The sequence below is a fragment of the Pseudopodoces humilis genome, chromosome 3 (assembly GCF_049639895.1).
Source record: "Pseudopodoces humilis isolate 2021_Gansu_Grassland_sample_001 chromosome 3, ASM4963989v1, whole genome shotgun sequence".
Taxonomy (NCBI): Eukaryota; Metazoa; Chordata; class Aves; order Passeriformes; family Paridae; genus Pseudopodoces; species Pseudopodoces humilis.
In genome coordinates this window covers 5,458,341-5,530,429 of record NC_142202.1, presented here as the reverse complement: position 1 = coordinate 5,530,429, position 72,089 = coordinate 5,458,341, and positions in this window count along the sequence as shown.

Sequence of the window (72,089 nt, the reverse complement as noted above, 5' to 3'; positions counted from 1 at the left end):
CAAACAATGGTTTCACTATTCCAGTCCACTTTTTTCTTAACCAGTATGTTTAATGTGGATCTAGGAATTCAGTGCTTCTCTAAAATGGGTCAATTCAGACAGAACACACACACTGAGACATGCCTGTAGTACAAGAAAGATGAGGAAACAGAAGGCAGAGAACCAGAGTTACAGGAAATAAATCTCACAAGTTTGATGCAGACCTGGTTTGCCACCATCAGAGCACAGAACCCAGAAGCCCTGATTCAGGTCATCTTCTCTGCATTACTGCCTTTCACTGAGCAGATCAAACAGCCCTACACTTCCTAGAAAGCTTTCTGAGCAGACCCCTTCGAGGTGAGTGGAGAGACAGCAAGAGAGAAGCAACACGTTCTTATCTCAAGAAGTGGAATGAAACTTTTCTCCAGAGGTGAGTGGATTAAAAATAATATAAACTGTTATGTTTGATGGAGAATAAAACACTGCCTTCACTCCAAGCAATGCAAGCCTTCCCCTGACCTCACCGAGTACACAATTTCTAATAGTCCTTTCCATCCTGTAGTTGAATAGCATTGCAATCTAAGGGTGCAAAATTGGGAGTTCAGATTCTTCTTCAAACCATACTGCAACAAATGGAACTTTAGCACATCTTTCCTGGCCATTATGTATTTTAAAAATTTGGAATCATGTTGGCCAAAGAGAATTACCGTCTGTAACCTCTTCAGTAAGCTCTAGAATAATTCCACAATTTGATTTACAGACTTGCAAAACCCCAGTCAGATCTCATCTCACTGCAACTGGGAGATAGAATAGCTACCCAATATGGATAAAAGTATGGAAATTTGTTCCCAGAGTGTTTTCACATTAGACTTTAATCAGGATGCACACCCTGAGATTTCCTGCTCTGACTAATTCTGTACTGATTCATCTGAGCACATTCAGGCCCAGCTGCCAGCAGGTGTGCTGGAAACTTCGAGGCTGTGGGGAAGTCAGAGGCAGAGGGACAGCTCCTACCCATGACTCTGCATGCTAAATCCTCAAAGATTTGCCTTTCCCTACAGCTATTTTTACTGACTTTTGTTCACCTTCCCATACCATAGGGCTCAAGCCAGGGCACTGCTGGACTGCATCTTTTCTAACCCACCACAGAGGGGATCCTCTGTCCTCAGAGCTTCAGGGGGACGTAGACTAGTTTTTGTGAGAGGCACATAATTATTTCTGAGGATCCCAGTCTTACTGCTAAGAGGTGAGAGAAGGCAAACAGAGGGTACAGGGGCCACAGGCCAGAGCCATGAAAATCTCTGGGCCTGTGAGACCTGGGCTCCCAGTGGGTATGGGCCCACACACTTCCTACAGCTTTGGCTTTCCCAGGAATGCCAATGAGACCCCTGGGCTCAGGTGTGCACACAGTCACTGACAGATATCACCACAGGTTCCTGGCTGCTCACCTTAGGCTGTACTTCCTCTGATGTTGTAATTTTTCTTTTTTGCAGAAATTGTTTTGGTGACTGTAGTTTCAGACTTCCACTCAGACTGGCCTTATTACAGCAGATTATTACCCCCCAATATTTATGATGTTGTTTTGTCTCCCAGGCACACAGAAATTTCTTCCCATACATTTTATTTTGATCTTATCTAAGGCTATAGCCTCCTTACTTTACCAAGGTCTCTTCTTTTTGTTCTTTGGTAAGAATAAGGCCATGCAAAAATATGTGTGAGGAGGCCTTAAAACCCCTGAGACCTATTCAATGTCTAACTTTGCTATGAACTTCAAAGTTCAAAAGAATGTCTCATTAATGGGCATTTATATATCATCTGCATAATGAGTCTTTTTCTATTCCCTCTCCCCTTTTTATGCCTTTTATGGTTTGACATTGACCATACATTGACTGTCAGAGGTTGGTTACAAGAACAAGATTTGGATGAGAACATTGCAGGACACACTATGGAGAAATTAAATATATAGCGGCCACTGACTCTGTCAAAAGCCTTTTTCCATATTTAAGAAAAGAGCTGAAATGAGGATTAGATTTAATGTTGATCAGGGTGAAGGTCAAAACCAGTCACATCTTTTTATATCTATTGAATTAATTATAAACACTATGTGGTTAGGTGGAGTTATTTCAGTGCCAGGGGGTCCTGTGTTTTTCTAAAGCTATTTTCAAAATAACTGGAAATAATTATTTGCATTAATTTTACATGATATTATATGTATCTGTCTGGGGTTTTCCAGGCAAAAATTTAAAGGCCACAAATACTCAGCTGACTTCAAAAAAAACAAAATACATTTTTCTTCCAAATCTCTTCAAACTAACTCTTCAAACCAACAACTAAGCACCCATTTCTTTTACAATATGCCCTATTCTCAAGAAAATGTTTTTTCCAACACTAAGTGTATTTTCCCCCAAAATACAAATATTTAGGTAGGAAAGTAAAAAGAGTAGCACTCAGGGACCAAAGTTTGCATATTTTCATCACAGCCATAGAAATATTTGTGAGGCCAGATATTTGTTTAGGATAAGGGCTTTTCCTGTGAGGCATGAAACTGATTTGCACCTCTGGTCCCAAACATAAAGGCCAAATTGCTAAAATATTCACTTAAACATACAGGACCCAAAAGACCTTCAAGGAGACTTGGAGAGAGGTTCCCACAGCAGAGGAGAGTAATGAGATCTGAAGAACAGCTGGCTAGGAAAATGTCACTACATGTCTCCAACTGTCTCCTCACTGGAGTCCTACAAAAATGTTTTTAGAAAAATGTCTTGAAAAAATCCTATTATGGCTTTGTTTGGAGCAGAAAACTTGATATTTCCTTTTTAAAATTAATTTTCTTTTCAAAATATACTTAAGACTACATCCATAACAAACAGATCAACAGATGGAACCACATCGTGCCTGGGGGCACCCAGAATTGCAGTGCCCACATCACTGGGGTCAAGCTGTGTCCATCACTCCTGGAGTTGTGTGGCTGGAGTCACACATCCCATAAACAACCCTAAATACACCATGCAGTGGGGATCTCCCAGTGCTGTAGCTGCCAGTCTGATAGGGAATAACGATGGAGTAATGGAGTGGTTGGTGGGAACAGCCCTCCTGAGCTCAGTCCCACCACACAATGCTCAAAAAAGGACTTTGTCCATCATCTTCCTCTCCTCCAGGGATGGGAAAGGCAGGATAAAGTCTGAATTTATTCTCCCTGCTCTTATAACTAAATAGATTTGGCTTGCTGCAGTCAGGGTCATTTGAATCAGGCAGAGTTTCCTTGAAGACTGCTTGGACTCCAACATTTTCCCAAAATTCCATATGACATGAGAACTTGTTTCGGTGGCTGACGAAATTGTTTGTTGAGATTGGCAGTGCCTAACTTCTCCACTCCTTCGAGCTTCCCTCCTTCCCTTTTCTTCTCCCTCCTTCCCTTTTCTTCTCCCTCCTCCACCCCCCAACTTTCCCTGCCCTTTTTCAGCATCCCCAGCTCCCAGACTTGGGCTACTGCCCCCATGGCACCCGATGTTTTCCAGCAGGGCTGAGGGGAGGGGGGACACTTCTTGATGCGCTGCAGATGTGGGCTGTTAGTGGTGCTTTCACATGGAACTCAAATTGCTTGAGAAGGTTTAACCCTGTGACTAAATCCTCAAACCTGCACACTGTAAGCAAAGCCCATGCTCCCATCCAGGCTGAAAAGGGCAAGTTAATGAAAGAAACCCCCACCCCAGCAATTCACAGGATGCATGAAAAGAAACCTAAACCCCCCACATTCTCAATGCTAATTAAGCAATAATGATCAAGGCACAGAGTATTTCCTGGGGATTAATAACTAACTGGGAGGAGATGATGACCCCAGACAGTCATTAATCCTCAGGAAATGCCCTGCATCGAAGTTGTTATTGCTAGTTCAGGCTAAATATGTGAGAAAAGAGATTTTTTTTAAAGTCCTTGTTGGAGGTTTTTCCAGTATGTTTTCCCTTTGGTTGGAATTATGAGCCTCCCAGAGTAGGACCTCTCAGACCCATCAGTCAACCAGATAGCAAAAAATATTCTTCCAGACCCCAGCATGATAAGAAATAAAAGTTAAATCATAATTCCTTAAGTAGGCCCTTCTGCAGATGTCTCTCGAGACATTTGAAGCCTGATCCTGCACAGCACAAAGCAGTGTCAGCTCCCTCTGAACTCAGTGAGGAGCTCAGGGACCCCAAATTTCTGTAACCTCTGAGAGTCTCCTTACCCGACAAACACAGAGTCCATGGAGCTTAATGCTCCTGGATACAGGCCCTGATTTTAGCATGTGCTTGTTTCCAAGCTCAAGCTTAACTTCAGGCAAAAGTACACTCAGCTGACTTGAATGATTTAACAGACCACGTGTAGTAACCAGGAACACTTTGCAGAATGTTCCTTGTAAGGGAGACCTCAAAACACACAAACACACACATGAAAACACATGCAAAGGAAAAGGATGACAAAAGCTCCCCCTACCACATCACAAGCCTGTTCCTTCTCCCCGGACATTCTCAGGTCTGTCTCAGAAAGAATTTGGATTCTGCAATCAAAGAAATGAAAGTTAAAGAAAAAGTTCCTCCTTCTCATTGGTAGTCCTTAAATTTTTCTGAAAGCAGAGCTTTTGGTATGCCATTAAATGGTCCTTCAGCTTCAAAAGAGAAATTAAGCAAAGATAAGAAAAAATAAAATGAGTTTCATGTAAATTAATCTTCCCCGCTAAGTTTGAAAAAACATTAACACAATAGTATAAGTAACAATAGATAAACTTTTTTTTTTTCTAAAGTCTTTGCTGTCTAAAAACTATTAAAATTAATAATATTGCAGGGTTAAGGTTAGGGTTAGTATTACCACAAATACATGGTACACATTTACATATGTATACTTCTACATATTAAGAATGGTTTCAGTCCTAAGCATCATTTTCTCGGCTCTTCTGTGTTGCTCCTTGCAAAAAAAAAAAGCCCCTGAAGGATGGAAAATACAGGTCTGACAACAATAAGGCCTGCCTGTGTTCAGCTCCTACATTATTTTGAAACCATTGAAATCATTCAGTACCTAACAGGATTAAACTAAGGAAAAGACTTAAAAGAATATAGTCAAAATGCAGCCTGAACTGCTAGGAAAAAATGAATTATCCTTTTTTTATATAACACCTCCAACCATAAGAAGAAAGAACCAAGAAGTCAGTGCAATACACAAACTACAGAAAGCTCTTAAACTAATGAACAGCCAGATGAATTAGCAAACCCCACTTTCTAAAGATCTCTGCTTTATCCTCCACATAAATCTCTTCATTTTGCAGCAACACCAGCCCCAAGTGTTAATAACACAGTGTCAGCAATTTTGGTAAGATTTATATAGGAAAACTGCACTGAAAATTGCCTGGTCATTATACATTCCTTTGGAATCAATGAAACACTATAAATCTTTAAAAACATTTGTGCTCATGTGATTCAGACATACTCCCCAAGTGTACCCTGACACTCATTAGAGGATACTTAAGCATGGTGTGGCAGAGAAAAAAAAAATATAATAAAGTCTCCATGTTGTTGTTTTGGTTTTTTTTTTAATAGAGTACATAGAGAATGTATTGCAAGAGCAAGGTTGAGAGATCTATTTTTCAGATGGAAATTAATAACAATTCCAAACCAGAACCAAACCTACAGCTCCTCCATACCATGAGAGCAGTCACTTGGTCTAGAGTTTCACATTGGCCTATTTCTTACTAGCTGGGCTAAGCTGGCATCAGGGGGCTATCATCTGTCAAAATATCAGCAGGAGAAACAATTGACAAAGCCACCACTTGAGAATGTTGAGTAAACTGGGTAAAAAGCAGTGAAAGAAGTTAATGTGCAACCTGGCACACAGTACCAGCCCAAGCCGTGAGAACCACTTATGTGATAATTGGTCCCTCACAATATCTTCTGCTCTGTAAAACATTGTCCTGGGCTTGTCTTTCAGCACAGGAACGGATCTCTTTGAGGCACAATGAAACAAACACCCACCTGAAAGCCCCCTCCAGCTGAGAGGGGAGGAATTCAGGTGGGAAAGCTTGTGATTTCTGAACAGCTACAAACAGTTTCAGGTAACTCCAGACTCACCCAGGGTCAGCAGAAAAAAAAGCAAAACCTTTTTTGAAAGAAGAAGAAACACATTTATATGCAGCCATTTATTCAGTTCAGACAGAAATTAGTAACCTCTGGGATTCAAAGTATCTCTCTCTCTCTTGCCATTTTTATCCTCCTTGTTGTCCAGCCTTAAAAAAAAAAAAAAATCCTTATTGTACTGGCAGAGTATTACCAGGGGAAGAAATGTAAAACCAGGAATCAGAAGAGAAACAGGGAAAATTAACAAAGCTGGTCTGTCTACAGAGTAGGAACCCAGGCAGAAGAAATAGAAGAACATTAGAATAGATTATGAAACATCTTTTAACACAGGTGTTTCACAGGGCACCAAAGCTCCTCTCAGCCTTGCTTTTTGTGTATATGTATACATATATAGATAGATACGTGCATCTACCAGCTTTTTAAAGTTGGAGGAGTGGGAACCAGAGCAACTAAAATCAAAGCTAGTGATGCATCACCACGTTAACACTCACACTTGCTCCTCTACAGAGGCATTTTGCAAGAGAGCAGAGGAGAGAGTGCAAGTCACCATCTGAAACCTACCCGGAAAGGAAAGGTGATGAAAAAGCTTTGACAAGAGGGGTAAAATTCACCCTATAAGGAAATAATTTTACTTTCTAAAGTTAGTTCACTTTGAGTTTGCAAAATGACCTAGGAGACTGTTCTATACTGGGATCTTCTTGAGAGAAAGGGGCTGATTTGTAGCTACTGGAAAATATGAAATCCCTGTATGTTTTGGCACATCTTTAGATTCTCAAGAGTCAAGAAATGGGCCTCTGTGTTTTTCAGTGATTCAGAGAGTGACAGTCAGTCCTTACAAAGTGGGAGAACTCAGTGTTTGTAGAGCAAATATAATTTTCTTTATGACAGAAAATTTCCCATAGTGGAATCTGTTCTTTCTTGTGGTGTTTCAAAAAATAGTGATCCACATTCAGGCTTGTTGCTAGAGCAACAAACATGTGGGCAAATGCTGCTCTCTAGAGATATGTTCACTAGCAGGCCAGGTGTTCTTTTGTATGGATCTGGGCTTTGTCATATTAACAACTGTGGATGAATCATGGCAATTTTCCTTCAGATTTCACTAAAGCTTATGACACCCATAGTTTCCTAAGCAGCTTGTGCTAAATCAATTCCTATTCCCTGAAAAACACCATCCTTTTCCTAGCTAGTCATGTAGTGACCACTTTCAGTGTGTCAAAGGAAAAGTTAAAGGACAAAGCCAGTGTTTGGCATCCAAGATTAATAACAGCCAGTACGGATTCTCTTTAATGAGATCACCCAGTGCCTCACAAAAATGGTGGCACCGCAGCCAGAACAACCATGGAGAAATAAGAGAGATAAAAAGACAGCACAGAGATGAGACTGAAACCAGCTCCCTCGTGAATAAGGTTTTATATCCTGTTTCTATGCTTCATAACAAAAAGTGCAAAAACCATGGTAAACACTGTTATACCTGGGCTCCATTCAGACACTGGGAAGGTAGCAAAAGGTCCTCATCTGAAACCATTCCACATCTGAACCATGTCCACATGTGAGGAAAAGGGCTCCCTGGGAAAACCATGCTGCTGTGCTGCACAGATTCCAGGTCAAGGAGGCAGCTCTAGAGCAGCAGCCCCTTTCTGTACCATCTCTAGGTATGTCTTTATTCAGATAAACGAAAGAGATTCTAGAGGTGAGTTCAAACACTGGAACCATGTGCATCCATGACATGTAATTGTCATTTTACTCCCTGATCATATCCAGGCTCCTCCAGGTAGCTCACTCCAGTGCCATGCCCAGGCCCAGGCCAGCAATATCACGCTTTGGGAACTGCTCCAAAGCAGCACATTCATGATGTGGTTTGACCACCTCAGCAGCTCTGCAGTGCCACCCCAGCAGGCTTTACACCCCCAGGCACTGCCACGTGCCACTGTGCCACAGCCCTGTGCATCTATCTCCAGTTTCATGCTGGAGCAGCAACGTATGTGAGAACTGGAATGCAGCACCATTGGGCTTCAGGGGCCTGATACCAGGAAAAAACACTCAAATACTCATTCTGTAGGACCCTCCAGGAACTCACAGGGACCAGATGAATCCCATTCCAAAATGCCATGAAACAGGAGCACAACCCTCCTCTAACAAGAGCTTAGCGTGCACTAGTCTGTGCCAGTTCTGTTTGTGCACAGGGACTGCTCTCTGCATCTCTTGTATTTAGAGACACTGACACAGCAAAGGAGACATGGGCCCTCTGGAGTAAAAAACGGTGATTTTAGTCTCCATAATCTGCCTTTATTTGTCCTCAGTTGCCATGTTGGGTTTTCCCTCATTCTTACTTTTATTTGCCTTCCCTTTAACTGAACTAGGGAAAACTAAAGAAGAAAAACAGGGAAATTTCTGTTTAAAGGACATCAAATCTTTCAAGCAGAACATTGTGACATCAGAATCATGTTGGTCCTCAAAACAAGGCCTGACTAAACTTACCCCACTGCTCCTGGATGTTGCAACCCCGTTGATTTATTCCTGATTTACCGCTGCCTAGAGAAAGCCTGACCCTTCTTTCCTTGTGAGAGGAATTTTGTTAATGAACTGAATCCAGAGGAATTCAGAACTGCTTTAGGTTTTGCCTGTAGGTTTAAAACACTGAGATGTGTAGTTATCAGTAAGAAAACCATAACTTTCTGTAGCCTTTCCTAAACCAGTACCAGCATACAGAGTGCTCAGCAGATGGATGGGCACGGAGTTACACATCTGGAATGCAGGCTCTCCACCAGACACTTGGTGGCATTCCAGCAGCTGGATTTCTCTGTAGGCACCCTCCATTGCTTACTGCCAAGAAAGAGGTTTGTCCTAATTGGCATCAACAATAACAACTGTACCTCCTCCCCCCTAACAGGTTTAGGGCTGAAGGCAGTCATAGATGTCACTCTGCTTGCCTTTAACTCGCTTAGGATTAGACCACCCTCCTCTTCATCTGTGTGGCAGACTGCTACACCAGGCTGGATACCAGGGCCACCACCAGCTGCAAAGCCTTTCTTGTTTGTCAGCCCTTCAGCTGAGTGTATTCTTTATTCCTCAGCAGCTGGAAAAAAAATAACAAAAATCAGAGGTACCGACTGTGACTTCTTGAAACTTGAATTGATTCAGGATTGCTGGTAGGTTTGAAAGTCTGACCATTTGCTGTGCTGATAAAGGGTCACCCTCATCAGCGAGGAGGAGGACAGTTTACTAGAAGCCCTTTAAGACAGGATAGTGCTAAATATAGCCACCCTAAATACATTTTTAGGAGATAATTCTTGTAATCATGCACCCTGTTTGAGCTGTGCTAAGCATTACCAGTGAAGATGAACATGTACCTTCTAACTTTCTACAGACTTGAACTGTAGCCCACTCCAGCCAGTGTTTAAATGCCTGTTACCCTGAAAATATGCCACAGAACTGCAAAGAAAGTACAAGAAAAAATGGAACTGCGTTGTTTAACTGAAACTTCACTTTATAGCTGATTGCTAATCCATATGTCAGAATATCCCTTTTTTCCACCCCAGTTAATTTTGTCTCAAAGGTATTAAGGACCATTGGGATTTAAAACACAGTTTTTTATTTTAAAGCCTTAAACAAGCTACATAAACTCTGCCATGCATATCTGGAATGCTCCATCTGAAGGCCTCTCCCCAAAAAACAGAGACTTGCCTCAAGCAAGGAGTAGGGTATTTGATTTAAAAGGACCTGTGGCATCCTGCTACTGCTTTACTTCTGTAACACCTTTTAGAATCTAGCTGGGTGCAAAGGGCAATCCATTACAAAGGCAGTAAAGTTTTAATATTAGGATTGATTAATCCTTTCAAATTGTTATTAAAAAATATTTACTAAGTAAAGAGGTTTTTGATAAGAAACCTATAGAAAGCAAAATGTTAATGAATCTGTGGTGGCTCAAGAGCAGAGGATCCCTTTGCACTCACTCTCAGCACATGGAAGATTGTAAAGTTCCTCTATCAGGCAACATCTAAAGATTTCTTGTTGGTTCAACATGATAGAGAAGTCTTAGTTCTCCTTTATTAAAAAAAACACGGATAAATTACTCAAAAAGGTTTTATCCATATAAAATTGTGAAAGCTTCAAGTATCAGTGATCCCAAACTGTCCTATTGACCAAATTGATGGAGATCTCAATGCCAAAACTAAATTATATTTAGAACAAATTAAAAGCCACAAGGTGATCTCATTGAAAATTTGTTAAAAACAAAAACAGAGATCAAACTGTTGTTTTTTGCTTGATTGTTTGGTTGGGTTTTTTTAAAGCCACAAAACTAAATTTAAGTTCTCATGGCAATATTTAGTTTCTCAAATGTCCAAATAATCTCAGTTTTTACCACAACTCATACTACAGCTGCCATACTTCAGGCACCCATGAGAAGTCTGCAGTTCCATTTCAGGGGAAGTTGTGTTAATTTTCATCACTTCAGCATGATGCTTTGGGGACATTCAGTCAAGCTGGCATGGCTGGATCATGGCTGATCACTCCTGCCAGAAAGTACACTGGCATGGGACCCAGTGTGGGGGGCATAAAAGGGAGGAGAATCAAGGGATTTTCTCAGGGATCTGAACAAAAGGAGTGTTCATCTCCTGTGACTGACAGCTGAGACACTGGAGGTCGAAAGCAGTTTGTTTCCCCACACAGCTTTAACGAGGGGATGCTTTGACTGTGCTGTCCCTTGACCCTTCTATTAGTGGAAAGCTCCTTAAGACTTTCATATTTTCCAAGGTCTCCCTTTATCTCAACAGGGACTGAAACCACATACCACACCACAAACATGTGCTATTTCAGGCACTGAGATGGCGTTTTACAATTCCAGGCTGTGATCAATTACTGACTATTTGAGATTTATAACAAGTGCTTTTTCCACAGAACGGAAATCTGATGGTGACTTCAACCAGCAAGTCCAGTAAAGCTGAACAACTGCTGTTTGAAGAGGAGGCCCCAAATGGATCCATATTTCAAGATTTAGCAAACTCAGAATTGGCAACCTTCATGTTAGATTTAATCCAACAAACTCTGTTAAAGACTGAATCAATTACAACAGACTCGTGTACAAAAAAAAATTTATGTGAAGGTAGGATGTGAAATTAGTTACTCTGCACATTCTATAGCTGCACATATGTAAACATTTATTCTACCTCTCTTTTTCAGATTATTGTTGTCATTGGGGAAATAATTTAAACTAAGCCAATGATATTCTGGAAGAGTACTCCTGGATCAGTTACTAACTAGTGCCTTTCAATTAGAAAGCTGGTTGTGTCCATGGTGCAGAGAACAAGGGATACTCACAAGTGGTCACTTCACCAGCCTAGCCTTGTAATGAGGTTCCTAAATTTGGCACAACAACATGGTCCCTGAAGGTGGATGGGAAGGACCCAGACCTAGAATACCCAGAAATGGCACTATAATTATGCAGAACCTACAGTCTCTTTACACAACACTCACAGGGATTTAATGCAAAAGTAATGTACTCAGTGTAACTTAATGTAAAGTTAAAATCTAATACTTACTATTCTAGACCAGACTCAGAAGCTGGGATTGCAATCCACCTAGCAAAAGAACTGCAGGAAGAGGGAGGAGGTGTTATTTCTAATTTAGAGCAAGTCCTATGTTACTCCTTCTGTAGGAAAAAGCAAAATGCTCACAGCTTTTCCAGCCAGAAGAGGTAGGTCTGCACTCCAGAGTGGCTCAGCACTATTTTTATTTCAGAACAATGTTTCAGCAACAGTTTGGGTGAAACATTCTGTGTTTCCATCGTGTAGGTGAACATGGGTCCAAATGAGAGGCCCATGATCACATGGGAATTCTGTCCTGAAGTTGGAATTGAAGACAAATCTCTCAGCTTCCTGCCCTGTGTTTTTCCTACCCAGCCTAACTTCTCATCAGCTCTAGGATAGCTTAATGATTAAAGGTACAAACCACTTGCAGGGCCTTGAGGATTGCAGTCACTCTCAGGATTATATATATACATATATAAAATATATTTCCTTCTTGCCCCCTCCCCATCTTTTTAAAGCCTTGCAAAGAATTTTTAAGAGAATGCTCTGTAAAAGTCCAAGTGAATTGCCCTGTTTCTCTAACATACATCTGTAACCCATCTTGCTGATTCTGAACACAAACAATTTTGTGCACAAAGACACTGAAATTTCCTTTTTCCGTGACTGCCCTGGTTTTATGTACCTCCACTGCTCTGTCTCAGTAGTTCTAGGAGCAAACCAGTCACATTGCAAGTAGAGCAATACAGATGCATTGATGAGCCATGCAGATGTATTCCAAGTGTTTGGGATAGGACTCAAAGTCCTGCACAGCTGGTTTTCTTGGCTAACTTTCACCCTTTTGGAGTTTTCTATGCTTGTAATGCTCTTCAGAACATGTAAGTAATGGACCATGTAAATACAAAGCATTTCTGTAAGAATAGATCTAGATGTCCTCAATTACAATGCTTTCATCCATGCATTTCCTTGAAACCAATATATTGTTTTTCACAGGTATTTCCAAATCTGGTCCATAACTGGGAATAAGGAGTAGAGCCAGTAAAATTTTTCAGCTGGACTAAGTTCCCATAAAAAGGCAAGGCTTCCTTGAAAATGAAATTTTTCATAGGACTCTAGAGTTACATTTATCAGAGTAGAAGGCCCAGAATTTTCTATTAACTTCAAAAACACTCACTCCAGTGTGATTCTATCCAGTTTTTTTTTTTAAATATTGCAAATCCAGTGTGGACATTCATAGGAAGAATTAAATGTGTAAGGAAAGACTATAATTTCAATCACATTAAGAATGCAAGAATTGTTTTTATTCCCTACCTTATTACTTTACATTTTTCTTACACAGTATGTTTAACGACAGCATTCAGAATGTTTAAATGAGGTTGATTATTATCAAAGTCTTTTCACTAATGAAGCAAATGAGGGTTCTGAAGAGATCTTTGCATCAGAAGGAGTGATTTCCTGATCCATCTGATCCCACAGCAGATCCCAGTGCTGTGGAAAGGCCTGAACTGCAGTACAGGGTGGGGTGTGAAACATCTGTCTCACCTCTCCAATCTCAGAGGTTCACAAAGTGAGAGCTGGAATATTTGATAGCAGTTGTCTTACTGAGCTTTTCTGTTCAGTGCAGCATGACATTATTCTGTAATTACATGGTCTTTCCTGCCCAGAGAAAGTGCATTTTTTACTTTTTTTCCCTCCCACATCAATCAAAGTCAAAGATGTCCAGGTACTCCAACACTTCTTCAGCTCTTCTTTCCCAGTTTCCTAAGGTTTAGCGGTTGGTTCGCAGGTGGATGGCTTGTCCAGCTTTCATCCTGTACCGTTTGTAACAACTGGAGTCAGGTTTTTCTTGCCTTTTCCCCCCCCTCTTTGAATTTTCATGGGTGGAATTTGCCAAGGTTGATTCATTGAATGAAGTCCTGGTGTGTCCACCCGTCAGCGTCTGTGCCGAAGCAGCCAAGCCTTCCCTGGGTGCATTCCCATCCCTCGTCAGGCTCTACACAAATGTGCACCATTTTACTGCTTGGCTTATTAGTTCTAAAACCTCCAGATTCTTTACCTCATTCTGGCAGTGAAAAGCTGGGAGGAGGGCTTTTAACTGAACATATATTACAGAAACACTACATTTAAGTCTCCTTTATAAAGGAATGGAGAACTGACCCTGAATTTTTCAGAGCTCTAATGAATAAAAGGTTCATTTCATGACTTAATGTACTCTTGCTCTGGGGGGGTGCTTTATCTTTAATTATAAGATTATACATCTTACAAGTCTACACCAGGATCTAATCTGCCTTGCTTTCTTTACTTACCTTTTTTATACTGAGAAAAATAGTATGTGTGCAGAATTATTTTTTAATTAACATTTTCCTTGCTACTAGAACAGCTGGGCAAACTGATCATTCTCATTCTTCTAAAAACTGTTCTTTTAATAATATTTCTGTTTAATAGTATGATCTCAGACTAGAGTTTATTGCTGATTTTTTTTTTCTCTCCTTTACAAGATTTCTTTTAAACCTGCCATTTTAAGTACATGTAAATAGTTGTTCTTCATTTCAAATTGATACTTTTTAATCCTGAACGAGTAAGAACCATGCACTTGATTCAGATTTGTCAGTGCACAGAAGTATTAACAAACACACCTTTTCACATTCACCATCCTATGCTGGTTGCCAGTTTACTCTAAAAGGTTTAACACCAGGTAATAGAAAGCTTCTTAAGGCCAAAAAGGCCAGCCATAATTATTAACAGGTACTCAGGAGACTACTAGGCATTATGAGTTAATGTCTTTCATGTGTCTGGAATTCTGGAGAGGATTCCCTGCATAAAGATGAAGCTGGGCCCTTATTAAAGAAGCCTCACAAATTGATGAGGTGTCTTAGGTTTCACAGTTGCATTCAAACCACGTGCTCCCTAAGCTGCATACTACCGACCTCTTGCCTCTTCCATCCTATCTGCCATCCTTCAATTTGTAGGCAGGTTCCCACACAGAGTGTATATCCAACCTCCTCGCTGTCTGCTAGGCTGGAATCCACACAGGCTCCTGGATTAGGATTCCCTTTCAGATGCAGGATTTTAAGACACAAAATGAACAAGGTGAAGGGCTTGATGCCTGCTCTGGGCTGGCCATGTCATTCCTGTCAGAACCACCACACAGGCTCTGCAGATTTACTTTTGACATCTCTCTGTAGATTTTGATGCAGCCACTGATGGATCACACCTGCTTGTAAGCTGGGCTCACAGGAAGAGCCAACCTAGAAGTGATCAAATGTAAAATAACCAATGGCTGATGCAAGCTTCTTCCCATCTCCACTCACTGTTTCCTTCATAAGACTGGAAACCGGGAAGCAGCTCTTTTGGGTGTATCAGAGGGCCCTCATCAGATTAAAGATTTCATGGTGCAAGGTAACATGCAGAAACATATAAAAATATGGTCCTTATTCAGTCTAAATTGCTTTTGGGGATGAGGACAATTTGAATTTAAGAAATATCAACATTTCACAAGGTGTCTGGAAGCATGGTCATGGATCTGCATTCTTTTTCACGTGATTTTTTGGCAAAACTGAGTTTGGAAGTAGAATTCAGCTGATCAGTCTGTGCTGAGTAAACTGCTACCCTTCCTAGTCAGTAGGAAAAGTTATGCAGCTGTTTCAAGGGCAGCTGCATAAATTCAGCTAAATCATAGAAAAAGCTTTTTATTCATTATAATATGGCCTGGGGCAAAATAAAGCTGAAGTTATTAAACTGTAACTAAAAGCCGGCCACAGTAAAATATATTGAAGTCAAGATTAAAAGCACATACAGAGTGTGAACTCCTAGTGTGGAGGGTGGAGGTTAGGAAAGGAAAAAGCCTAATTCCTTGGTGAAAAACTGAATTTCCTGAAATCTCTTTTCCTGTATCCAAAGTGGATTCTGGGAATTGAAAACTGATATTGAATGTCTGTATCACTCAAAAGAAAAAAGAATCAATCCAGTAATTTTCACTTATAAAAACAATACTAAGACCATGTTCTTTCCACAGTGACCTGGATAACTTTTTTAAGAGTTTCAGACAGCGTCCTATGTCAAACAGTAGTTTTTTTCATGGCAGGGTTGAACTGTTTTGAAAATGCAACAGTTGGCCAGGATAAACCTTTATCTTCATTTACCCATTGTTACTCGTATTTTTGTAGCCTTCTGGTAGCAAGAGGTCACATTTCCATGAAGATAAATTCCTTATTAGACCCAACTGTGGTCTGAGGTCATTGCATATCTGTGCCAGGACAGACTCAGAAGTGATGGTGAATAGGAAGTTTTTGTGTTGTATTGTCCTGGCTTACGGCAGCTGGAGCCAGACAGTGTTAGCACCAATATCAGCATGGGCTAAAGCAGGCATATCTTTCTATTTGCTCATCACACAACAATGAGTAAATAAACACTGTCCTCCATCCAGACTGAGCTGTCAGCCCAATTAGGCAGGAGAATGTCCCAACACCCCATGTTTCCTATACCTTCACCTCCAGTTCGTACCGCTCGCACGCCCGGGGTGACTTCAGAGCGACGTGGCTGTATTTAAACACAGCCTCGCTGCTGGCAGGGGTCAGCTCTGCTGTGTCAACACTAATCCTTCCTGTCTGCTATCAGCTAGTTTGACATTTGATGTGTGTCAAGTTTCTGCGGCCACTGGAAGCCAAATATCACAGCTCTGAGATAACTCTTTGCCCCACTTTCCTCCAATCGCTGAATAACTTCGTCTTTTCTCTCCTCAAACTCTGAGTCAAGGGGGTCACAAGTTACTAAGACAACCTTGCATTTGCCTGAGAAATTACTCTAGAACACCATTTCCTATCATTCAGATGCAGTCACAAAAGAATTAAACAGAATGTTCTTGACTACAAGAATTCCAGTAGGATAAATGGAGCAGGTTAACTTTGCATTGATTTTTACAAACTGCTTAAAACTTGACATGAAAAAGGCCAGCCACCCAAAAGTACAGAATATCTCAATGCTCACGTCAGGCTTGTTCTAAACGAAGCCAAAGGCTTCTCTCACCCCCTCCAACTCCACCAAACAGTTTGTTATGACTCTGTGATAAGGATCAGTATCTACTGAGAGATAAGGCAGGACCACCACCAAACTGGGCCTTCAAAGCATGCTGAACTGCATTACACCACGGTGTCAAAGGATGTGGCTGTCATGAAGGTGCCAGCTCTTGTCAGAAGGCTGTTCCTTCTATTTTTGTACCAGAGGAGCCTTTCCCATGAGCCCCAGTAGCCATGGGCTGTTAGCTGTGGGCTGAACAACACATGGAGCATTACGGACCCCAGCTCTGGCTCGCTTGGTGATCAGCTGTGTCACCTACATGGGCTCAGACATGGACTGACACACCTGCAGGGTCCTGAACTGCAGCATCTCCACATACACAGTGTTCCAAACAAGGCAATTCCTCATGCTTGGGAACATTTTACTCTTCAAAGAGTGAGTCTGTGTCTTAAGGCACAGACAGAAGTAAGTATGGGCAAAACTTGTTTAACAAACAGCACCCAAACACATTTTCTGACTCAGCAGCATGTGCAGATTTGAGTCTGTGTGAGAAGGAGGAGCAACAACACATTTGAAAACTAATTTCTTCACAAAAAAAAAAAGGGAAAGAGGTAGAATAGGTACAAGTCCAGATGCCTATTTATACCAGCCTAACCAGTCTCCTAAACCAGGAGTACTGTGCACAGTACAATACCCCCCTCCAAACTCGGAATTTTCCCCTCAAGGAAATGACTTAACAAAATTCCATATTGGTGTTAAAAAGTAAAAATTCTCTCGTTTTTGTTATCAAAGTCATTGAATTTGAAAGTGTTTTTAGTCTCAGCTCCAGATATGAGTAAAAATAACACAACAAAATATATGTGCACACATACATGATATAGTCATTATGGATGTAATTATATACTATATACGCAATTCAAATTTAAATATATTTCAGCAAGGATTCCAAATTTTCTTTGACAAACAGTACATTAGTGCCAAGAGTAAATATTAAGGATCTTTGTTGAATGGTCTGTCTTTGCAACACACACCAATTACCCTCTGTTCTAAATGTTTTAGCTCTTTCAAATTTAAGTGAAAAATTATGAAATAAGAGTTCCTCCTTTATACCAGAGTTACTAAATCCGTCCAGTCTTTCACACTGACCAAACCACTTAAGTTGTATGTGGCTGAGGCACACTAGGAAAGAAATGTGCCCTCTCCATCTTTAATGACAAAACCTGACCTTGATCTCATTTGAGTCTTGGGGAAGGATTAAGCCTGGGATAGAGAAATCCAAAAGGTAAACATTTCTTTTAAATTCACAATTGGTAGCAAAATATAAACAGGCACTCAGGGAAAAAAAAAAAAAAAAGGCTAGAGTTAATTAAAAAAAAAAAAAAGAAGAAAATGCTGAAGTTTAACATAAACACTGGATAAAAAGTAGATATTTAAACTTACAACAGAAGTTTAAAACCATGTCTCAACAACCCTAATCAATCTTATCAGTGAGAAGTAATTTCACTGCTGTCTCACCAGCAGCAGTAGGTAAGATTATACTAATTCCCTGATACATTTCCACTTACCTAGCTGTGTTCTTGCTCTTACCATGCTCAGCCTTCTAAAGCCACAGGAAGAGTGCTTGGATGAGAGGCTAACTTTACTCATCACATCTTTATCACAGGTGAGACACATAAAAAGAAATATATTGGATTTTAAGCCTGCTAAACCAATAGTTTATGATCTTTTTTAATAAATTTTACTTTACAAGCCAGACAATAAACATATCTCCATCCCTATCTAGGATGCTGCAAAGTTTTATCTGAGGGCAGGAAGAGGCTTGATCTTACAGGAGTGGCTGTAAAGAAAAAGAACCAGAGGGAGCTTCAAGCCTGTCAGATCCTTTATCAGAGGAAATTATCTGTGTTATATAAGGAACAGCAACATGCTCCTCTCACCCTGAGAGCAAGAAAGAAAAGGAGGAGCTTAAGCAGGAGCTCTTCTGTATTATCAGTTATCAATTTTGTATTATCAATTATCAATATGATCTACATGAAGCACAGCAGCTCTTTCCAAAGTACATAGGTGTTGGGATATTTCATACAAATCACTGAATATAGTTTTTTGGCTACACTATGAATCCAACAATTTTAAGGCATAAGCTTACATCAAAGATATTTGGTCCACTTGATCTTTAGCTGATGCCCTTCATTCCAGCTGTGAACACCAAACAGAGAGCACAATATGACCAGAGTGGCCTTGTCCCTAGTGCTGAGTGGTTTACAAACAATTCTCCTGGGCAATTTTATGAGAAATTCAGAATTTCTTGGGGTTTTCCGGCTGCTTTCAGATCCTTGGTTTGATTAAGTCACAACACAGCCTACCCAGCCCCTTTTCCCAGACAGGAACTGGAACACATGGCCTGTGGTTGCGGTAAATTAATAAGGGGGTGAAAGAAAAGAAATAAACAGAAGGGACTTTTCCCATGTGTTTTACAACAGTGCAAATCTGTCCCCCATCCAGTTCATCTGCAGCATACCATTCTCCTGCCAGCCATTCCTGTGCTCACTTGCTATATGATACAACTCCAGTCTCCCCCCACCACAAGTTTTATTTTTAATGGGTTCTCTGAATTTCGAAAGGCCAGATACTGATGATGTAAACTGGTGTCAATCCACTCTGGATTTTGAAACCAGATCCAGATTTGCTTCTAAAATATGTATTTAAATGCATGAGGAATTCCCTGCTTGTAATGTATACAGCCTTAAGCCATAATTATTGTCTCTACTTGCATAAGAACATTTACATAGCTGTGCAGTAAGAACGCTCAGAAAGAAGTATCTTTGCAGACTGAGTTTCACTTTACATAAGTATACTGCAAATCAGGCTCAGAGATAATAGAGCATTATAAATTCTTCAAATGCAGCATTCTTCAAAGGTGAGAGATTCCCACTAAAATGCAGGATTTCCTGAAATGTTTTATAAGAAAAAAAGTCTGTGTTGTATTTTTAAACTACATCCTCCTCACTACCATTTATGTGCCAGTGCAAGAACCATTAGAAGGTTTTTATGTGGTGTGGCTGTGAATTTCCTCATAATTATGAACAGAATATCTCTGGAAACCCCTTTCCCTTCCTTTCCACAGGTCCGAGGAGTATGACAGAACTGACAAATCTCAGAAACATGCTGTGAAGAAGCACAGCCACTCAGCCACTCTTCATTCTTTGGCAAAGCTTGGGATGGCCTGTGGTTTGCACAGTCTGAGAAACCATTTAGGCATCATCCAAAATTACAGTGATCAAGAGCTGCATTTCAGCAGAGGAGACCCAAAATTCTGTATAACTAATTTTCCCACAGTCCACAAAGCCAAAAGTTCAGTCCTAGTGTACTCTCACCCTCTGTTTTTATACAGATGATCAACATTTGTAACCAGCTGATCTGTTGTCTGTCAAAGGATGGGGACTCAACTCTTCCTCAGTGTGATGTTAAGTAGGTGAAACAAACCATGAGCTGCCTAAAACTCCCCAGAACACATTGGGGGAGTCATTTAACTTGTAAATAAAGGGCCTGGCTGTGGCTCTTTACAACCACTCTGGCATTGCTAGTCCCTTGGATGCCCAAGTCTGCATGTTCTCAGAAATCTCCTCTAGGCAAAGTATGAGATCAGGCTCTGGGCCTCAATCCAAAAGTTCACGGAAACCCATGGAAATAATTCCCCTCGTTCACTGCAGTTAACATGGGAAACCAAATTTCTCTGAATGCACCTGAAGTATATCCACAGTCAAGTACTTAATCTCCTCATGCAGAGCTTAAACCCATAGGTGTCTGCTTATTCATATTCTGTGCATTTACCGTAACATCACAAGATCCGCTCCTCATCCAAGACATGACTTAAAGCAGATGATAATCGTTGGAAGTAAAAACAAGTATTATGGTCATGCCCAAAATTCATGTTTGTTATGCCAAGCATTACATATAATTAATTTGTGATGTGTAATTTGTCCCAAAGACTTTATCATGGCTCCTCCTCAGCTGCCCTTCAGTGCTACACCACAGCTGAAAACAAGATTTGTTGACAGGTTTATAATGCACAAAACCTGGCCCAAATCTAGACCAGCCACATACTACAGAGACTGCACTCAGACTTCACCAATTATCAGAAAATGATGCTTAATAGGCTGCAAAATGTAATTTGAGGGGAAAATAATGAAAAAAAACCCTTGGGTTTGATAAGCTGTAACATACGCAATTGTTTTATGACTTCAAACGGGCTGCACCAGTTTCTCACATACCATGCCAATGTACACTTACTACAGCCACCAAGGAAAAAAAAGGTACAAAAATACCTAAAAAACAATGAAAACAATGAAATTCTGATGACATAAATATGGAGGCTTCTAATAATTAGGCCATGGTATTTAATTTATTCCTGGGAGCCAATGGTTGGGCTGTTGTCTATGCCTGTAGGTGTGGCCATCTCAGCAAGGCTCCAAAAGGATTCAAATCTCTCTTGGTTGGAAGTACCTAAGTCTGTCCCAATCCAGAGTGCTAACGTGAGATTTGGAATGTTAACATGAGATTTTGGAATGGCTATTGGACTTCATGTCTTGAAGTTTAAGCCAGACAATAACTGAAACAGAACAAATATGATCGGAGCACATCTGAAGCTTAAATTCCATAAATAGCACAAAAAATGATCAGGCAAATTTGCCCTCCCTACCTGCAAACATTCTGCCTTGCTTTCATGAAATATATGGTTAGCCTACACAACTGTATGTGTCAAAACAGAGTTTTAAAAGTTTAAAAAGACAGGCAAAAAATAGGGAAGTCTCATTTAAGAAAGGATAATTTTTTTTGTCTCTCTCAGCATTAGATTTTATTCTGCAATTGGCAAATGCATTTATAATACTTTTTTCACTTTATTCTTTTCATTGTAGCAGGAAATACAAGCCAGATTAGAAGATAACTATGCAGTGAATTAAAAAGGATCTAAGAAAATGATCCTAAATTTCAAATTGAAATATTTTAAAAACTGTTACTGAAAGGCTGCTCCTGACTTTTTCTTTTGCCCTCACAAATTTCAACTACAGGCTCTAATGTGCTAAGGAATTATGAATCTTCCATACAGGCACAAATTAAGGTACTTACAGGTTTGTGGACACCTTCAGATGCCTCATGAATGAGATGGTTAAATTGCTACTGCCTCCAAATTCAGTGATTTATGGTAATGAGAAGCTATACAATATGCTCTTGAAATGCAGTTTGAAATGATTGATAAAGCTTTAGTCTGACTGAACACATACAGTAGATAGATTAAGTGTCTGGCTTATCTGTCTGGTCCTGGGTGTTCATCAGTCAACCTCACTAACAAGCTAGAAGTCAGGATTGTGGTCAGCAAGTTCATATTCATCTGAAAATACGGGGTCTGCAGTGAGCTCTTTCACACAAAGGCAGCACACTGAACCTGTTTAATGCTTGCTTACCCCTGCTAATGCTCCAGGAAGGGAAAGAACTGCAGACTTGAGAAGCAAGTTCACCCCTTGCATTTACTTTTCCCCCCTCATTACTTTTTAACATCACTTTAAGTAACAACTGATGAAACCCATTAACAAACTCATTTTATGGTGCCAGAAATCTCAATAGCTCATAAAATTGTATTATGAACCACGTTAAATTTTGCTCGAGTCAAGTGTGTTTTAATAGCTTTTAATCCAAACACTGGATTTCTGTGTGAGGAGTTACCTTCTAGCCTGGTGCACAAAACAGCTTCAAAGTAAAGGCCCAGCTCATAAAGGTGAAATGGGGTAAGAAATGCGTGGTGTAGAGGATGTAGGTCCAAATTCCCTGTGATGTAAGTCAGCATAATGCCACAATCCTCATGAAATCCCAGCTGCCAGAGCCAAGATCTTGAGGGGAATATCTCTAGAATCAGTTGCTTCACCAGTAACTCTAATTTCACAGATTTTGTGACTATCAATAGTTTCATGGGTCAAACAAGGTATTTAAGCTGGATTTCAAGCTAAAATATATAGAGTGTCCTATGGAACTGAGGAAAAATTCAGCACAAGATGGGCCTATTCTGAAAGATCAGCTTTCTCCCCTCCCACCATTCACCACTTCAGGGGGAGGATTTAAAAAAAAAAAGGATCAATGAACTCCAAACCCCTTTGCTGTTAATCCGTTCTGAGCTTCAAACAAGCCTGTGGAAGGACAAGACCTGAAAAGGTATTCGCAATAAAAGAGGCAATGGACACAAAAGTATATGCTGCTAATTAAAAATGTAAAATTATATCACAATGACTTTAAATGAGAATGATCTCAGTCTAATCACATAATACTTTCTTTTGTGCTCTAGGTCACGCCGTCACTCAGATGCAGCATTCAGGAAGCACATTTCATTAGACTAAATAAAGCTTCAATCATGTGTAAAATTTCCAACTTGAATAGGCAGCCATCATATCATTCATCAGTCTAGATGTATTTAATGGGTGTAATTTCTTCCTCATATTTCTGTGCTGATTGTTTCATTTCCATTATAGAAAAATCTTTGAAGGTTGCTCTTTTTGCTGTTCTTTGGGTCAGGATAAATAATGCTTTTTGAGTTGCATCCCAAAAATACATCCCTGTTTGTTTGTCAAAAAAATTGGGTGATGGAGATAAATTTAAACCAAGACAGAGAGAAACAACAAACCCAAATCATAACACACACTGTCCCTGCCAGGACTCAGATGGTATTACCAGTACCTCCATATCTTGCAATAAATAATTATGCTTACTCAAAAACAAATTGAGCAGTCTTGTTCAGACACAGCAGCCCCCTGTGGATACTGACACTGTTTCTACAGATGAATGCAAAGGGGTTATGTTTAACACATGACTTAAAAGCAAAACACAAGAGCCCATCTCCATGTCCTGCTTCCTTCTTCCCCCTTTTTCACCCCGACATGTGTGCATAGACAAAATGGTAAAATAAAACCTTTTGCCTTTCAAATTTCAAATGGAAAGGGTGAATTAACAATTCAGGGGAGATTTGCAAACTCATCAGGAAGAAACCATAGCAGAGAAGTGTATCTTTCCAGCACCAAATGTTAGTCTTCTAGCTTAATCTGGAAAAGAAAATATTTTCTCCTTGATGCTTAATTTGGATACACAGCTGTTGCCTATGAGAAGGAAAATTATGACAGTTTTGGGCTCCATATGTAGCCAAGGTTTCTGCACCAATAATATAACTTTATAGTTTTCTATCTGCCCTACTTCCCACCATCACCAGGCTTTAAAGTTTTTTTTTCATTGTTTATTCCTTTCTATGCCTCCACAGAAGACAGAAAAACAAAACATCATATTGGGATTGGGCTAGAGAGAGCCAGCCTAAGCCAACCTTAACCTTTCCCAGTTCTTCTCCTTTGATCTCCCCTCCTCTTTATGTCCGTTTCAACCATCTGCTGTTTCCCCTGTGATGCAGCCCCAAACCTGTAATGGGATCTGTTCTGCTGCATGGGGCTCAGCACAAACAACAATTTCCATCTCAGAACCCCCAGTCCAACTGGCTCCCAAAACCTTACAGGCTCATCCTTATGAGCAGCACAACCAAGCTGCAGGATGAAAACACAAAAAGATTTACATTTACCTTTTCTGATGCGTAAATATATTTCAGAACCCCAGATTAAACAAAGAGGATGGGACAGAAGATTTATCCATCAGCCTATTGCAGCTCCAACCATAGCAGTGTCCCAGGCAGTGATCTGAAGCCTGTGGATTGGCGTTCTGAAAAAAAAACAAGCAGTAAAAATATAGATTTAGTAATATTTCTTTTTGATCACAACTTCCAATGAAGACAAGTTATTTTGGCTGTCATGATTATTTTTGAGGGTCGGAACACTGTGTAAGGAAAGTAGCTGGCAGAGACATAGAGGACAGACTTAAGAGGCCTCAGTTCTCTCCTCATAGTTGAAACAGAAAGCTGACAGGTTTAGTTTTGAAAGAAAAGCCACATTTTGGTTGCAAAATCCAGAAGTTCCACTACAGATGCTCATGACCTGAATGAGAATAAAAAATCCTATGGAAAGCCCTAAGGACCAGCATTCCAGCCAGGGTAGTTGGGTGCAGTTCAGATAATTAGTGATAACACATTTACTCATCATTTTGATACACAACCTAATTTTCATTCAAGCCAGTGGTAATATCCTGCTGGTGGGTGCTGAATTGGAGAACTTTGTCCAACTCCCAGAAGGAAAGAGAAAAGCCAGAATCTTTCTCCAAAGACCATGGGGAGACTGGAACCACTTTTCAGCTCTGCCAGAATTTTCCCACGTGATCTCCTGCCAATTTTTAATTTTGTCTGACGAAGAGGCTGAAACATATTTTTAAAACCTAATGAACTTTATAAGCCAGCTCGTCTGTGGCATAATTCCCATTAAAAAGGAAAATTAAAAAAAAAAAACAAACAAAAAACCAAAAGTGCCTGGGAATGTTTTTAGTGTAAGAATTTTTTTATGGTCTTTTTCCCTCTTTTGTGGCGAAGTGAGAGTAGATATAAAACTTTCTCAACCCATAATATGTGGCATAAGATTGATCTTCAATTAACCCACTTCATACTGTATTTCTCTGATAAGAGTTTTAATGTGAAAAGAAATCTCTGTGTTTCATAGGAGACCTCACAGCACTGTTGTGGATAAAGAAGAAGAGGCGGAAACCTGCCCTGCAAAGGGAAGCCTGAATCTCTTGAATCCATGATAGGGTCACTCTTCAGCTTTGTATGGGTGACTGGAGCATTTAAAACACAGATCAGCTCAGCTCAGCTGCAGCCTGACAGGTACACAGGATTCCATAGCATTGAAGCATCTTTAATCTTGGAATGTTTAGAGTCCAAATCATCACACACTTTGAAGCGTGGACTTTTTCCTTGTATTTCCATCGTCTTTAGTGTCCACAAAGGCATCTGAAAATTCTCAGCCAGATTCCACTCTGTAACTAAGCCATGGTAGAGGATTTAGGAGTCAGGACTGAGACATGATCTGGGCATTATATGGACATTTCAGAAGGCAATGCACAGGACTAGATAATTTGCCTCTCAAGACTTGCTCAAAAGGAGCTGCCTTCCTCCTTAACTCAGCCAGTATTCCTATTTTTATTCCTATCAGCATTTTTTTTTTAGCATTTACGGGATCCACTCCCACTCATATCTGAAGTCCTGCTGCCTTTGGACAACTACAGAGAATTAGGAACTGAATTCAGAGCTACAGCTTTCCAGCTTGGGCCTATCAGAGAGATCCTAAAGTCTTTTCAGGTCAATGTCTGCAGAGCACACAACCATTTCCCAAAGGCCAGCAAGAACGTTGTCATTTGCTTCAGCAGGCACAAGATCAAAATCCAGCCACGACCATGGATGTATTTCCCAAAAATGTTCTACCCGATAAAAATACTTGCACTCTCTAAGGGGAGTCAGGAATGAGAAAGTTACAGAAGAGTTCATAAACACAGTTCCAACAAAAAAGAGCTCTGTCTCAGACCCAGCTTCAAATTCCCAGCTCATCTGTTTCTCTCATTATGCCCAGCAGATACAGAACAGTTTTGCTTGTCAGGAGCTAAAAGGGTTAATCCAAGGCTGGAAGTTATTTACAGTTAATAGCAGTGGAAAAATTGCAGAGCAGCTTGGTCCAGCATCTAATCACAAAAATAGTTTCTTGTAAAGAGACTTGAGGGCAGAGACTCTGCAAGTTCTTCACGTATTTTAAGTTTTTTCTTCATAAAATGACAGTAAACCCAATATTCTGGGATAAAGTTTTCCATAGCTTTCTGGTGACCTTGAAAAAAAGGAAGTCAATAACTGGCGATTATAAGGAGAGAAAAAAAAAGTTGGCCCAACCTGTTCTCATTTCATCAACTGTGGTATTTCCAGTTTTTTGACAAGCATATTTAGTCAGAAATAATTTTGGGTTATTTTAAGCATTCAAAGACACTGAAGAAAGAGTAGTGTACAGCTAGATTAACTGTATTGGTTTGAAATCCTTATGGTCATCTTCAAAACCAAATGTCAAGAAATTACACAGAGCTACCCATAAGCTAAATCTCTTGGCTTTGATATACAAGAAAACCTCTCAAAATTCAAGTCAGCAGTCACAGTAAAAGTTTTGCTGAACCATTGATGCTACCTTTAAGTAGTAGCAACTTTTGAGAAGCACTTGCCTTTGGTTAAAAAAAAAATAAAAAAAAAAATAAAGTAGTTTCACCTTCACTGAAAGACAATCCTAAAAACCAGGTGACCTTAAGAACCCTGGTTTAGAATCACATTTCTGCAGTGCCTAAAGCTTCAGCTGCAGCATTAGTTTAAAAGGATCTGAGTATGCTCAGCAGAAATCGATTCAGGGCATGCTGTTATTTCAGTGCCTTTTAGATCCAGCATTAAATCAAATCTTTAAAGGTACTTATGTATCTATTTCCCATTGAAATCAAGGGTTTAGGTGTTTATCCTTTACAGCAGACCAGAGTAAGACACAAGAGGAAAAGTGTAACTCACAGAAGTTTCCAGAAGTATTGTTATCTAGCAGCCAACAGCACTCTTGGAGATTCCTGATCTTTATTTCTGTCAGATTAAAATACTCAGAGCTTGAACCAGAGGGCAGTAAACTAAGCAGAGGGCCATCATCCCTCACCTGGGATGACTGCTGCTGCAGCATTCCTGGACAGTGAGAGAAACAAAAAACTCTTTGACCTGACAGCAGCAGATACAGCCCTACCAGTGAGAATATCAGATGCAAGTTATAACTCAAAGCATTTCTTCTGTTGAAATCTCTCTCAGTGCACATATGCACTGTGCCTTTGTTTTGTCTGAGACCTTTGGCCGCAATGATCATCATGATGAGGTGGCAGGGCAAGGGGGGGCAGCTTTAAACTGACAGAGGGCAAGGTTAAATTAGGTACCAGGAAGAAATTCTCTACTGTGAGGGTGGTGAGACACTGGAACAGCCCAGAGAAACTGTGGATGGAAGTGGAATGCTGTCCCATCCCTGGACGTGTTCCAGTCCAGACTGGACGAAGCTTTCAGCAACCTGGTCTGGTGGAAGGCGAAGCTGGAACCATGTGGTGTTTAAGGTCCCTTCTGACCCAAACCATTCCATAATAAGCCATTAGCAAAATACAGTTCATGTCCAAAGAGCAGTGCAGTTTCCTGACATGGGGACAAGCACTTATACCCAGTGGTTGAGAGAAGTGCTGTGGAGCTACCACATTTTGACAGTTCCAAAACACCCACGTAATTAACAAACGATGGGGTTTTCTGGCCCCCCTTCTTCTGATTGTTTTCATAGTTTGGAGGAAGTTAATGAAAGAGGACTAGGGTAGGCCCTTCTCTGGAAAATTCCCACTGGTCTGACTTCAAGGCTAATAAAAATGCTTTATTGTTTCTTCTGCTGATCCTCCTAACTGGTCAGCAGCCCCCCAGGGCACAGTTAGTGCAACAAATTCAGCTTGGAGTGCCTGGTGTCTCATGCACAGTTCTAGTTAGGAATGAGCTTCCTGTTACAAAAAATCATCCTGTCAAAGAGTTGTTGCTTTTTTTTTTTTTTAATTTTTAATTTCTCACCTGTTCTTGTCCATGTTTAGAGAGAGCTCATAATGATAATGCTTATTTTTCCACTATACAATTTTTGCCAGGTGTCCCAAATAAAAATTCCATGGTATATAGAAAGAAATAGACAGGTGGGTCCCCACCACCATTTCTTACCTCTGCCTGCACTCAAAGCATCACCTCTTAATTTTTTTGTTGTGTGATTCAGAGGGAGGTGTAAACGTGACTATAATCTGTCTATTCCAGATGGATTTATTACACAAAAAAATGCTTTAAAAAGCAGCAAAAGGAGACTGAAGCCCAAAAGAGTAAAAATAAATATAATTTAATGTATTTGGGCTTTTACTGCCTTTAGCTATTTTACAAGAATCAGAAGAATATGGGTTAAGTATCTGCCATTAGTGCAAAACATAAGATCGAGACAGATTGGGACTGAAGCACGAGCAGAGTCCTCTTACATCCTAAAGCAACATTCCCTCAAATGGGAAAAAGAGCACAGAATAAAGGCAGACTTCTCTCTCTCCTGAAACCATCAGTCTCTCATGCCACAGGCAGCCTTTCTAATTTCCCTCTGACTTCAGGTGGAGCAGGAAAACTCTGAGATGAGTTCACTGAGTTCACTGAGAGTGTTTCCACTAACTACAGAGGGGTTTGGAGCACACTCAGTATAAATAAAGATGGCAGAAAGGCAGAAAAAACAAATGTACTATTTATAGCTAAAGGAAAAAAATCCACTGTGGTTCAATACATCTGAAAAAAATTCAAACCCATGCTCCTGAGACAAGGTGAAAGAAATTTTGCTCTTACCTGTACTCTAATCCTAGAATGTTTTTGCTATTTCTCAAAATTCTATACAGTCTACTAAAGCTCTAGAAATGTGGGAACAAGAGGCAATAACAATCTTTCTTCTTTCAGGATTCTCAACATAATCCTGGTCTGACTGAAGCTTTACATTGATTTCTATGAAACCAGAATTTCTACCCCGGAGAAGAAACTGCAACCCCCACTTACAAGAAAAAATCTGTCAAAAACACTGGCACAAAAACGTAACTAAACAAAGTACACAAGGGATTTCAAATGAGATTAGAAGCATTGTTTTGACCCTGTGGCTTTCAGAGGGGTGTGAGAAAAACACAGTAAAGAGAACAAGAGGCCTTTGCAAACTCGGCAGCCAAGACAGACTGTTTAAAGGAATTGGAAAAGAAAGTCTAAACGGAAATGGAGTGAAAGGAAAATACAATTCCATCTAGGGTGAAAGGAATGAAGACCAAAAATCATTGGGATTCAGTGTTGTTTCTGTGGTAGGTGCTCTAAAATCCATGTTGGAGGAGCAGACAGAAAGGTCACAGAAGTCAGAATTATTATATGAGAAAGGAAGTGAGGAACAATGGGCTCAGAGAAGTCATGACAACCGAAGGATTGGTGGTCTTCACTGGGAAAGAATGGGTGGCCTTTACTGATGGGCTCTTTCTATAGAGATGAATTACTGTGTGCAGTATCTGCACAGACCAGAAGGGCACTGGTGACAGACTTGCTGAGTTATTTGCTATGGATAAACTATCTAAATATTCTTGCCTGATTTTGATTTTGAACGAGCCTAAGTGCTGCTGTAATGTCTCACAAATCCCACACACACGTATGGTTCTTTGCATAAGAAGCGTCCTCAGCCCCAGATGGACTGACTGTACGTGTCCTTCAGCTGAGCAGAAGGTTGTTCTTTGCAAAGAACAAGGTCCACTGTGCTAAACAGGTGAGCAGAGTCACATGAAAGGGACACAGAGCAACAGTTTCACAAACAACACTTGGATGTATTCTGTCATTTTTTCTGCAGCTCTGGCCACTGCTCCTTATTTCCCTTCACACACCAGCCTTTTTCTACTAAAGTTTACAGTTCTTTAGAGCAATGGGCCTGCGTTTCACTAAAAAGGACCTTGGTGAACATTAATTGATGTTCCCAAAATTGTATATTATTAAAGATTTGTGGTTTGTGACTGATCAGTAAATACACACTCTGTTCAGGGATATTAAACCAGCAGAAGTGAGTAAAGAAGAAAGAATAGGTGTGATTTTTTTGCTTTGGTTTTGTTTTGTTTTTCTTGTATTAATTGAGTTATTCCTTTGAAGATATTCCTTCAGGAGCAATAAGCAAAATCTGCGCCTGTTTCCACAAGAACAACTGAGGGAGGCAGGAAAAAAGGCTGAAATATTTTCCAGGTCATTTAGAGGTGCCACTGTCATAAACGTCCCACTGCAAGTGAGAATCAAGGGGGTGGGATCATGTAATACTTGTTTACTGCAAGTTTAGCACATGAGAGACCAGGTCACAGGTGGGAATATTAGCTGTGTTCAATCTTCTGTTCAAAACAAAATGGTTCATTGCAGGGGTGAAAAGAAAAAACAAAAAGCACACAAAGACTGGGAGGTTTCTGTTAGAGGGCACATTTTGCAGCACCAAGCTGTGGGAATCTGTGGGTGTGTAGTATGCTGAGGTTTGAACTTGGGAACTGTGAATGCAATCTTGACATCCAAGAGCAGCAATGTGCAGGAGGAGCCAGTGCCACAGACCACCTCATCTCCGAAAATCCCACAGCAGTCCAGTCCATCTGCACGCCACAAGATCCCAGCCTGGCTTGAGTACAGACATATGAGTATCTGTCCCATTATCCACATGGACCTGTTCAGTGTCTTTCTGTACCTCCTGCAGCTCTGAATACATGATTAGTGATATGACAAGTGCTTTCTTTCCCTCCCAGCACCCCCCTCCTTTTTATTTTTTTTTTTTTTGGGTCAGGAAATGCCAGCCCGTGTGAGTATCTCATAGAAAATGAATGGGAAATTTGCAAATTCCTGTAAACACCCACAAACTTTCTCATGATCTCTTGTCACTCTTCAATGGATGGTCCTTTGCAACTCCAAGAAGCCTGGGCTGCTGAATACAGCAATCATATTGTGCCAGCCTCTGAAACGTGGGGTTGTTTCACAAGGCAAATGCCCACACCACCTGGAGCTGGGCAAGCACACAGTCACTGCAGTCTAACAGAATAATTCTGACATTTTTTTCTATTTTTTCTTTTTTTTTTTTTCCTTTTAAAGCAACCAACACCGCACAAATACATGCCTGTTGAGAATTAGCTTTCTCAGAGCAATTATTGTAAAAGTACAGGCTGATCCAGGCTTACCAGTCCTCCACAGGATCCTGCTGGAGGTTTTCTGGAGTGCTGAGCTTACACTTCTCAGTGTCAAGTCTCCAGCAATTCCTAAAAATACCATCTCATCCTTGGCACCAAAGGAGCCTAAACTGTATCACTGTGGAAGAGCTCTGATATGGTTTCACTGAGTCAAACATCAACCCCACTGCTCCCAGCTCAGCCAAGTGGACATTTGAGAAAGATACCACATCTTGACGGGAATACAGAAGAGCAGATAAAACCACAGTGGGAAAATCTAGCAGGGGATTTTGTTTGCAAGTCCCCAGAAGTGTCTAAGAGTTATTGGAAAATAGCATCTGACAGGTTATCCTGCTTAAGGGAACCAGGTAAAACCCAGTGAAATCAGTCCATTTTGGGGTGTTCAGGCTCCCTCAAACCCTCAGCCAGATGACCCCGAGATGCCCTTACAGATTCAGCAGCAGCCAGAACAAGGAGGAAATCGGGGCCTTATTAGAGACCAGCCAAAGCAAAACAAACCAAAGACCTGGTTGCCACTGCCAAAAATCTACTTTCACAAGTCAGGAATCCTGATCATGCAGCTGCCTCGCTTGCCCCTCATTTGCCCACATCCGCTGAGCTTACAAATGAACCTATTAGAAGGCATGAATTTCTATTTTATTTGCCGGGGGAAAGACGGTAACTAAAGGAGGCTGTGAGTGAGTGAATATGCCAATGCTTCCTTTGGTTTTACTGACATGTCATTATATTGCAAAAATAGAACTTGATTTTTAAAATAAACAGGGCATAATATGGAGGTTTCTGTGTAAACAAACAATCGTACATGTGGTGGTATGGTACAAAATTTCATGATCAAGAAATTTCTCATTCAGCTTGTCCAATCAGCCAGAACAAACTTGCAGTCAGTAGACTTTAATTATAATTGCATCTAATTGATTCTTTTTACTTCCTTTTTTAAATCTGTGGTATTGTGGTGCTGCATCAACAGTAGCTCTTGACAGAAGAATGCACATTATGGACTCCAGAGTAGGAAACTGAAAGAACTGTATGAGTAACCATCTCATACCCACTACAGCGGTTACTTGCTGTTTATTTTCCTTCAGAAATGTTCAGAGAAATCAGCAAACCTAGCTCTGAGTTTGGAGAGCCATCTATCTCCTGCCTTTGAGGGGAGCCCCTGTCCATGCAGGGAACACTCAGGGAAGCCAGGTCCCAGAGCCTACAAGGGCAGCTGAGTCATGAGTTCTTAAATTGCTGCAAGCATTGAGAGTCAAGCAGTGCTGGCCATGGCACTGGATTATCAGATACCCAGATAATTCCCCTGGGAAAATCATCAGCAGAAAGAGAGGTACCTTCAGGCTTGTATGACAGGTAAATGGGGATTTTCAAAAATTTTCTAATACAGAAAATGTGGGCACCAGTCATAAGTTCATATCCTTTTCTCAAGCAATCTCTGCATGACTTATTCATGGCAGTACAACATCCCTGTGACAGTTCAAAATTGCATCCAGATCTCTTGACTCAGCCCTATTCTTCCCTTAGGCACACTGCCTAACATGTCCAGCAATAGATAAACAAATCAGAATCCTAAACCACCTTTTCAAAGGATTTTGGTATAACATCTCATTAAAACAATGGAATATAGATTCTTAATTCACTTAGTCATTTTTGAAAATAAGCAGAGGGTTACCAAGGATCATGCTAAAAATACATTTATGCTTTTTGCAAATATTTAAGGCTTGTTATCTGCATATGCTGTGTCAGTCTCTTGACCTCTGCATGTATGAAGACGACAGTCAGAATTCACACACTCTGCTGGTGTTTCTGTCTGGCCTTGCTAACTGGCCCCTAACCAGTTAATGCTGCCTTTTATGGGGGGAGTTCTCCAAAAGCCCATGAAAAACAATAGACATTGAGAACTGGATTTTGGCTTCATCAAATGGCACAATGTAAAAAAAAAAAAAAGTCTAAACCAAGACTCTCAACAAAGATGTCAGTGACTCAACAGCTCTCAGTAACCACTGCAAAATAAACATTAGGCAGTAATTGCTATGTAGGGGTTGAGCATCTGCTAAGAAGAACCATATTTTCATTGAACTATGATTCTAACAGTAATCTCTCCCCAGCAGGAATATGGCTGAGGGGCAATACTCCAAACGTGGAGTGTGCTGACATACAGCAGTCCCCCCTCGCACACCAAACACACTCTGCTCCTCCAGAGAAATCACAGAAGGTTTTTGTTTTGAAAGAGGATGTTTGACAATAAAAGATAGCATTTAAAGTCACCAGCTCTCTGGTTACTGTATGTATGGCATCATGTCCCTCACAGCAAATGTCTCTGAGGGTACCTTTAAATGTGGGGTTTGACCCACAACAGGGAGAGGCTGCCCAGTGCCAAACCAACACTGAAAGGGCACGTGCCAAAACCCCCTCTCAGCAGGAATCATTAGCCAGGATGAATCCATAAAATACTCAGCCAGCTACTTCCCTGTGCAGGGAGCTGGTGTGGTCTGGTGAGATGTCTCTGCCACATGCTGCACTGGGAGCCTTTGGAATAAACCCAGCTTAAACCATGCTGCACTGATAGTGAGACCCTGCCTGTCAACTTTGAACCAAACATCCCTGGGAAAACACACTCTGTTTGGGAACTCAAACTCCTAAAAGAAAGCTCCTTTTGATGGTAAAGCTATGGTAAACTGGAGGAGTGTTTGCTCTTCTGCCATAATCTTGGATAATAGAGCCAGTTTTCTAGACAGAGCTGAGCTTTGGGAATCGGCTATTCCTGTCAGAGCCGGATTCCTCGCAGCAAGAATGCTTGCAATCCGTGCGACTCTCTGTCCCAGGACAGTATGGCTGTGTAAACAGCAGGCTGCAGTGGGACTATACTGAAATTTCACATCATACTCTCACAGCAGGGCCAGCCTCCAAAGCCCTATTTTTACCTGTTCTGTGTGGGACAGGGCGGTGGTATGTGGGAAATACAGCTGGAACAGAGGGAAGTCATTGTACTTCGCCCTGCATGGCAGGAGGGCGGATGCAAGTCTAAACCAGGTTTATTAAACCGTGCATTTTCTTAAAGTGCTGTGTACAAGAACATGGCACACTGGATATACCCAGGTGCTAAGCCAAGTCTGGAAAGCAACCCAAGTTTTCCATACCTGTTGGAGTACCTACAGTAGTGTGGACTGACTTTCAGAAGTGCTGGGATCTCTCAGATACCACTGGAGCAAAAAGGCAGAGCCAATAATAGCCAGGCTGAACAAACAACTACTGAAACCCTTGTCTCTGCACAATTAGACTCCCAAATGTCTTAGAAAAATCTGCTTCATGCTGCCAAAATTTGAGCACTTGTTTTTGCAAACTTAATGACAGAATTGTAGCATTTACACAATTGTATAAATACCATCAGCACTAAATTTCAGAATCAGTATCTTACAGGCTTCCAGTTTTCCAGTCCTCCCTATACTTTTTTAATACATATGCAATGTAAAATATTAAATTTTTCTTGCTAGCATAAACATCAATATTACATTTGAGCTCTTCTCTACATCCATACCTCTGAGTAAACAATACTTGTATACCTCACTTCCAATTAGGAATACAAATTATTTTCTGTAATTTCCATCTAGAACAAAAACAGTTTTTAACAATAAAGTTGTTTTTTTTTTTTTACCCTGGCTATAAAATATCATTTGCAGGATACTCTAGAAAGTAAAACAGTTGAACTTGACAAGTACCACTGATAGAGAAGATAAGAGTTGATAGATGACAACTGCTGCAGCTTTTAATATCACTTTATCAGCCATGACACAAGCGATTTCTGATCTGGGGTGATCCTTATAATTCCTCTCAGATGCTGATAAATCCAAGTGGCTGGAAAACTACAAGTCCTCATCCAAAGTCCCTTAAAGAAACAGGCTTTAGAGAGTGACTCAATAAAAATTCCCACCCCAAGCTGCCTGTCAGCGGAAGAAACAAAGAAGAGAGACTCTGAAGGGCAGTTAAGCAGCCAATTTCACTGAAATGTCAAGGATTTTTATCCCTGCACCCCCTTTATAACACTGAAAGACTCCTTGTACCTATTAAAATGTCATAAAGGAAAAGAAGGCTTTGGGATGAAATCTGGCTTGCATGGAATAAGGCACCACATAAACACACAGGAAGGAGGCAGTCCCTTAATGCAAAGTTTCCGACAGAACTGGAAACTGTGGGGCTGGATACAGCACAAGGAAACAGTGAGGTGAGATTGGCCATGGCAAAGAGCATCAGCTGCCTCTCCTCTCCTCTGCAGGCACTCCAGCAAATTGCCAGAGCATGAAACCTCCCCATTTCACCTGAGAGGAGCAAACCACAGCTTGCCAAAAACAAACCAGCCTTTAACCTTTCCAGTCTTTTAACCTTTACATAAACTGTGCTTGTTTTCCCGTGCGAACAATGGCCTTATTGTTTGACTTAAAATACAGTACATGACCTGTGATGTTAGGAAATGAATGAATTGTTGTGTTGTCAACAGTTGCTTTTTTTCCACGCCTCCCTATATCTAGGAATTTCTTTCCATGCACTTAAGTTTTAAGGAAAACACAACACTTGTGAGAAGGCCGCTGATACCTCAAGTTGACAAGTTATACTAGGGAAATTATATGACGTAGATTTCGAGTAATTCAGGAACTCCTAATCTCAGCCTGCTTTTCAAAAAAATTCTCTTCAATTTAGGCATGTAACATTAATTTTCAAGAGTTTACATTGCCCAGAAACTCTGATTTCAGACACACAGCAGGGACTTTACAAAATCTGGCTACTTATTAAAATGCCAGAATAGAAGCAGAGCTCTTCTGAACATCTGGCCAGACTGTGGGTATGTGACTCAAGATGACTGCATGAGAAAATACAGGGTAGGTAAGAGAGCAACAAAAGATTAGGAGAAAAAATTCAGACACTCATTCAATATTAGACATGAAGTCCTTCTTCAAACACTCATTGCTTACTACAAGTTCATTTAAAATTGGAAAATGTCCAAAACTGTTATGGCAAAGAGAAAGATAAAGCAGAATTTTTACATAGAACAGAGCAAGTATCCAAAACATCCATCTTCTCAAGGATAAGAGACAACAGCTTAACAATTAAGGAAGAAACACTTATGAAAAGGCATCCTTAGAGTTCAAAAAGCTTTTAAAAAGAAATTCAAAACCAGTATGAAACATCCTTTAAGCAATTGCACACCAGTTACTAGATTAAAACACTTCAGTCAGTTCAGGAAAGGAAAGATTCTCACTTTTGTGAGACCTGCTGGACATTAAATGGACATGTGAACACATGTTTATGTAGAGGAAATATTTACACAGGTCAGACTTACTCTTACATGAAAGGACATGAGTGGAAGCTACATATATAAATGTACATTTCCTGGGCCAAAGCACTGTGTGACAAAGCTGATTACAGACTTCTTTACCCATTTCAGCCAACAGCATCATAGCTTGAGCCAGCTTTCATTTTATTATATATTGCCTTGAAAGAGTTTAAATTTAGGAGAAGGATCTTTTTTGGCTGCTTTTGGTCAGCAGCCTCCCTTCAGCCACTGCTTCCACGAGCTCCTGGGAAATGACCAAAATATTCATCTGATTGCTCTTTTGTGGGATATGCTTAAGTATCACAGCAATGTGAAAAGGATACCACTTCAATGATATAATGCATATTTTAATCACAGGGTAAGGAATTATTAGCCTACAGCTCTGAGATTTCAACTTAAAAATATTCTATGTGAGTCCCTCAGGAGTAGTTCAAGAAGCATAAGGCCCCCCAACATACTACCTTCAGAAAACAAGTCTGAATGTATCTTAAATTTGGTAGGAATAGAAATAATCAAAGGAGAAAAGAAAGAATATCAAAGGAGAAGAGGAAGGTCTCCCAAATAAGGGGTTCTGTGAGCTAACAAGAATGACATATCCATGTTTTTCATTACAAAAAAAAAAAATTGTTCCACATAATGCAACAGCTCCTCAGTTAATGTAAACTGGCGCCAGTTCATTGAAGTCAATGGAGCTACAGTGATACGTACCAGCTGAGGATGGGGTTCTGAATTTGTAGGCATTTGGCATAATGCCAGCCTCTGTCTGCATACAGACTAGTATTGTGTATGTAAACATTGTCTGACTCTCTAAAAATCATAATTTTTTAAAAACGCTTTCTAGCGCCAGTGGATTTGTCATGTAAAACAAATCGCGGGCTCCCTGTTCTCGGTGCCTCCATCTGAGCAACAGGTCCTGGCAGCCCTGCGTGGGCTCTGGTCTTGCTCACCAAATTCCACCAAGCTAAGGGATGGCTCACTCAAAACACAGATCAGAACAGAGCCCAAAGAAACAGCTGCTTCCTCTGTCCCGAGTAATAAAATGTTAACATTTCATGCTAAGGCTGTTGTGTGAGGGTTAAATGGTGTGTTAGGAGGTAAAGGGAGGGGGTTAAGTTGCACCCCACTAAGAACCAGGAATTCCAGATTCCCCTCTCCACAATCTTTATTATATCCTCACACCACAGACTAATACTTTATTGTATTATATTGTATTACATTATATTGTATTGTATTGTTTTATATAGGCCAAAGTCCCTCCTTCCCCACAGTGAATAAGAAAAAAACTTTGGCCATATCTTGCCAGCTTCTTTCACCTGTTTTGAGAAGAGACGGTGTCCAAATCTATTTAATCCCTTCAACAGATTGATGCTCTGGGTTTCCACACGTTTTCCTCTGGTGTGTTACATTAGGTATCTTAACTACCTATATCTGCACTTCAGGATAGATTTTTGCTCCTCACCAATGTACTACTAATTCTTAAACAAATGTGTTCAAATAGAACACCTTCTGGGCACTCCAGAGATGCCTAAGGAGCTGACTACCTCTAGAGCATCCATTTTACTGTTTCCAAAGGGAACACCACAATAAAAGAAAGAAATTTTTAGTTGCCAATTATTCTATTTATTTGCATGACCACATAAAACAAAGGAAGAAAAAGCACACTTTTTTTTTTTTTTTTAAAAAAGAAGACCATGATGGGTGCTCATTTGAGACAAATAGAAATATCTGAAAACAAAGGTGCTTGGCAGCAATAAGATCAGAGACAGAATACCAATTGGACTTGGCTTTCAATTCCTTTTATCAATATACCATAAAAGCATCTGTGATTTCCATGAGGGTATACAAACCTGAACAAGATCAATAAATCTATTGCTATATTGACTGTCCTATTCTCCTACTCATTTTAGTGAAGTCATTAGGATTTATACTCAAAACTGAGCCTTAAGTCAGATGTGTGTTAGTTGTCCCAAGATTTGCTTTTTTAAGGCATAGTACTTGGAGAGAAGAACAAGTTTTTAATCCTTATCTGTATGCCAGAATTAATAAACACATCTGTGACAGACTGCTAACACAACCACTTAAAATATTTGGGTAGAATCTATGCCCACTTAAATATATCTGTCATTTATCCAATAAAGTGTAAGTATAAAAAAACCAAATTCACCTGATTTATGAAATATTTACATCTCATTTTAGGACCAAAACCAAATATAATTAATATTGTTAATAATACAGGCTAGGAAACCACCACTGTTTTGTCATACTTTCATTTGCTGACAGTGGTTTTGGTTAATTGAAACACGAGGCCTGTGAAAAGGAGAGGGGATTGTTTTCTGGTCTGATATTTTCATTTGTTTGTTTGTTTGGGGTTTTTTTAAGATCGCAGACAGTGATGGGAGAAAAAAGTCAACAATAACCAACAAGAGATTTCACCAAAGAATCCAAACCAACCAAAACTGAAACCTGTTTTGATTGGAAATGAAGGGAAGGAAGTGGGTGCTCAGATACAGATCTAAACTAGGCTTAGCCCGTGGTTTGGGGTTTGGTTTCATGACCAAATCAGGGCTGGGGTTCTCGTATAGACCTGATGTTGATGAAACCTTCTAAACTTGAATCACGTAGCATGAAATATCATAATCTGCTGTCTTGAGATTTTGCTCCCCAAGACTGGAAATCTTTTTATAGTTAGGGCTGGTTGACTGACACCATCATTTTCTATGTGTCTTTTGGAACTGATTCTTCACATTTCTCTTCCTCATTCACTGTTTTCCATGAATCATTGAGGTTGGAAGAGACCTTTACGATCAAGTTCTACCATTAACCCAGCACTACCAGTGTAATGTGATGTATAGGAAGAACTTCATACAAAAATCTGACATTTGCAACCAATATTCAAAACATTTTAATTGAACTTTAACCATTTTGGCCCACATGTAAAAGAATTACCTTTGGCTTTCATTAATATCCAGCAGAATTCAAGGTCCTGAGGAGCATGAGGAGGGCAAGTAGCAGAGCACAGATCCCGAACTTCAGGAAAGCAGATGATTTCTGTTGTAGGGAACTAGTGGGTGGCATCCTGTGGGCTCTGAAAGACTGAGGTTGTCTCCGAAGTCACATTCTTCTCAGCACAAGAAAGTTCCAGCCCTGTGCTCTGCATATCAGCAGAGCATCTTGGCTAAACTGAGAAATCCTGACAGAGTTCCAGTGCAAAAAGCCATATGCAGATGACAGAGGCAAGGACAGGCCACAAAGGACAAACACAGAAACATTACTCAGGCACAAAAGGATGCTTTTAGCAAAGTCAAAGAGCCCAAACCAGCATATTGAAAACAGCAAGAGCTTCTAGAATCACTTCAGTAGCGGAAGGAAGAAAAGGAAGTGGTTCCGCTGTCAAAAGGGGTGGGTGAATTTTACAAGAGCACACCCAGGCAAGGCTGAGGTGCCCAATGTTTCCTATGCCTCAGGTTTCACCAGCAAGGCCTATCCAACCTTTTCACTTGCAAATAGGGCTCAAGAGCAGAAGAAGTTCTAAGCAGTCAAAGCAAAGTCAGGGATCTCTTAAGAAATGATGACCCGATTCTACCAGAAGGGATGGAGGCAAGAGAGCAGTGACCACTGGCAGGGACACTCTCCTATCATTGATGGAATGTTATGGAGACAGAGGGAGGTCCCCAATGACTGAAGAAAGTTGGCCTGTTTTCAGAAAGAGAAACTAATGGAGATGACCTCAAATCTTTGATGCAGTAGGGCCTTTACTGGAACACTTCAGAGGACTCCCCAGGGCAACTCTGCTTCCTGGTTCCTTATTATCCATGCTACAGAAGTCTCTTGACTGCACTGATCCATAACAGTGGCAACATCAATTTAAAAAGGGGACAAAATGTGCCACCCCGACCAGGAGTGTGAGTGAACCCAATCTGTTCCCAGATCAGATGATCCAAGTCTGTCCTACTTCCACTGGCTGTTAATTCAGTGTTTAGAGGCCACAGCATCCATGCAGTCCCACAACTACAGTATGGAATCATTTCTATAAATGGAAGAAGTTATGCTGGCCATTGTTGTCTTTGGGTCAAACTAAGATGTGAAAAGATGTGCTTATAGCAAAATTCACCCCTTTACTAAAAAATAAACATTGCCTTTGCAATAGATTCAGCTCTTTTTTCTGCCCTATGTACATACATAAAAACATTTATGTATGCATGTATTTCTTATATATATATATATATATGTATATATATATATATACATACACACATATATCTATATACATATGTGTGTGTATATATGTATACTCCCCTCTCCATATAAGGTCTTGGTAAATACTAACTGGATTTGACTCGGAAGGGAAAGAGACAGTTTAATTTTAATAGGCCAAGCACACATATCAGACAAAATGAAAGACAAAAAAATCCCAAACTAAGACCATGTAAGGTATGTATCAACTAGTTCTGAAAAAGGTTCCCACTGGAATTATTCCAGACTAAAACAATGAGTCATCCCCTAAGGAATCCTGTCCTCACATGAAATATATAAATCATTGTCCATTTTGGAAGGATTACGCCAATAGCACATATCATTAAAATGTTATTTCTTTTAATAGTGCTAAGACAAAATCCAGCATTTTGTTCCTTAGATCCTGATTTGCAGTGTTACCAGGAATCTCACCACGGTCCCCCAGGGACAGAGGCACAAGGACATTTAGTTCTTGCACAGTCAATGTATGTTCCCATATGCCTCAGTGAATCTGGGCAAATGCAAACAGGATCCCAGATTTCAGAGGTCCCCTTCCTTTTTTCCTTTCTTTTTTTTTTCTTTTATTTATTTTTTTTTTTTAATTCCATTAGACAGAACAGCTCTGTGAGGTGGTTGGGGTAGAACAGAGAAGAACAGAGCATCCTAATGCCATGTCCAAAAATGTCAGTGCTTGACTTACAACATGAGCAGCTTCATGACTTCTCAAATTAAGATACTGGGTCTGTTTTATAGTCCTGGTATATAAATTACCAAACTTCTGCTATTTTCTGGGGACAACAAAAAGGAGATGTGCTAGCTAAGGGAAAAATAAGGCTGAAAATATTGATGGAAAGCAAAAGATTAATGGCATAAAAGTTGGGGTAGATAGAACAAGTTCATTATATGACATTGCAAAAGAACAAGGTTTACTTTCTATCGAGTGTTTCCTACTAGAAATGAAGAACAAACACAATTTTCAGTGCATGATTTTGAAGAAAGGCCTATCATGTGACACTGAAATGTCACACAGACAAATCAATTGCTACTGCTACACATAATTTTTTCTCCATACCCTCAAATGCTTTACTCCAAGTGTCACTGAACTACATATTGTATAAATATATGCCCTCACTAAAACTTCCTCGTAACTCCAGCTGGAACAACTGGTCCCTAACCTTCACAGCAAGAGCATAAAGCAGGGAATTCTCCATTTTCAAACAGAAACTGACTCGTCTGCATAGTTAATGAAGACATCTTTAGCATTTCTTTTCTCTGGGGTTTTTTCCTCTGGAAGCATTTCCGTCACAGTCTCAGCCAAGAGCTCACAATGCAGCTTCACAAAGCAGCACCATTTTATTTTGCACCCTGTAGAGACAGTAACCATTTGTCACAGTCAGAGCCGTGGTTATACCACTCCTCAGGCATCTGGGGCATGAAAGAAGGAACCTGGTGAACACCAAAAACACTGCTTAGTCACTGCTGCCTCATTCTGTCCCACTCCAGACCAGTTACCTCACTGGGAATGTATGGTTTAGGTGCTGAGATCAGCATCTGAAAGGGGTTCTACCACAGATCCTATGAAGCTGAAGAAACACAATCTTTCTCTTTGGTCAGGTCTGTAACATTAAGCACACGTGGTACAAAGTCTCAGTGTCACAGAGGAGTTTGTTCTTTTTTATGAATTAATACCCATGAGCAATTGAAATAATCATGAAAAAGTTTATATGGGATTTATTTTTTTTTTAAGTTACCTAAACAAACATTATAAACATGGAATAATGGAACAGATACATAATATTTTTTTTCCAGGCCTATCAATTTTGGTTTATTGTCCCAAACCAAGCTATAATTCTATGGTACACTCAGAATATAAAATGAATCGTGGGACTGAGGAGGAAAAAGCTTAGTAATGAGCTTTGCAGTCAAATCAACCAGTCCTCATCAGCCCAAAAATAGTTCCATCTTTACAAACTATTTTTTTGTGATTTAAATTGCTACTACTGCTTCCCATGGGAGAATATACCATGACAGCTTTTACCACCAGAAACGTTTTCCTGACATCCAGCCTAAGTATGCCTTTTTCTCAGTTTTATCCCATTAATTATAATTAAAACTCCTGTGTATCAGGTGAAATCCATTCAGTCTGGAGGCTTTGCATTCAGTTATTACTTGTGGGCAGCTGGCTGCGCATCACTTCACACCCGCTAAGAGCTGACAACCATCTAAACACAGCAAAGCTGAAAGACCAGGAAAAGATGAGGATTGCTCCAGCTTTCATCAAGGAACCACATTTTAGACTTCTGTTAAAGACTTGAATACAAGCTGCACTGGTAGCACAGTGTTTTGTAAAGCAAGTAATTTGAATTTCCAGTGCTGGGACACAGGATATTTGTCACCTGCATAATTTTAATATAAATTCTTCGATCAAGTATTTTTAGTAAACCTAATAATGGTTTTGAAAAAGTATGTAGACTCATGATATGCAGAAAAAGAGAAAGACAGACCACTCTGATTTTTATCTTTACAATGAGCTATCCTCACACATCCTCAGCTTTGAGGCCAACCAGAACTAGTAATTTTTGAAATATTTCAGTATTTTTAGGCACTATATTATAACTGACAAAGTTTGAAAGATAATGACCTTATCAATTGTTCTGCTGTCTTCCTATTGAGAGGAAAGGCACTAAGAACAAAGTTATGAGTTTAAAACATAGTTTTAGATATACTGTAGAAAATAAATACTCAGATTTTGTTGCTGGACAGAAAAAAAACTTTTTAAAGATATGAAATGCTCAATGAGCAGCTTGACTGAGTCATCACAGCAGTTCCTTCAGGCAAGTTACTAGGGACATGATCCACAGCCATCGAAATCAAGGAAAAAATTCCCACTAATTCCTACAGGCTTTGGATGAGGCCTTTAAAAATCTCAGCGTCTCTGGGTCTGCATCAATAAAGTGGAGGTAACATTTTACCACCCAAGTGTTGCAAGGACAGCTCTGCTAATCTGTGCTTAGTTAATGAAGTGATGGGAACCACATAGGTATCTACACACAGGAATTCCTCAAAACATGAAATGGAAAGATCCATAGCAAAAAGCTAGAAGGAATTCATCATTAAACACTTCCGTTGATATGCAAAGCTGGGCATAGTTTGTCATAAGGTTGGAAATACTCATGTGGCTCATGTTGCTACCTAGGGTTGCTATTTATGCTCCACTTTGCATCAGCTCATAGTTTGTTCAAACAATATGTAATTTTCCTTCTCTTCTTTTTAAAATTATTTTATTTTTGAGCCCTGCCTTCCTCCTCCCATTCCCCCAGCAAGAAGCTGGCAAGGGATGTGGAGCATCTGGGTTCAAAATGACAGCTGGTGGGTGAGACAGCATCAAGCTCTTTGCTGGCTTTAACTTTGGTCTTCTGGGAATTAACCAAAATGAGATTTCTTCACAATAATCACCCCATCTTTTGCCCTTGAATAAACTTCAGAAGGGGTCATGAGCCAAGTGTTCTTTGGGCAAATCAGAAAGAGTTCTCCTAGCCTAGAGTTGTTTGGAAAACAGGATCTCTGCCCCATGGGATATTCCAGTGTTCCTAAATATGTTTTGTGCTCTGACTTGGAACAAATAAAACTTTTTTCCAGTGTGAAGGTTTCCTCAAAAGACTTGTCTTTAAAACATTAAAATCTAAATATAATTTTACTCACAGCATGATATAGACATAGAATACTAAATGCAGTATGAGTATTAAATTTTATCAATAGCATTTAATATTAAATATTACAACAAAAAAGTAAAAAAAAAAAGAAAAAAAAGAAAAAAGAAGAATAAGCAAAATTCCATGTCAAAATAAATAAAAATATACCTCTTAAACAAGCCCAGGCAGTGGACTGTGTGAATTCAAGTGCTGTTTGCAATAATGAGGACACCTTGGACCTCTCTGTGGCACTTTTGTGAGTACATAAAACACCATCAGTGTCATAAGACCATTTTTGGTTCATTTTTTTATTTTTTATTCTTACATGCCATTTAATGAATAATTGGGATTCATTAAATTCATAGGATTCTTTTCAGGAAACCCCTATGGCTGTAATGATAGCAGTGTCCTTCCAGCTCTAAATTGCTTCACCTGTAGCCCCAAACACTGGACAGAGCAATTTTTTTTTTTTTTCCTTTCAGTAAAAGCTATCTTATCAGGTTATTGATACTGCAGCTAAAAGGCAGCAAATATATTTTGATTTTTTATTGGAATGGGAAGCATGTCCCACACCTGTGCTTAAGCCCCACACCTTAGAGCTTTGCTGGGAGAAGGACACAGACAATGAGCTCTCTGTGAGCGAGGCCTGCGTAATGCTAGCATGGTCAAACTCCTTGTGCAAGCACAGGAATATCAAAGGCAGGCAAGGAGCAACTGGAACCTTGGAGACAGACTCCTTTCCACAGACATTTGACTAATCTGATGATGTATCTGCAGCACTATGTGCACTGGGGCAAGGAACTTGCCTCTACAAGCAGTAACCTTTTGCCTGTCAACAGGGTTTACCAGAAGAGAAGCAGCCCCATGGGTTTGTACAGCAGGGCTCCCACCAGCCTCAATTACGTTATGAATACCTTGGGTATGAGGCTATAATGCAAGAGAATAACGCTGGTGCGGGTGCATGAGACCGATTTCATCTGCACATACGCCCTGATTGCCTCAAATGGGGTTGCTGGGGGAAAAGAAAGGAGAAAACCAGACCAAGGTGTCCTCAATACGTGACAGCAGCACTACCAGTGTGTTCATGATATCCAGTGGAAAAGACAGCCACAGAGAATTAGATGAAAGCTGCAGCAGGCAGATAATTGGGGAGTTCATCAAAAGGAATCTGTGTCTGAGAATGGCTGGGAATAAACACCAAAGTGTGAAGTGCTGCTTTGGGCATGTGAACTCATGTTTGCAGGTTGGGATGTAAACAGGCAACTCTGCAGGTCAGATCCCAGTCTCTTAGCACTTCCTTGGGGATTTATACTGAACTCAATCAAATCTGCTTCAAATCCTCAGTGAACACAAACATTTCTCTTCTTGGCTGCACAGGTCCCCTCTGCTGGTTTTGCTGTTGGTCCCTGTGAGGAACAAAGGGCTGCATTTGTAGCTGCTCCAGAGGGATGAGGTGCCACTTGGTGGTTCTTCTCCCTCCCTCCATGGCTGACTCCTATCACTGAATGCTGCAACCTGATTCCTTTTTCCCCCTTTTCCTATGACCCTGTTCACTAATACCAACACACAAGCGGTCCTGATTTATCAGGATATTGTCCATCATTCCACCACACAATTACTTTTTAGATTCTCCATATCTCCAACTGCTTCTCCAAAGGAATTGCTTCAGAGCCAGGGATTATTTACTGGCAACCATGAGTATGTCAAACCCTCCAGATGTTTATTATTACTACTACTTTCCAGGGGTGTCAGCCAATAGCTCTGTTTGTGGCTCGCCCTTCACCAGGACATCAGATAACTGCAGCTCATAGTCCTGGATTTAGCATTGGCCACCCTTTGATGCAGAATTCACTCTGCTTTCTGCTGGGCTGTCAAATGGTTCAGCACCAGTCTGTGAAACTGGTCTCACCACTTTGTTGGTATTGAAATACTTTATTTATCAGCCAAAGGGATATTAGAGAGTGCTAAATTGATTGATTCTGAATTTGGCCTTGTAAATGGCTGACAAATTTGTGGCAGGGTGTATTATTGGCAGACAATACAAGGAGTATTTTAAATGGCACAAGCTTTATCTGTCATTCAGTGCTCAAGATAACCTCTGTGTTGGGAAAGGTGAACTTTCCAACAGGACAGAGGTAGACAGGGTTCTTTGGAAATTTCATTCTGCTTCTCCCAGCACATTTTCTCTCCCTCCTCAGTGAATACTTTTGTGCTCTTCTTGGACCTCAACTTTTTAACTGGAATTAGTTCCAGAAACATACCCTTCAAATAACTAGAATAAATCAGCTGGGGCCCCCTGGGCTTCCAGATAAAACTTCATGCACACAAGTCCTATTAAAATCAAACTTGTCCCGAAATCCAAAGAACAGAACTGAGTCTGTTCTTCTTCCAAGCAACATCCCAAAGAGAGAAAGAACTGAAGGAGGGAGGATGGAACTGGGAAAAGCAATTCCTTCAGCAGCAGCAGCAGCAGCAGCAACAGCAGCCGCCTGCTGCAGAGGATGCATGCCAGGTACTGGGTGGAGATAAAGCAGGGGATGAATGGAGAGTCTCCTGGGGATTTCTACCAGCTGCCTGAGACTCAGAACTGAGCTAACCTGCGCCATGGGTGGGGCAGGGCACCAGGAAACCATAATCACCTCCCAGCTGTTCCTTCCTTCCTCCACCCATGCTCATTGCTGCGGAAGCCAAGCACGGAGGAGGGTTTTGGCAGGACAGCAGCAATGTGCCAATGGCAGAACGTGTGTTTAGCTCATAGAATTCTTCTGTGGATGCAAGGATCAACATGCCTGTGCCTAAGTCCTCATAAAGGAGTACGCCGGCTTATATAAAACAGGCTAGCAGAGGTAAGAGGCAAACAAGTGGTTCACTTGCAATATTTTTATGGATGAAAGTTCTGTTTTGTTTTTGCTGTGGGAAAATTCCTACTGCAATAATAACTTTGATTTTTATGGATCCCTCATGCTTAACAAATTGACAGACTATTTATCTAAGCATCCCTTCTCCCACCACAGAAATGGAGCAGTCTCCTGGCTAAAACACGGTGTCCATTCTGGGGCAGTGCTCCAAAACTTCTGGTCAGTTTGTAACAGTTTGTAATGGATGGATTTCCAAAGGTGTCTGAAGCACACCAAAGTACCAGCTCAGGCTCTTACAGGCATCCAAAGTCAGGCAGAGTTCCTACTGAGTTCCAGTAGAGTTCAGAGAGAATTAAAATTCCTGCTGAAGTCCAAGTAGCTAACTGCCTTGGAAGTTTAGCCTGAGAAAAAATTCCCTTGAGACAGGCAGTGATCATCACTATGCTAGAACCTGACTTGGCACACCACTATCAACAATCACCATCTTGAAAACTGTGCCAGAAAATCTATTTCCCTCCCTCTCAAGAGAATAAATTCTTTCAACTCACCAAATGGATACAATTTATTCTACCCAAGTAGTCCCAAAGTTATACTGAATCATGGAAAAGGATTAAAAGGGCACAGAATTACTTTATTAGTATTCTTGCATAAGGTTCCTGTTCTCTGAAACCTCCACAACAACATTCTTTGATGCATCACTTTTAAGCTTTTAGACTTTTTAAATACTACCCAAAATGCTATGGCTCTAAAATTAACAGTTGCAACCCTCAATTTGCAAAACATGTTCATCTTTGCAATGTTCTGACAAAGTTTGCACTCAAGTTTAAATACCAGCAGTTGATTCTGAGCTGAAAACTGTCCATGTTAGAGACCATGACTCATGTGGGACTGAAGTTCAGATCTGTATTCAAAGCAATAAACGGTGATTATTGGCAAAATGCTTTATCTATAGACCACCAGCCACTAAAATTTCTCCTTTCTCTTGCCCAAAACAGCCAAAGTCTGTAACTTTCTGGCTTGATTTCAAAACTATTTTACCTATAATCCTCTCTAAATCATTTCTGACTGGGGATATAAAGTTAAAAAACTGTCAGAGATGCAAGGAGTATTAAATCTATGCTTCATGGACCTCACTGAAATGAGTTCTTCTGAGCTGTGCTTGTGCTCCTGACCTTGAAAGCCCCAAAAACTCAAGCCTCAAAAATCTCTCAGTGAATACATTCTCAATACTTTCTTATTCCCCTTCTGTATTTTATCTCTTTAGATATAAAGCTTTTCCCTAAAACTGAGATTCTTCGGTTAAAATAGCACTTGATAGGTTAAAGAAATTGAGGTATAAGAGCTACAATATTCTCAATAAAAGTAGAGAAGTTTTTTTTTCCACTTTTCCTTTTCCTTTTTCTTTTTTTTTTTTTTTTTTTTTACTAGACATAATAAAACTGCTAGTTACAAAGAAACTGGAATACATTTTTCCTAATGCACATCTTGCCGGGAAGAATCACTAAGTAGAGAGCAGAGCAGCACAGCATTCCAGCAGGAATTCTCTACAGACTCTCTCACAGGCTGGCCCAAGGAATTCTCATTGCCAAAGTGATGTCAAGCATGGGTAAGAAGCCCAAAAAGCTCTAATCCATCCAAGTTTGAACATGAAATACTGAAACAGCTCTAAAATATTCACCATAAGACACTTTCCCCAATGAAAAGCAGAGATGAACACTTCAGTTTCCAAAAGAGAGAGGGAACAAATCACACCCTTTGAGTCTGTAATGGAAAGAGAATTGCTGTGCGAAGCTTTCCCCTCTCCTACACCAGTGACTAACAACAGACCCAAGACACCTCTCCCCTCCTGAGATGGGAGGGAAACATCTCAGGAAAAGTCTCATGTTCAAAGTCTCATGTTCATTAATTGGAGGAGGGGAAGGTTTCAGCCAAACTAAAATGAAACTAAGTAAAGTTTTCCAACAGTCAAAATCAAGTTCATGTGTTCCATAAGTAAAGAAGAAACATGGTGTTGGAGAATAACAGACTGGGTTTTCCAAAGCTCTCTCTGTAGGGGAAGGGATCTGGGTCACAGGGAAGGTTGAAGAAAGCTGGCTTTCTGGCAAAAGAGCAGCTGAGCAGGAGGAAAAAGTACTAAAACCCTGAGGTGGACTGGTCTGCTGGGTTTCCCATGCTGTGTTCGTGCTAAATTTGTGTGATTGTGTGATCCCAAACTGCACAGAGCTTAGCATGGCCCTGATTACACAGCCTGCCTGGGGAAAGGGAATCCTTTGCAAACCCGGTGCCTGGAGTCCAAGTGCAGTTGGCTTCACAGGAAAAGTCATTTGGTGGGCTTTTTAAGCTCTTAAGATGGAGACACACACAAGTAACTCTAAAAACAACATCACAGAATTAAGAAATGTGAAGTTCAGAAATATTAACTTCATAAGCTGAATTCAGCCCCATCTCTAACAAAAAGAATATGAAATATGAGAATAATGAGCACATAAATATCTCTAGCAAAGAAACCTTAAAATAAATTGAATTCATGTTGTGATAACCATACTCATCCAGTAATAATGCCTGCATAATAAAGGAAAAGGGAAAAAGGAAAGAAAAGAGAAGACATTGAGGTACCACAGATGCAAGACATGGACAAAACATGTATCATGTAGTCAGGTATGGCATTTTCAAGGTCACTTGCTAGATGAAAACCTATTCTACATATGCAGCTCTGCCACTTGGGAGTGATGTGATCATTTTCACTGAACAGCAATAAAACTTGATGGCTTCCCCCACCCCTTTGTATCCTGTAACCATCACTTCCTGTTAGTCCTTCAAATTCTCCAGTTCAGTGTAAAAAACAGCTCCTTCCACTTCAGAGTTAATAAATACAGGCTAAGCCTCTCTATTAGCATTGCATTTCATCTGTAACACTCTGACATTCTCAAATATCATTTTAAATAACCTTTAACCTATACTTTATCTGTTTACCTGGTAGTAAGGTGGGCACATGAAATCATCTGCAACACCTTGTATTTTGCCAAGCAAAATCCAGCTCAGTTGTAGGATTATTAAGCAGCAGGATGTCTCTCACCATGCCTAGCACCAGGGATTGAGCCAGGAACCTTAAACCATGAATCACTGCAGCCTGAGTTAAATCCAAGTCCTGTACTTGGGATTTTTATTAGACATTGCCTGCTTCACTGGCCTTTCCAAGAATTAGATGTGTCCTCTCTACAGTGAATTCAGCTCTGGGTTTTCAAGCTGCCTAAGGTAACACTTTTCTCCTGGATAGCATCTGTAAGGTCTCAGAGCATTGTATGAAAAAAGTTCATGTTCAACACCTCCACACAAGTGAAATGAATCACAGTGATGAATTACTTATCTGAGAAAAAGCCCAGGCCAAATGGTTGATAAAATTCAGGTATTCTGCAAAAGATACGGACAGTTCAGAGATGTCTGAATGACAGCTGCCTTCTAAAATGCTGTAATTGATGCAACTTTTCAGGTTTATCCCAAACTAACTCATTAAAAATATGGCACCATTCACTGACCTGAGTAAAATGAACCTGTGGTTTCAATAAGGAACATAAGAAAAAATATATATATTTCAGGAGCATGATTCACTCCAGTGCCCATTGCTCCTGAGAAAGAGTCAAAACACTAAATGCAGACTCCGGCGTGACTGTCATTATTGTCACAGGAGTTGCTGCTGCTCACATCAGTGCCACAGATCAGCTCTGAAGCACAAGTGTGAGGCAGCTGGGGACACACATCCCCTCTGTGTGCTACACCCACTCTTGGGTCACTGACAGAGCTTCAGCTTCGTGCATTTGGCTTGATGCTAACCCTGACAACTGCCAATTTTTATGTATTTTTTCCTTTTGCTATGCTATGCACACACTCTGATGAGCTGCACGTATTCTTGCTGCAAATAAATATTGGAAGCAGAGGAAGTCTTTTGTAAGAAAGAAGAGCAAAGCATGCATAAATTTTATTTAAACAAGTTCTAGGGGTATCTATATCTTGTACTGGAAGTCTGTTTTAAAATTACATTAAATAAGAATAATAAAATAAGAATTTTAATGGAAAAAAAGACAGAGAAAGGAAGGTGGGACAGATAACTCTTCCATCCCTATATTTTCTAATTTTGGCCATCATGGCAAGCTCTGTCCTATTTGAGGCTGTTTTGTATTGCCAGGCTGTCCCAGCAAACAATGGCACCAAAGTCCAGTTTCTCCCTGTGGCACATCCTGGTTCTGTTTTATGAACCCCAGTCATTTTCATGAATGTCACATTATCATGGCCAAAGATGGAAAGAAGAACACCAGGTGTAAATGCACCCAGGTGATAAGAGGTGACAAGAGGGAGCAAGACATTTTGGGTTCTCTGGTTTTGGATACTTCCGTTGCACAATCCATGTTTTACCACTCAGAATCCCCAATGTGAGCATGGCCCATGCTAACCCAACCGTGTAGCTAAAGCCAGAGTCCATGCAGACTGACACGTGTGTAAGTGCTGTGAAAGTGTTTCAAGGTTTATTTAGTTACACATTTTTAATCTATATATTATTTATTGGAACAAGAACCGCTTCAGTTCAAAAAAAGAAAGTGTACCTCTTGTTCTGCCGAATGTTTGGCAGAAACCTCAACTTTGTGCACTGCAGGAGCAGCAGGTAAGTTGATTCAGTTTCAGTGATTCCCTCTCTCACTTGTTCATGGTGTATTTAGTAAAAAGTGTAATGTTAGTGCCTGTTGGAAGGCAGAGGATCTGTGCACTATTTCAGCCCTGTAACAAACATCTGAGGGGCTGCAGTATAAAAGAGAGGCACATGCAGGCTTCACTGGCAAAGCATGCATTTCAAATAAAGCCCCAGCACTCAGAAACAGACAGTCTCCACTCTCATTCTGAGTAATGTCTGCCTTCTACTCAGCACAACGGCCCACAATGAGAGTAACAAAGACATGCCAGATGAAAAACATCACACTGTGAGATCCCTGTTCGCTGCATAAAATCCTGTAATTGCTTACTGAGATATTTCCCTCAAACTATGCAGGGAAAAAAGAAGGGATGCCTCATGTTAGAAAGGGGGAAGGGGAAAAAATGAAAAGTATTTGTGTCCAGATTGTTTCCTTTTAAAGTCTTAGCCTGATCAAAATCTGATTTCCATGGGTTTTGCTGCAGAGCTTGTATGGGGTTTCCCCAGCCTGGGTCCTGTAAAGATCTGTTACACTCACACCAAAAAAGTGCTTGGCACCAGTTCTGCTAAAGCAGGACTGAAAGCCTCGCTGTCAGGCTCCAGCCAGGAGAAAAGCTTGTCCACGTGAAGGGCCTGGAAGCTGGGCTGCAGTGACATGTGATTCCAGCCCATGTGTTAAAAGTGGCCATGGACATTGGTTAGAGAGGTAACTCACAACCACGCAAACATACTGATTAGCAAGGACACTGAATTGACCAGATTTTTTTAATGGCATATTAGTAATTGTTATATATCTTTGTTAGAGAGCTGATTCAGTTACCCAGCTTGCCTTGATTTCCTTTAGGTTTACACGATCTTGTTTTAAAGGCATTCTTTTTTTGAGTGTTTTTGTGCATCACATATAATGAGTCATCCTAAACTACTTAGATCAATACTCGTTTTTCTTTTCAGAGTAACTATTATTCATTTTTCTATTTCATTTTATAGCAGAAAATTATTTAGAAAGTATTAATAAAATAGAAGATTTTAGCCTATTAAAATCATACATCAGAATCAAAATGCGTAGGCTACAAATAATTCATTCATTACAAATAAATCCTCTGAACTATTTGGCAAATACTCATGCATGAAATTCACATTCATATTAATTCTGTTGATGAATGATCTAAAGAGTAGAAGAAGTTTAACACTACACATGAATCAAAAAGTTTCATCAACACCATTAGCTAACAGTATCTACTACAAAAACTTAACCTGGTCCTAAAAATTAGAAGAGGAAAGGCAAAGTTAACACACAAGCACATTACTAGAGAGTAATAACCTGCCTAGAGATTCTCCAGTCACATCTTGAGCAGAAAGTTTGATGCATTTCTGATGCTGACATTTTAGCTCAAGCTGAAGTTACAGCCCCATCCTAAACCATCAGGAATTCAATCTCTGCCTTGTGCTCAGAATTCAGATGAGAGTAGTCCCAAATCTCCCCTATGCCATTCAAACTCATGAACCTTTGAATAATGTCACCTTTGAATGAAAGATGCAGCCCATTGCTCTGAGCTGGAGGCTTTCATTAATCCCACATTCTAAGCAGACACACTGCTGCCAAGAAAAACCAACAAAATACCTGTGGTACTCTGCTCTGCAAGGCCTTCACCGAGTTTCCAGCATCACACATTCTCACACTCAACCATCCCTATCAGCATTTGGGAAACTCAATTTACAGATGGTTCTGGTAAGGAGAGGGGGGGTTTCTTTGGCGCAGCATTTGGGCATGAGTTTACCCTTACAGAACAGCACCTGTAAAGACACTGCTAACCAAAAAACTGTCTGCAGAACATAATATTGAGTCTGTATTTCCTTTGTATTATGATCATTCATTGCTAATCCAGAACACCTTCAGAACTAGGCCCAAGTTGTGGTACAATTCATTCATCTTTGATCCAGAAGAGAATAACAGATTGAAGCAAGCATATTTGGAGAAAGGCCTTTTTGATGGGATTTTCAGCCTGGTTTCTTACAGAAAGAGGATTAGATAATTGATTATGAGTTGATTACTGACCTTCATCCAACTTTGAAGCAAACCAAAATGATTTTCAGTTACATTTTCCCAATTCAGTGTTTCTATGTAAAGATAACATGCCATGGTTATCTGCTTTCTGTATTCCGATTATTTTGAAATATAGGAAGTCAGAAATGTTGAAACCTCATCAGAAATTCTGCTTAGCATGAATCCTTACCCAGCAGAACTGCTGTGCTAACAACGATGTGTTCGAACACATTTATATGGCCCTCAGGAAGAAATGTACCTCACCCAAAGACTGACAGCAAGAAAATACCCTTTGACTTCAGGGAGCTTTGGATTAGGACTCAAATGATTAGTAACCTGGGGCAAAAATAGCAAACTATTTAATACCACTTCTCTGGGCACTCAAATTATCATATTAAAATCCATTTTATCACTGGCAAAGTCAATCAGGTTATAAACGCAAACAGATGTTTTAATGTGTCTCTGGCATTTGGCTGCAGGCAGAGTCAATTGAACACTTTCAGTTTCATACAGTTTAGTTTCTGTGAGGTTAAAATAAACCAAATTATTTCTCCCACAGCATTTTTACTCGCTGTCACCACACTGGTGTTTACTTTGTCGCACGCGATAAAAGCCTGGCTGGCCCGATGACACCGAACCTGGGTCGATTGGAAAAATCAGGAAAAGGGGGAGGAGGGAGGAGATTCACTTCGATCTCACTGCCTGTGCAAGCTGAGCTTTTTAAGATTTGCCCACCCATAAACCAAGACACATGATTTTGTTATCCTTGGAGCCCTGCTGTCAAAAACACAGTCAATATGTCCTGTGGCATTGGGCTGCTTCCACTGGCTACGATAACAGTGTTGTGCTAAGTCATTTCCAAATGCACTTTGATATACTATACACATGAGCTAATGCACACATGTATTTATGCACTACATGCTCTGGAATGAAAAGGACAGGAGACAGTGTGGGAAAAACAGGCTGAAGGGTGGGGGGGGAAGAGAGGGGAAAAAAAAAAAGCAAGGAAAAAAGCAAAAAGCAAAAGGGACTCTACGATTCCCATAACTCAAGGGAGTATATTGTTCAGCTGAGGCACAGGCCACTGCCTCGCAGGCCCTATCACTGGCTGACAGAATTAGACTCTGATTCATGCTCTGCAGCTCTTGTAATGCCAGCCAGGGACAAGAGCCTTCCATGGGAACGTTTCAGCTGGTCCCCTCCTTATCAGCTCCAGAACAGCTGCCAGACTCTAAGGTCGCTTGATAGAGAATTTAATTCTTAAGATTGCACATTAATTTCTAAATTCTTTCTTATCCATGTGCTGTGATTTGAGACTGCATTCAATGCAGCCCAGCACAGGGCAAGCCTTTCCCATCCACACCCCTCCTTCCTGTCTGCAAACTTCCTTCCTACAGATTTACCCAGACATCTTTGAGCTAAATTAACACCCTGTACACTTCTTTGACCAAGCACTAGCAGATAGGAAACCTGATTTTGACCTCTCACTGGCTACCAGGCAGAGAGATTTTAAAATACCCTGTATATGTAATAGATTTAGTTTATTCATCTGCTTTTACCAAGAAATAAAGGAATATTTCTTTTTACCCAGCAGCTAACCACTGCAGTAGATCTTTAAAATAATGATTTCCCACCCTATCAGTTCATTGTCAGGCAGAGTTCACTAATGGCTGTAAAATAGTTTCAAATCCCTCAACATATTATGCAATTTTTGAACAAATATTACCCTGGTTTATAATCCTCTGCTCTTTCATATTCATATATTTTTAAAATATTCTTTACTATGGTCAAGAGCACTGCAGAATAAAAGCATGAAAACAAGAAACCAGTGACTGAAACTTTTGGCAAGTCAGAGTGGAATTGAGTTACAGTGGAAAAATTCAGTATTAGAGTTCAATATGACCAGGTCTCCTGGTTTGCTTAGGACAGTTCCAGGTTCCACAATTGTTTCCTGGAAGGGTGTAGGCTGTGCATGTAGTAAAATGAGTTCTGTGCATGAGAGAGAACCAGAATCCTCTCCTTTCCTTGATAAATTGGCCTCCTTGGTATGAAGTTACCAATGGAAAAGGGGCTCCCTCTCCAGAAGGGTAGGGAACAGTGTGGGTATTGCCATTACTCTGCTTTCCAGACTGCCTAGTTACAGGCAGTCCAACAGATTAACTCAGGCAGACAGATCAAATTAATTTGTTCAGAATCTTTAATTCTGAAACCAAAATAACAGCTCTGCTCCAAATCAGTGCAACTGAAACCAAGCCCTAAATAAACAGACAATTACAGGAACCCAGACTGGAGCAGCGATGTGTCTGGCATGATCACACCATGACCAACACGAGCCCTTCAGAGGAAGGTGCAAGATATTCCAGAGACAAACAGTGAAAAAATGCTGAGAGTGAGCCACATTCCACCCCATGATGCCCCAAAAACCATTTGGCTTCTACCCTGACTTCATAAACATGATTTTCTTTCATTCCTGATCTTTAAATTGCAAAAAATCTCATTAGCCTTAGAAACAGAATCCTTCCAAATTTCAGGCCTCATAAGTATGAGGGAGGCAAGAGCCATAAATTGATTATGCACTGTACCAAAATAACGTCTTCTTTGCTGCCTTCCAACACTATTGCCTCCCTCCCACCTCCTCATCCTCTGCAACCTGACCCTTACTTCACATATCAACATTAATAGCTGTTCCCTCTTCTTCTGTCATTTCAACAAGAATAATGGAAGGCAACCAACAGGCAATCAAGGGTAACAGAAAGAAAAGATCAAGGTCAACGTTAAAAAAAATTAATTTTGTGCAATTTTATCCTGCACTTACCGATAACAAATTCCAGACCATGGTTATAATGGAAGCTTGGGAGGAAAGACCTGTGTGCCCACATTTCAGTCAAAAGATCTCAAATAATCACTTGGATGGAAACACCCATTCTGAGGGAATAATGAGGTGGAAGTAGGCTGATGGTGATATGCACAGCCTTCCCTTCTGTGTATCAGATACGTGTCAGTCCCCAGAGCTTACGGTCGTAATTCCAAAGAACAGCAAGTGGTGATACTGTTGTCCAGTCTTCTCCCTGGGAGAGGAAAGGGTTTTGATGACTCAAAAATTTGCTGTGGAAACATGATCTACCTGTTGATGTCCTGGCTGGCCTTCAGCTTTTCCCCATGATGTAGACTATTCTTGTTACCTCCCAGCCCCAGATGGACTCACTTTTAGCGAGGAGTTTTTGCCTGGTTTTCATTTGGTTTCTGTCAGTGAAGCCTAAGGAATAGCTTAGGCTCTCAATACCAAAGCCCACTCTCATTTTATTACAGAAGTTTGATGAATTTCAAGTCCAAAATCTGTTTTAAACACGGACTATTGCACTTAGGAAGAATGACTTACATCTGTATCTTGCAATGCTTTCCATTTCCCTAAGAAAGTTGTGCATTTTAATTACTTGCTTACTGCTATTTCTGTAGCAACAACAGTTTATGCCCTTAAATCCATTTTAACAATTTTGATGCTATTAGCAGCAGCAGAGCTAAATGTGCTTAGGAAAGGTTGTGTCACATCAGAAACTGGTTTTGAAGCTGGATCCCTCAGGCCACAACTCCTTGGGGTTTTTTTTCTTTTCAGCTAGCAAGACATGGAAAGACTTTTTTATTATTATTAATTTTCCTTCTTTTTTTTTTTTTTTATTTTACTCCACTTAGTTATTTGAACCTTAGAGGCAAATAATTAAACAGAAGTTAACCAGCTCTCAAAGACTCTCTTTTGCAGCAAGACAGACAAATAAGATCACAATTTAGAAAAATAACTTTTTTTTCTAACTTTCAGGTGGTTACCACAGACCTGATTCCCATTTATTTTTTACATCACTGATAAATAAAGGGAGAGTAAAATAAACATATTTACAATTGCATTCACATTAAGGAGCCTGATTCCACTCTCCCATGGATGGAATCATACAGATGATCCCTCCAGTGAGAACAGGGGCATTAGGGCTGTGCAGGAGTTGGTGTGAGGAAGTTTCACAATACTATTAGTACCAGCTGCCGTGGCAATATTGCAAAAACTCTGAAAGCATCAAAGGACAATCATGGAAGCGAATGTAAGAATGGATGATGATGAGTGTGTAAACCTGAAGAGACGAAGCAAAACTGGGAGAGAATTTATCCCAAAATACATGCACACTTTCTGGAAGATTTGTCATTTTACACGTTCTCTGTTATTCCAGTAATCTCCTGCTCTAGGCCATCTACAAAGCTGAAGATTACTCTGAGTCATGGATGGACACTTAGAGCCAGGATCTGATCTTGGAGGATTCTGTAGGTTCACTTGTTTGCAGAATAACCAAGCTTCATTTTTACATTAGTCTAGAAAAAGCAGTGAGCTATCAAACCTGATTCACTGGGAAAATTTGCTTTGTTGGACACGCTCTGCTTCCTTTTCCTCTACATCTGCAGCACTAGTATAACCTTTTATAACTAGTATAACCTGCTATTCCTGCAGCTTGCCAGTGAGGACTTTTCTTGCACAGAATGGGTCAGTTTGGAAGGAATCACAGGGTGGGTCATCTGGTCCCACCTCCCTGCTTAAGCTGGGTCATGCCAGAGCACAATGGCACAGGATTGTGTCCAGATGGCTCAGGAATATCTCCAGTGTGGGAGACTGCACACCCTCTCTGGGTGATCTGTTCCTGCTCAGTCTCTGCACAGTAAAGCAGCTCTCCCTCATGTTCAGCTGGAACTTCCTGTGCCACAGTTTCTGCCCATTGCCTCTCGTCCTATTGCTTGGCACCACGGAACAGAGCCTGGATCCATCCTCTGTCACCTCCCTTCAGACACTGACAGGCATTGATGCCATCCCCTCTCAGCTGTTTCTTTCAGATCATCCTCTAGATTCTTTCAATCGTACAGCCACAGTCACCCGGACAAGGATCTTTTGGTAACTGCAGTACACAAAAGTCACAGATTTAATGTTTCTGCCTAACACAAACTGCAGAAACATCCTGTGATGCACAGGGTCATGCTGGTATAGATCTCTGAAATCCATGCTCGTTCCCAGGACTTGGTGCTGTAAGAATGCCGAGAGTTTTTCTTTCCACAAATAGACGTTTCAGGCATATTTGCTTAAACCCTTGAGGTTGACAATCAGCGATACTTCTTCCCAGCCCAGCAACTGCTTGGGAACTGCCAAGTATTGCAAGCAGAGAGTCCGTGAACCATCTCCCAAAGATTATACGTGCTGCTACAAGAAGTGGGGATTGAATGTCCCACAGCGAGCTGTCTGCTGCTGATCTTTCCCAACTAACAGTTGCGTAATGTGGGGGGAATTAGGGTCTAAATATCTTGGCACAACTCTGTTTGGGAAAACCCTAGTGCTTGACTCTCAAAGAGCTGTAAAAGGTTTCCTGGCAGTTAGAGGAAGAAGAGTATAAAAAAGTAACAGGGTTAGGCCAGCTATAAGGAGGACTTGCATCACACGTATTTGCAACGAAGATGGAGATATTAGGGAACTTTCCTTCCCAAGATAAGACAGTGAGTTCCATTTAAATGGGTGGATCTCTGAAAGAATACCTCTATTTTAAATTATTCTGAGGGCTTTAGCTCCTAAAGAACTTCTTCCCAGAGGAAGCATGACAGAAAGGGGATTTCTATGATCTTGTCATGTCCTTCAAGCAGCTCTTCAGGCCAACAAACTAATATGGCAACCAGCCATGGGGGGTGAAGCCAAGGAACACATGGCTGTTTTTTATATATATATATGATGCTGTCAAATGTCATGACACAAAAATTCATGAGAAAATGCCTTGCAATTCCCAGGAAGCCGAAGAGAGGGAAGCCTCTTTATTAATAAAAAGACACCTAGACTCCAAAACATGCCCTAGGACATAAGGAAGCTCTCTAAGCAAAGAGAGGGGAAAAAAGTACCCAAAAACTTCCTAGGAAATCCAAAAAGGCATCACAATATTTCATGTTTAAACATTTAAAATGGGGAGGGGAGAAAACAAGCCTTATTCTTTCTGTCTTTCTTAACACAATGTGTAATTACACAACATATATTTAGGCAACTTATATTTAGCCTGTGGGCTCCACCAGAAATGATTACAGCAATGAGCTTAATAAGATTTATAGCTGTCCCCAAAGAAAGGGCCATGTCCTCCAGGGCAGAAGAGGGACAATCTGTTCAGCAGAAGCAAAGATGGAAAGTTCCTGCAAGACTCACTCAGTGTCACCCTGCGCAGTGATCCGTCTGGTGCAGCTGAGCTGGAACAGTCCAAAAAGCCTCTCCCAATTACTGCACACCAATATAATCACTGGCATGTTGCAGTATTGTGGTATCTCTTTAAGTTCTGTTAGTCAGAAATATCCCAAGGAAAGGCCAGTCCCTGCTTTTGTCCAGGATGGGTAAGGATGGGAAATCCAAAGCCATAACCTGCAATTAGATCGCTCTGTCAAAGACCAGCAGGAAATGATCCCGTGTGGGCTCACAGAGGTTTTTCCAGGAATGCCAAATTGTCCTGCTATGTTGACTCTGCAGAAAGTTAGAAGCTGGGTACATTTGGCCATAAAACTTCCAGATAAAGTGATTGAAGAGTAACTTTAGAGTCATGTTAGTGGAGACAACAACATCTGCCACACAGAAATCAAAAAAGAAGTTTGGGTGCTCCTCCACCCAAAAGACTTGTTACATCTTTTATGGATCAGGAGAGATTGTACAAAGTCTAGCATTGCCCAAGTTTCTTTTAAAATGTGTACATCTTCCAAGGGAGAAAATTTGTGTGTTTTTAGGAAGTAATTTGTATTTTGCTATCTCTTCAGCTGAATTTTGTAGGAAACATTCTATCATTTTTAGCATTTTGGATTAGAATATTCCTCTTGCTCTGAACTTCTACTAACACTAATTTCCAATTCACTCTTTATTTATTAAATAAATTGTAAATGATAGACCTATTATTCAAGAACGACTCAATTGTGTGAAAGAAGTCTGGACATCTATGACACACTGCATCTGCATTTGTGTCTATCAATGTTCAATATCAACCATTAAGCCAGAGAATCACAGAAATGCCTCAAGGCAGTATAAAATTTAAGACTTAGTCTTCAAATGCAGCTAGCTGTTTGTGATAAGAGTCTCACTTCAGGACAAAGCTGCTGGTGAATTTTAAGAGGTTGGGAATTCATCTACACATCTATGAGCCATAGAATCTGAATATCTTGATAAATCATGCTTGATAATCACTGATCACACTTGAGAGTATTGCCACTGTACAGAGGATAGCATTTCTGAAAATATACACACATCTGAATCCTGGTTATGTTACTTAAAAAGGGGTTGAATCTCTTGCAATTTTTAATCATATGTCAGCTCTCTCATTACCTCAGAGCCATTTCTACCTTGACAAAGGATGTGCTGGTCACTCCCAGTCACCCTTCATTCTTATTTCAAGTTGGTTGTGATATGGATTTACATCCATATTTTGAAGTTTGGAGCTTTCTGATTTTAAAGCTTTTTTTTTCTGTCCTGTTTTTGTCACCATCTTATAATGTAGCATAAAATACACCTAACAATGATTTATCAAATTTGATATTGTTATATTCACATGAAAAGCTCCCAGTTTGTACTTTTTTATAAAAACAAACTCAAGATATCCCTTTTAGAGGAACTGCATTGGTGCATTTCAAGACTAGAGTGGATTTTCCTTTAAACAAGTATTTCCTAGTTCTTCAGCTCCATATGGAAATCACTAGGTGAAATGCTATGGCCTGTAGGTCTGGCACCATAACCATAATGGTCCTTTCTGACCTCAGAATCTATCCAAATGTCTGACTTACAGTGCATCAGCATGAAAAGAAGCTTATTTTTTCCACATCATTTTATAGCATTACTCAGGCATTTGTGAGCAGAATGTAAAGCAGGTCCTGCACATTATGGATTTTGAAACCACTGCATTCACATGTAAGAAACAGATGGAGACATACATTGCCAAGACCTCACCCCCTTTGAAGGGAGCTAATGGGAACAGCAGTATAAAAAAGTCTCCAGCTTTAATTGAAGAATTAAAGATTTTTGTGATGTATTTTGTAATTAAGTGATGGAAAGCTGATTTTTTTTTTGGCCATAGCTGCAGTAATGAAATCTTGCCACAGAAGCCATCCTGAAGCGCTTTCTATCCACAAAGGATGTGAAAACATAGAGAAAATATCTACCAGATAAGGGAGATTATACTTTTTGTTGATATTGTATCAAGCAAACACTATTGCAGGTGTTTGGTTAATTCAGAACATATTTAATTTGCCTATTACAGAAACCCATCCTGTGTCATTATGTCCCAAGGTCCCCCTGCACAGAGGCTGTTTCCACTGCCTCCATCTGCCTCTCCTTTATCAGACATCATCCTCTACCCATGGACCATCTCTGGTGCTGTGGTGATGGGTGTCACCGAGACAAATTGCATCCCAATGGTGATGAGGAAGAAAGTCATAAAAAGCCAGGAATTTTTGCTAGAAGTTAATACTGTCTAATCGTGGCTATGGCTCTTCACCTAAGCTATGATTACACCCTGTTTTCATCACAAACACCAAAAATTCTTGCACAAAGGCTCTCAGCAAAGACCCAGCAGATTTAGGAGCATTTAAAGCTCTCTGTATATTTGTACAAGACACCATGTTGCTCTGAAAGCCATGCCACATACACTACTTTAAAACACCCAAAAAGGATCCTGTAGTATGCATTAGACCTTCCTTTCACATTGGAAAGCCCCCACAATTTGAATTTCCTTTGAATCCTTCACCTTTTACTCGGCACAACCCATGCCAAGGCTTGTTCTCTGTCAATGGTGTTTTTATCCTCTAGGTTTGCAAAATGGAAAATGTGCCAGAGGTAAGTCCAACAGAACATCAGGATTCACTTAAGTGCTGTTGCAAAATTCAGCTGAATTCTACCAGCTGAAGCATTGAACAGTGTTTGCTAAAGAGACCTTTCTCCAACAGCAGCAAAATCTTAGGACCTGAACCCGTGCCCACCAAGGATGTTTGTTACCATCACACAGGGAAGCTGGGCTGCACTAACAGTCATGATTTAAGGCTCAGTCAAAAAAAATAGCTTCCTAATCAGTTCCAAGTTATCCATCATCCTGACACCCCTATACAAACACCATGCAAGGAAGTTGGTGGAAATAAAATCTGGATATGGGTTGAACAACTCCAGAATATGGAGTCCAGAGCAGTATGGCAAACTAGTACAGGGCTGCAGGCAGCAAGCTAAAGGCCTTGCTATTTTCTTTACATCAGATGTAATTACCATCAGCTTCTTCCTAGTAGCCTTCTAATGTGCTCAAAACGTCTCCTTCAGTATCCAGAGGGAGCATGAACTTGCTTGGATAGAAGGTCAGATCTATGAAAACAGAAAAAGGCATTAAGCACTCAGACTTGAAGAAAAGGATGCATCCTTTAGAATGTTCTGAGTAGAAGAATCCAAATATTTCAGTATTAGTGCCAAAAGAATCTGAACCAAAATCACACCCATATAAGTATTCAAGCTCACACATTTAGATCTCTGTCCAAAAAACAGAATCAAATATTCTCTATTATTTTTCTGTCTGGCTTTAGAAAGACTTTCTGGAAATGTCAAAGCAATCTATTTTTCACTTGAGATAAGAAAAAACAATCAGAAAACATGCAGAACAATGTTTCAGGCCCTATTTGGACTCCTTAACTATAATGGAAACACTATCAAAGGTTTGACCCAAATTTACCACAAGGTAAGGCATGGCTGAGGCAGTCACTCAAATAAAGAAACAAGTCAGCTTAATATATTATTCTTGCAATAAAAGGAGCTGATGTGCCATGCAAGAGCCACATTGCAGGAGTGCAACAAACCAACCCTTCTTCCACAGAGTTATATACACTGTTTCTATACCACACAGCCACAATTCATGAATTTGCATTATTTTTTGTGGCAGTGCTAGTCTGGGCATCCCGTTCCTAAAGCTGATGTAGGTACGGCTATGAAATACGAGCAGATTTGGCTGAAGTAGTGATCCATTTGGTACTGCCCATGTCTCATAGGACACTGCTCAGGATATTCCCCTGAGATATATTAAACCCTGAAGGCAGCAGCACTGCAGCTCCAAGGGGAGGAACACCAAGGTAAATCTGGAGCTTTATGTTGGTGTCTTTGTTACCTGCACAAGAATGTCATACACCAGGAAGACAACGTGTTTGGACTTCATGGACTGAACCCTTCACTGCTGCAGGATGGGATTAAAATGCATAAGCCAACTCCCACACTGATTCTTCAATTCTATATGTCCACCCTCTTGCTCAAACCTGAAGTTTGAACCTTCCTTTTAAGGCAGGAATGGTGCCAGGCTGCCACAAGGATGATGATGGCCACAGATGGCAAATGATTACAGCAGTGATAATGAAAATATTTGTCATTAGCATGGAACAATTTGACACAGAGACTCAGTATTTAGAAAGCCACATCCTGTCATTTGCATCCTTGGGCTCTTTGGCTGAGATGCAGGATTTGATGGGTGGGGCAGGATCAGTCAAATGCCATATTTACCAGGATGGGGAAATCTACAGTAAGAAATGGGGACCCAGAGCACTACAGAGTAACAGCAGACAGAATAATTTAGAGCCTGAGAAGGGCTCAAAAACCTTCCTACAAATAATGGACACAGAAACCTTCTTCTGCAAAGAAGTTAAGCTGAAAATAAATATGAGGTGAAGTTCCAGAGTATTGAAGTATTTAAGCTGCCAGTTCCACCTAGAAGTCTCCTGTGAGAGTTAAAGGGAAAATCCCCTGAAGGAAGATACACAAAAGTGTTTGAAAATGTTTAGCTATACCCCAAACTCGCATTAAGTGAAGACAGGCAGCCTTAAGAGTCCAGCTTTCCTGACACAAAAGAGAAAAGCTGCTAAGTGTTTCAAGTGTATCTTGGACCTCATTTAACTTGCAAAGAAAAAAGGTTAATCCTCACAACTTCCTAGTAGGGAACATAATTAAGGAAATAAGAGGTGAATTTAGCAAGCTGGAGTTTCTGTATCCTTCACTCTAGACATCAAACAACTCGACCACGTTGCGTCAAGTAAAAGAAACAGGAAGGGAGAGATCACACAGCTTGAGTTCCTTGGCTCCAGTAAGGCCAAGGCACTGCTGCTGAGGAGGATGGAAATCCTATATTGTTCCTCTGGGGCAGGAAGTACCTGTAAACATCTCAGAAATATTCTGCTTTAGCATACTGTAAACAAGAATACATCATATCCACTGCTCCAGACCATGTAGGGAAAAGAATTGGACAACCTTGGATTCAACCTAGAAGAGGAGAAGGCAGGGGAACTGAGTCATAGCTTAAAAAAACAAGACTAAAAAGAACTTTTGGGACTGGACAGGAACTGAGGTTTTAAGTGGGGCAATTCCTAAGGAAGGAAGGACACCTACTACCTATTCCATTAAAATTTTGCATTTATGTAACTGCAGTGGCTGCCGTCCAAGGACCTGCAAATACTAAGGGCTTCCAGTTAACCAGATTTCAAATTCCAGGGAGATTATAAAGCATTATTCTTCATTTTTGCCACATGTCAAAACAGCTACCCAAGAACCAGTTTTACACTTCCAGGCAACTAAAGACCCCCAGTCAGTACAAAAGGTCTTTTTCAAACAAAAATCAGCTGCTGTGCAGCCGAGTACATCAAGGTGATATTCCCAGACATGCCTTTCCAAATCGTTATTATGAGTATGGACTGTCCATTTGGACTTTCTATGACAACATTTCTCATGTGTTTCACATAAAACATATACAGCTACCCTGAAAACCATGTTCAGAAATTTATGTCTCAACTCCATTTATTGAGATCCATTTGTTGCCTCTTTTCTGAAGCAAGATCCTGGAAAGCAGACAGCAACTGAACTCTTTTTTTCAGTCCAGCTACTGTTCTAAGAGTGGATGTCATTTATTATAGAATTAAATCTGAATTTTATTTTAGATAGGCTATTCAATCAAAGGACCTGAGCTGTCCTGGTGTTGGCCACCGTTTGTATAAGAGAGAGTCAATGAATCTAAAGCCTGGCACTGACTACAACAAAGTGGATAACAGGAGAAGGGGAATAATTCAGGGCAAACTTCCAAAAGTCTAGTCCTCTGGCAGAACTTTGTACCCTTAAAGCAGAACATTCAGTGTAATACCTGTGCCCAGAATGGCTTTGGGAAACTCATTTAATCTTCTTGAATTTCCACTTGTGTGAGACAAGAATTATTCCTGGTCTGAGGAGGAGGATGCGATTTAATGATTGATTGAACATCCCTCTTGTGATTGTCCAGTGGCATCTCAGTCTCTGTACCCTTGTTTGTTCTAAAGCAGACATCCATATGTGCACATTACTGCTCTTTGTGCACTTGCTAGAAAAACCTGCCCACATCATAACATGTTTCTAACTTGTAAAGGATGGAATAAAAACTGAGATTACTTCCAATTCTACAGAGCAGCATGCCAAGTATAAAGCACAAAGATCTTGACAATACAGAATAATGAGGGCTGGGTTGTATGGATTACAGGAAGGCAGGAAGAGGAGTTTGGTGGCAGCAATATTTTGGGGGTGATCCAGCTAGCTGTGAGACAAGATTGATTGATGCATTCCCATGAGGATCTAGAGGCAGAGCAGTACAAAGTAGTGATCAGAGCAGCCTGGAGCATAAAGGTTACAGCAAAACCTCAAGGTATCATTTGAGCCAAGATAATTATTTTTTCCTAATCTATTAATGTATAATGGAACTGACAATTAATATAAATATTCAAATAACAATGTCCATCTCTCTGGAAACCCCTCTGTCCAAAGAGATATCAATGTTCAGCAACAATTTTTAGGTCAGGCTTCATCAGAATAACAGTGTTTTGTAAAAACAGTGATGTTCTGGAGTAAAAGAGAGAGGAAAGAACAATGTTGATGCCAGCAGACCAAGAGAGACATTTCCTTTATTGAATGGCATTCTGTGGAAGGAGAAAATACAGTGCTATTATTAGTCTAATAATTAAATATCCTTGTGCCATGAATCTCTGTAATGCATCCCCCCCCCAAAAAAAAGTGCCTGAAAATCATTAATGGAAATCCTCAGGAAACCTAAAGCCAGAGTAATACACTTGAAATGCTATACCAGAATGCCACATGAAGCCTCCAAAAATGTCACCTGTAGGTAGCACTGATTCTGGGTGTCCATGAGAAAATGGGGAAAAGTCAAGCAAAATCCTGATCTAACTGCACTGAATTCAAGAGCAGATTCTGGCAATCTAGCCTATTTCAACTCCTGCTCCCATTCCATAAAACCCACATGACACCAAGTGTACTGATGGGACAATGAACTGCAGTCTTTAGGAAAAATACCAACAACCAAGCCTACATTTAATCAAAGACACATGACATGTTAATGGATAGCTGCAGATTAATTGAAACCATTGCTGCAACAAACTAGAAGCTTAGAAGGCAATATCATACAAATGTTTTAGAGCTACTTGTGCTGATTAGGCATCAAAGACCTTAAGCAATGTTGCACTTATTGAATATTCTGTTCTTTGGATAAATTGTTTGATGGGCACTTTAGAAAAGTTAGATGAGCTCAGCAGACAGAAAATTGGCATGGAGACCATGCTAATATAGATCTGCCACTGTTTGGAATATAAAGAAATAAAACCTCTGTTTGTAATCTGCTGCATAAGAACAAAGCAAAAAAGAAAAAAATGTATAAATAAGAAAACAGTTTAAAAACACCAATTTTTTTCATGTTGTTATATGTCTCTGATGTAGCAAGTCTGCATCAAATGACTTATAAAATTAAATGTGGGGGAGAATCCTTCCCAAAGAATTAGCTGCACAAGATGAAGCCTAATATGAGGAGGAAAGAAAAACAAACAACTTTCAAAGTTGAGTATTTTATTACATATTTAGCTGGCTATATATTAAAATAATCATATGAAAGAAGAATAATGTTCCTGTTTACAGTCATATGTTCCTTATAACTCAGCTATGTCAGACAAATCCTCTACCACGTCCATTATGTCAGACAAATCATCACAGATCTGTGCCTGCCCAATGGATGTGCATCAACATGGTCCTTCAAAGTTCCCTGCCAAATCTCTGGGTGCCTATACCCAGACCAACAGGGAAACATTTTAAGAGGTCTCTTTTCACATCCCTGTGGCTGATGTGGATGATCAGGGAAGCAGCAGTGTGGTCCATGTGTGCCCTTGCAAAGAGCATCCTGCACCCCTGTCTTGGTGTTGTGTTTGCTGAGCACTCACACACACGGATTGAGGAGAAAGCTGCCATCTAACCCCAAAATATTCAACATGAGATCTACTAAAAAACAATTTCACCAAAAGGACTGAGAAAAACCCTTGAGAATCCCATTTGAAGTCCATAAACTCCATTATACTCTGTAAAGGAGATGCAATCTTTCAGGAATCACTGGATTTGTCATAGAAATGCTAGATTTTCATCAGAAATTATTCTGAATGTATTTTAGGCAAAGTTGTCAGAAAGAAGCACAGGACCTTCTTGGATACCATTTTATGGGTAAATCATTCCTCTCCTGTCATGGTAAGTGTTAATAAAACCCTGACTTAGTTGAAAAAGCCTGAAACAGAAGATTGAGGGAGATGTTCAGGCCTTACCTCTCCATCACTGAGGAAAAAGGGATGAAAGATCAAATGATTGTTTCCTGCCAATGCATTTTTGCAGCTCCATCAAGCTGGTATGCCCATATAGCTGCTCTTTAAATTAAAACTTGCCACCCAGCCCAAACTGTCTGGGGGTTAGCAGCATTTACAATTGTTACTAAGCTGCTTAGAAAACTAAACTTTCATGTGTCAGAAAATTGGCGTTTTTAAATGATATTTTTATTTGTTCTTTTGCTGTGCACTGCAGAGAGAGACTGATTGGCTCCCAAATAAACCATTAATCTTTTGTTTAAAAGTGTTTGCTACTATTACGTTTCTCTTTTTTACTTCAAGTGTTTTTCCTCCAAACTTTTACAGGTTTTAGCACTTCTCACCTGAAAATGCATTTGCTTGCTGCAAACTGAAGAAACAGTCATGGGTTTTGACTTTCCAATTAAAACTGTCCTTTAATTTGCTGTTTTACATTCTAATGCAGGTATTGAAAGATTTCCTGACCAGCTCAGCAATAATGCAGTGGTCTTTTAAAGCTGTACACTACAACTGGAAACCATGCTTACAAAAGTCAAACAGTTCAAAGCCAAGCTACACTGAAGAAACTTGTGCTGCAGTCTGGAAGTAGCACCATACACTTATAAACTAGATCTATCCATGAAATTGCACACTCTGGATAGAAATATTGGTGTTAAAGTTCAAAAACTGTTTTTTCAGGGACACGTGCCTGTGCCAGCCACAAGTAGTTCAGCTGCATCACTCACCTGGTGCCTCTGAAAGAGGAATTAAAGATCCATATCCATACAGAAACAGGACATTGCCAGAGGGTGCAGAGCATTTCTTACTGTAAGTAAATCCATTGAAACCATTGGAATTGGTCAAGTGAATAATGACTATAGGGACTGCAATCCAAAGGACTGCCAGGAGGCAATTGCAAAAACTGAACAGAAGGTTCCAGCCTTCTCTGGCAAAGACCTGCACCTCCTGACTTGATGGTCCTGAATCCTGAAGGCTTCATAAAATGAGTTAATCACTACTAAGAAAACACATCAAGGCGAAAATTAATATTGACTGACTCACTTTAAACTCATGGAATGTTTTGGGTCCAAAGGGGCCTTAAAGCTCATCTTGTATCTCACCTGCCATGGGCAGGGACACCTCCCACTAGACCATGTTGCTCAATGCCCCATCCAACCTGGCCTTGAACACTTCCAGGGATAAACTCCATATTAAAATCCCATATTGGTTCATACTAATTGAAATGGATTTGTTGTAGAAATGTTATGGACGGCGCCAGCTTCACACCATTACAGGCAAAGTATGTCTCCTGCATGTTTTTTATTCCAAAGCCCTTTACGGTGACCTAAGATGTTGGATCTATAGCTCATTTTTCTTCCCCTGTGTTAAGTCCAAGAAGACATTGATATTCCTATGTATTCATTTGTTCCCATGGGATACTGATATCTGATCTCTTTGAGTATTCCAATTTGCAGTCCAAAACCACAAAAATAGTTTGGCAGCTAAAATTAATGACTGTTTCTGATTTGGCAAGGTACTTTAACACATGCTCACCTTCAAGTGCATGAGTCTCCCATTAATGCAATCATTATTCATTTCATGAAATGAAGCAACAGTTCACCTGGCACTTACATGCTTTTCTGTAATATTTTGAAACACACATTCAGTAAATAAGTAATTAGACTTTTTTTTTTAAGTTGTGCAAAGATGGCCTGAAGCTCTGCCTGTCCACTCTGGGTAGTCATTTTCACAAATCCTTAAATTTATACTAGTGTGAAGTGACACACACAGCTCTGCTAAATCTAAAAACATATTGCCCATTTTCATACAACCTGCAAGACTATAACAGTTAAAAATTCCTGCAGAAAACTAATCAGACATAGTTTAATTTAAATCTCAGAGTTCACTAGAGCATCTTCAGTCTTGATACCATTTTGAAGTGAAGGAGGTCACACAAATCTTCCTGTAAGGTAATTAGGGCATTCCCTCATTACCTCCATTAAATGGATGTCACAGTTTACTGTGTTGTAACCAAAGCTGGTAAACACGAGTTCTATGCCATGAAGATGTAATGGACCTGCATGCAAATCAAAGTGCTGTCCCTTCATGCCATTTATTTTCTCACCGAGGAAAAAAGCTACTGGGGAAGCAACGATTGTGAGGGTGTGCACAAAAATCCAGCAAAGTGTGATGAAATGCTTGTTTTCATTTGGAAGACAAATTTTGAGCAAAAGAGAATGGGTTATGTCAGTGTATGCTTTGTATGTGTGGTATTCAAATCACGCAGAAATCTGCCTTGCACGAAGGCTAACGTCTCTGAAATCCTTCACTGCAGTATCCATATGCATCTCTAGGAAATTCTGTAGTCAGTCCAAATCCCAAGTGTTAAGAAGGAAAAGTTTCTAAGAAGTCAAAAGACCAGGGGGAAATCTCACATTTAATTTACACACTACACACTGTTTGGTAAATAGCAGCTATTGTTTAGAGTAGAATGCAGTCACCATTCATTATATTTTGACTCTACATTCTTCATTGGGAATTCAGGAAGTGGTTCAGACTAAAATATTCCCTTATGTTATTTGACCTGTAAAAACTTGGAGACAGGCCAGATTCTGCAGTCCTTAAACAGACAACACTCCCATTGACTGTGGGATTGGACCTTAAAGTTGACTGGGTTGTAGCCCTGTGCAGCTCAGCTCAGTGCAGTCACTTGGGGCACAGGGTGGTGGCTGTGGCACACTGAAAACGAGACCACTGGATTTGGTTGGAGCTGTTATCCATCTGACAAGAGAAACAGTGGGAATTCCCTTCCATGGCTTGTACAACGCCTTAGAAACAGAATTAAACTTCAAAAAGAAATAAACAGAACTAAACACCTCATGGAATAATTATTTAAATTATTGTTCATTCCTGCTGCTTCTTCTGATAGAAAGGCATTATTGAGCTGAAGGTAATCTGTAGCTTTTCGATGGATTCCTTGACAGAGCACACTTGGAACAAAATTCTCAGAGTTAGGTTTACTCCTCTTTATTTAAAGCAGAAGTAGGTATCCAAACACCCTGGGAGTATGGGTTTCAGCACCTTGTATTTTGGAGCATAAATGCATTTGAAAATCAAGGTAAAGTCCCAGAATTGAGACAATTCTGCTTATAGATTCACTTGGCCATCAAGATTCCATTTCAAATTCTTGCTAAATTTAGGATCATAGAATGGTTTGGCTAGAAGGAACCT